The sequence below is a fragment of the Polypterus senegalus genome, chromosome 18, assembly GCF_016835505.1.
Source record: "Polypterus senegalus isolate Bchr_013 chromosome 18, ASM1683550v1, whole genome shotgun sequence".
Classification (NCBI taxonomy): Eukaryota; Metazoa; Chordata; class Cladistia; order Polypteriformes; family Polypteridae; genus Polypterus; species Polypterus senegalus.
The window spans coordinates 14,761,502-14,826,467 of record NC_053171.1 but is presented as its reverse complement, the minus strand read 5'-3'; the positions used below and the strand labels follow the sequence as shown (position 1 = coordinate 14,826,467).

Below are 64,966 nucleotides of genomic sequence, written 5' to 3'. Positions count from 1 at the left end.
TTCATGGCGGGTGAGGCACGGACTCCTTCAGAGTCAGATTTATAAATATATGAACCCAAAAGAGTCGCTCATTGACTGTTCAGTTGGCAGCCTGCACATTGACTACTGGTTATGTTTCTTATCTCATCAGCATTCTTTAAACACACATGGGTAAGGTGCATACTGGGCTAAGAAAGAACGTTACAGTTATAACGGCAAGAGAGAGCGCATTTGCTCCGCGCCCTCCATGTGTTCTAAATTTGCTGTTGCAATTCCACAACTCACATTCATATACAAATGAAATTATAGAGAGGTGTACAAAAAAACACGGATTTCAATTTTGACCTTAATTGAAATATTTGTTTGTTTTTAAAAGCTTTTAATTCTGATGCTTTAATTCATTTTAATGCACACTGTTCAACAAAATGATAACAAGAAAAACAAAATAATATTGTATTTAAGGTCAAAATTTAGTGTTTAAAAATTGGATTGATTTATTTTCTTTAGTCTGATCCCATTTTTTATAAAATTGAAAACCGTTTGTGGTCTTACCTTTATTTGTAAATGAAGTCCATGCGCCTATCCTTCTTCGTGATCTCTGTCACTTTCTTGTAAAAGTCCTCCTTATGTTCCTTTAGTTTTAAAAGTCTTAGTCTTCCATTTTGGCAGTCAGTCGGAACAAAAAATCAAAATAAACGGCCCACTGCAGTGCACTTGACTTTCTGATGTCACTAACCTATTGGCGTCTCTGTGTAGAAGAACAGCAGCAACGAGCACCTGTTGGGCTCACATGTGCCCCCTTCAGGGCGGCACGGTACGTTCTGCCTCACTCACCTTGTGCCTTTTCACTGATCAGCAAGACTAATTATGTCACACACATTCGTTAAAGATATTAGCTGGACTGTGGAAAGTCAGGGTGTGTAACAAACGTGTCTGCAAACCTTATATTGGCGACATATAGAGAGACAGTGACAGCCATGCGCCAATCGCAGACATCAACCCTCTGTGTGAGGTGAGGGAGAGCGTAGGGGAGGCTCGTCGCTGTCACGCCTCGCATGTCTCCCCCGTATTTAAACAGGAAATGCACAAATTCATTGATTTTTAACTATACAAATAATTGTCAAAGTTATTGAAGTCATACAGAAAACAAATGTATAGCACAGACCGGTGGACACCTTTATTTTATGTTATCATTATTAGTCTTTTTACTTTTCATGATGACCCTAACCTGCCTCCTCTGACCGCACGTCTCCCTGATATTGGACAAGTGGTTTATGTGCTGCACTTATGGAGCAGCCAGCTTTTTTTTTTTATGTAGTTAGAGTTTTTTTCCATCCATCCATCCATTATCCAACCCGCTATATCCTAACACAGGGTCACGGGGGTCCACTGGAGCCAATCCCAGCCAACACAGGGTGCAAGGCAAGAAACAAACCCACCACAGGGCACACACACACACCAAGGACAATTTAGGATCCCCAATGCACCTAACCTGCATGTTTTTGGACTGTGGGAGGAAACCCACGCAGAGAGGACCCGGGAAGTGAACCTGGATCTCCTAACTGCGAGGCAGCAGCGTGCCACCTAGAGTTTTTGTAGGACAGCAAAAGAAACAACAGGACTTTGTATGTCCGAGCTGCATTTACTGTATGGTAGAGGGTCCACTTAGAATTGTATTCTTAAAGCAGGGGTGTCCAACTCGGATCCTGGAGGGCCACACTGTCTGCAGTGTCTTAATTTGTGACCCATTTCTGCTGTTAATTGACTTCTTTCCCGTCATTTAATTACATTGTTTTTTTGATACATAGTCATGCACAAACCAGTGTGTCTCTTTGTGCCGTCCCAAGCCCAGATAAATGGGGAGGGTGACGTCAGGAAGGGCATCCGGTGTAAAATTTTGCCAAATCAATATGCGGACATCAATACAAATTTCAAGATGATCCGCTGTGGCATCCCCTAATGGGAGCAGCCGAAAGAAGAAGAAGAAGAAGTCATCTGAATTGCGTTTTTTTCTTTAAAATTGCAGCCAAACAAAAACGAGATGTACAGACGACCAGCCAAGTCCAGACATCAAACTCCAACTCAGTCTCTTAGTGAGAAGTCGAGTCTTGCTGTTAATTAAACTCGATATTTAATTCCATGGCCTGTTGCTGCTCTCATTCTGCCATATCAGACATTTCCAAAACTGTTGGTTTTCTTTTTTCAAAGAATGTCGTCAAAATGTTTTGGTGACCTGAGCACATCGATATTACTGAGGTATTATAAGACCCCCCCACCATGACTTCAGGTTTTTGTTCCAGCCAATTCCATAATCAGTAAGTCATTTTACTTTTTATTGATCTCAGTGTTTGTTTTGCTGTCTTTTTCATTTCTTCTCTTATTTTGCCTTCAGAAAGGTGCAGCCAGGTAAGATTCATATGCATAAGAAGTTAAGAAATATTTGTATTTCTTGCCATATGTTTAACTTCTTGACTCTGCTTTGCTGTTTTCTTTTAATTTGCATTGCTCTGTGAAGTTGTATCTGAATGCTGACAATTAATGACCAGCAGGGCAGGCACCCAGGCAGATGAAAGTGCTATTTCAGTGTGTGACCACAAGGGGGAACCCAAACCCAAGACAGAATAAAATAAAGGATCTTTATTCTCACAAGGCACTTCTTCTTTCCAGTAATCAGCCACAATAACAATACACAATGACAATAATAACCAGTTCTTCCTGCTCTCTACCTCCACTGAGTGTTGCCTGCTGCCTCCCGACTCTGACCCTTTGATGTGAGGCAGCAGACTCCTTATAAGTCGGACCCAGGAATTCTTCTGGTCTCACACTGTGCCCTTTGGGAAGCACTTCTGGTTCTTAGAAAAAGTAGGAGGAAGGTCCTCCCCCGAAAGTGCCTTCTATTGATCCCCAGGGATCCCGACAAGGCTGCAATTCCAGACTCCCAAGTCCCAAGCACCCCTGTGGGTGTCCCGATTGGATTACCATATGAGGATCACTGCCACCCAGTGTATGGGGGATGAAACCAATCCTGATCCTCAGCGCTTCTTAGTCCCAGCCGGGTACAAATTTATTTCCTTGCCCCACCGGCCAATCCGTTGCGTCATCGTGCTGACTTCCCATAATGAAACATCCTCTGATCTGGCCGGGGTGCCCATTCTTCTATCACTTGTGTGCTAATTAATAAATAATAGTTTAAAAACACCAAACATTAAAAACTAACAGAACTATTAAAACCAAAATGCATGAATTCTTACCCATCTGACACACACATTCTTGTTTCATCCAGTAAGTGTTCACAATAACCAGTTTGTAATTTCTGTATTGGGATAGCAGCTTCCTTAACTTTGGTGGGAGTCCAATTAAAAGACAGACCTCCAGGCACTGAACTTGAGAACCACTGACTTAGACCTTCACCTTTCTTTATATTCAGATATTGTACGATGGACACAGATTAGCTGATCATGTGATGGCTCCCTTTATATTTCACTTGTGTAAGACTGTTAATTTAACGAAAAAAGCAACAATGAAGGTCTCTGGGTCTTAAATAGCAAGTGAATTAAAATGAAACGTTAACTTCTTCTGCAGTTTACCGCAAGCGTCTCTCTCTTGAGCAGGTAAAAACGGTTAACCCAGAATGTCTCTCGGGTTCAGCTGTTATGACCCAATGTATGGCGTTAAGCCCAAATGATGCTCAGGACAACATTCTGCTGCCATCTAGTGGATAAAATAACATTATCCATCCATCCAACCTGCTATACCCTAACTACAGGGTCATGGGGGTCTGCTGGAGCCAATCCCAGCCAACACAGGGTGCAAGGCAGGGTGCCAGCTCACCACAGGGCACACGCACACACCAGGGACAATTTAGAATCACCAATGCATCTAACCTGCATGTCTTTGGGAGGAAACCCACGCAGACACGGGGAAAACATGCAAACTCCATGCAGAGAGGACCTGGGAAGCGAACCCCAGGTCTCCTAACTGCGAGGCAGCAGCGCTACCCACTGCGCTACCGTGCCGCTCCACTAAAGAAATGATAATGTAATATTCTAAAACCCACTTAATCCATTTTTGGGTCATTGAGGGCCAAAGCGTACCACTGAGCCAAGTTTTGAACTCAGATCTTCAGGGATGCCAGCAGAAAACCCAAACACACAGGACTGGTCCAGTTTCAGACTGTAACCTAGAGCATGATTCAAATTCAGGACACTACATCCATGAGATAGCAGCACTAACCACAGTGCCACCCAGTTCAACAGACCCCCCTTTGCTGAATTCTTCTAGATGGGACATTCCATTCCATCCATCCATTCATTATCCAACCTGCTATATCCTAACTACAGGGTCACGGGGGTCTGCTGGAGCCAATCCCAGCCAACACAGGGCGTAAAGCCGGAAACAAACCCCGGGCAGGGCGCCAGCCCACTGCAGACATTCCATTCCTGTAGCGCTTATTAAAGGTGCAACTCACTTGCCATGTTAATACACTGCAACACCAGGACTGGCCAATTGCCATCAGTTCCACCATAGCCACTGGCATCATTGGATCTGGGGGGCTGTGTGTCTTGAGTGTCACCAGCGTTACCTACCTTTCATTGTCCTTCCAGGATGGGTATGGCCACCGGCCGGACTCATCAATGACAAACGCGGCGCAGTGGGCAGACTCTGTGTGTCTGTGTACTTGTAAGAATAAAAAGTGGGCTGACAAATCCCAGAGTTGTGTGTTGGGCTTGTGTGTCAGAGACATCCAAAATAAAGTAAAGGCAGTCAGGATGTCACTTTGAATCCCACCTCCCAGTAACTCCATCTCAGTGTGAAGAAATCATTTGAAATATTTATGCAAAACTGACCAGTTACACAGCCCCGTCCGAGGCCCTATGACCCCCAGTGAAGAACAGCACTGGATGCCAATTTGGGATGGCCATCCCAGCCAGGTTTCGCCTCCTTTGTCTACCAACCTGGGATGAGTGTGGCTCAGTGGCCAAGGAACTGGAATGTAAAGTGTGAGCTCACAGATTCAGTCCCCACTTCTGAATCACTGTGGGAGACATCAGCCCACATAATAAAAAAATGGAAAGGCACTATATAATAAGAAAGTGTGTGTTTCAACTGTGTTTCTTTCTTGACTTTACTTACTTTTAAGTTTCAGCTAATAAATAAATGCTTCTATGCTGAGCCCTTTGCATAGTTCTGCCTTCTCTGTGAAAGGCACTATATAAATTCAAATTCATCCTTTGTCCTTGTCTCCCTTAACATAGAAGTCCTCCAAATGTAAAGACTTGCAATTGAAGGAATGTATGGACCTAAAGCGCTTTAATGTGTGAAGTCAGCATCTTGGAAGATGATATATCTATATATATACAATTCTTTTCACGTTTGAAACGGAAATTACGTGTGACCACAGAACATATTATATATAATGCACTCGTGCACTCACATTTAAAACGGAAATTACATATGACCACAACAGTCAGGTTACACAGAGAAAGTGAGACAGAAGCAGATCGAGAGAGAAGGCTCGCTGATCAACGTATACGACAATCACAATTGAGGGCCTCACAAACACCCGAACAACATACAGAATTGAATTTGACGGATGCAGTATTTACAGGCTACCATGTCACGCAGGCATCAGGGTCTGTATATGGAGGGATTCAATTATAACATTGAAAAAGATTATTGCCTACATCCAAAAGTTACAATAGGAGAAATGGACATCATGTGTGAGTACTGCCAAGCACAGAGAGTTAAATTTGAATCACGTGGGATGTGTTGTTCAGACGGCATTAATGCAGTTGCCTCATGAGAGCCACAAATTTTTCCCTTCCACTCAGTGAGCGAAGCCACTGGGTAATCTGCTAGTATATACATACATATATATATATATATACAGTGGAACCTCGGTTTACAAGTGTTTTGTAAGACGAGCTAAAATTTGTATTAAATTTTGACTTGATAAACGAGTGAGGTCTTGCAATACGAGTAGTAAGGATACGCTTTGTCTGCTGAGCATCATGTGATCACAACTGAGCTGATGGTTCTTCTCTCTCGCGTGTGTGTGTGTCTGTCTGTCTGTCTGTCTGTCTGTCTGTGTCTCTCTTTCGCGCGTGCGTGTGTGTCTGTCTGTCTGTCTGTCTGTCTGTGTCTCTCTTTCGCGCGTGCGTGCGTGCGTGTCTGTCTGTTTGTCTGTCTGTCTGTGTCTCTCTCTCTCTCTTTCGCGTGTGCGTGTGTCTGTCTGTCTGTCTCTCTCTCTCTCTCTCTCGCGCATGCGTGTGTGTGTGTGTGTGTGTGTGTGTCTCCCTTGTGGGAATCATTTCCTATTCTCCATCTGAGTCGGCGTGCCTCACTCATATAGTCACATCCGTACGAGCGTATACTGTTTACTATAGCATTGCGACTGTGTGTGTGTGTGTGTGTGTGTGTGTGTGTGTGCTGTGATGTGCGAGTCCCCGTCTTGCGCCCCAAAACACGAAGCGGAGTCTCAGTACTTTAACAACACCATCTTTATTCAGCTTGAAACAGCAACAGCGCTGTTATTTATTGTAGCCGGATCTGCCGCTCCTCTATACACAGACACAGCAGTCAGGCAGGGTCGTTGCCAAGTAATCCTGTGCCCTGCGCATTTATAATGTTCCTTGTATGACCCATCGACGGCAGGCGCTTATAGCATCGGAATCGCTTTTATGGCAAACTGCTACAGCGTTGGGAGGCTGCGATTGCTTTGGGACGCTCTTCTGCGTGTCGTCCAGTTGGGTGGAATCCCACAAGAGTTTAGAAACTCGCTCACACCAGCCATGATTCTTTTTAAAGGTAAAGTGCAGGTTAATTTGTTTTATGTATTTTTACTTTATATTTTGTATTAATCATTTTTATATGAATAATTTTGGGTTGTGGAACGAATCATCCGAGTTTCCATTATTTCTTATGGGGAAATTCGCTTTGATATACAAGTGCTTTGAACTGCGAGCACGTTTCCGGAACGAATTATGCTCGCAAACCGAAGTTCCACTGTATATGTAAAATTAATAATGAGCCATTAGATTTTCCTTTTGATTGATTTGATGTGTAACTTTTGCAAGAATTTTACATGTCCTCCTGAATCCCCCACCCCACACACAGGTCTCTTATAAGGAAGTGTGACCAGTTGAAATAAAGACAGGACGCTCACAAATATACAAAAGTACAGCTAGTGTATTTTAGATAATATTGATGTACACTTCGGGGGTCTTTTGTTGGTTTTCTTCCAGTTGGACGCTCAGATCACCTCACTATTTGCCTTTGCCACACTCTTTGCCAGCATGCTCTCCGCCTTTACCATGACACTTGCCTTCCCCGGGCTTGTGCTCTCCATGCTTGTGCTCTCCATGCTTGTGCTCCCCATGCTTGTGGTCATCATGCTTGTGGTCATCATGCTTGTGGTCACCATGGCCATGTCCTTGACCTTTTCCCTGTGAGGAGGTAAGAAGAAAAAAGGACTTTGTCACTTTCTCAATCTTTGTACTGAAAGGAAGAAAAACTAAATGAGGAAGAGGAGAGAAATCTAGCAGACCAGGCTATGTGATGTGATGAGGAACTATTTGAAACTTTACTCAATATATTCAGACAATAACAGAGAAATATTTGATATTGAAGGAATACTGCACCCCAAAAACGATGTTTTTTATTTGTTACATACCCCATGTAGTCTGCAATGATGGCAGAGAAAACATTTTAAACTCATTTTCTCATGCAGGAAGGAAATGTTTGGTAGAAGAGACATCCATGGCAACCAAGGATGGACAAAAACAAACTTTATCAAAATGTCCATGAAAGAATCTCACATTACTTTGTCGTCCAGTCTTATGCTTGCAACGTACTAAACGCGTGCATTTTTGCTGTATAAACAACTTCCCAATGCTCAGTAAAAGCTTTAAGTGCTAAAATTGCACTTCAAGGGACATCAATAAAAGGCGCACGCTGAGAGACGAGTGCAACTAAAGATTAAAACTTCACTGAAGAAAATACGCGCATATCAGAGATGCTTCTACAAGCAGAAGGTGGATTGACCCATGACGCTTCATTGACCAAGTCAAGTTGGGGAGCCTGCACTGGTGCGGCGTGTTGCCAAACCCACTACACGATGAAACAACTCGGGATCCCAGTTGGCAACCCCCCAGGCAGACACGCAGTCCAGTCCCACCCTGTGGAAATGACCCTCTACCTGCCACAGCCAGGTGTTACGTGGGCGACCCCTTGGCCACTCGGTCCAGCCACTCAGGTCCCCAGCAATGAAGAATCTTACGAGCTGGATCACCCTCGGGGAAACGCGTCACATGGCCGTAGTGCCGTAACTGCGCCACACCCCCTGTAGGCGGACACACCTTTTATTGGTCTGGTCGCTCTGATGGCTGTCAATCTCGAGGAGTAGCTGTTGCTGTAGCGGACTGCCTTCTTCCGATGGTGTCCGATGTCACTCCTTTTCACAGACCACTGCGAAATAATCCTGAGGTACTCCAGTTGTGGATACGAATATAAAGTAACGATGGGAGGCAGCTCTACAGTTCAAATGTTCGGGCGTTCTGAGTGTGGCGTGTTGCATTTTCATTCATGAAATCATTTTCTGGAAATGGTTTAAATTTAGAAAAAGTACATACGTACTGGAAGACTTAACGTGTGGATTATGTGAGTAACGTTTATTTTTTCAAGGATGTTTTTGATGCTGTTTGCTTTTGTCCATTTTTGGTCAACACAGATGTCTGTTCTACCAGAAACTTTGCTATGAAAACGTGAGATTTTAATCTTTTCTTGGTTATCACTACAAACTACATGGTGTAAGTAACATAAAAACAAATGTACATTTTTGGGTGGAGGTTTTCCTTTAATTTAATTGAGAATATTACCCCCTGAACATTTGTGTTAGAAATCTTCTGCTGTTCTGGTAAACATCTCTGATGTCCACCACTCTTTTCTACCTTGCCCTGAACAGGACCACTCATTACCCATTGCATTACGTTTTTCAGCAGTTTCTGCTACATGAGCTCCTCTACGGGATCAGACCAGACAGATTAGTCTTCACTTCCCAAGTGCATTACTGAGCCTTTAGAGTGAATAACCCTGTCGCCGGTTCACTGATTGTCCTTTCTTGGACCAGTTTTGGTAGGTACTAACCACCGTGCACCAAGAAACACTATACAAGACATGCTGTTTTGGAGACGCTCTCACCCAGTCGTTTAGTCATCACATTTTGGCCCTTGTCAAAGTCGCTCAGATCCTTACACTTGTTGATTTTTCCTGCTTCCGACAAATCCCCATCAAGAACTGTTTAGTTGGTTCCTAACACATCCCACCCTTTGACACTTGCCACTGTATCAAGATAATCGATGTTATACACATCACCTGTCAGTGCTATTGATGTTGGGACTCATCAGTGATAATTTAATTTCAATTATCATATACAGTCGACCCTCGATATACGACCGGCCTGGTATGCGAACAACTTGGTTTACGACCAAAATTTTTGTTTTGAATTACGACCAACATCTTGCGTTACGACCCGAATGCGGTCACATGTATCCGCTTGTGCGATTGTAAACAAACAGCCGAGAGCGTTCATAAGCGTCAGTCGGAGCCCAGGTACATGTGTTTGTGGACGTAATTTCGGTCAGTGCAGTGATTTATATACAGTAATTTATTTCAATAATTGCTAAGGAAGGAAGAGAAGGTAACGAAGGTAAAGAAAGCAATCACAATCGAAACGAAGAAGGAAATTGTGCAGAAATATGAGAGTGGCGTTCGTGTGACCGATCTCGCTAAGATGTACAGCATGTCGAAATCCACCACCTCGACAATTTTACAAAGAAAAGATTTGCATAAGGAGGCTCCTTCTAAACAATAACCACCTTTTGTTTCATTCTCCTTCTCCTCCCTTCCTGCAAGCAAAAGATGTTAACTTAAATAGTGAGTACAGTATGAAATTGCTGTTTCTGGTAGGCTAGGCACTTTTTATAACTTATTGGTTAGTACATTAGAAAAATAATTTGGTATTTTTGGTAAATTATGCACATTATACAACCCTTTTTTACTATGAAAAGGTTAAGTAAGTGTTGCTGTGGGAGGTTCGGAACGCATTATGGGTATTTCCATTATTTCTTATGGGAAAAAATAGTCTTAACTTACAACCAACTTGAGTTACAACGAGCCCTCGCGAACAAATTGAGTTCGTAAGTCAAGGGTCCACTGTATAAGCCTCTTGTGAATTGTGATTTTACCACTGAAAAGACAGTCCTTAATACTGAAAAGATCCATCCATCCATTATCCAACCCGCTATATCCTAACTACAGGGTCACACAGGGCACAAGGCAGGAAACAGACCCCACACAGGGCACAAGGCAGGAAACAGACCCCAGGCAGGATGCCAGCTCACCGCAGGGTACACACACACCCACACACCAAGCACACACGCTAGCATCGCCAATGCACCTAACCTGCATGTATTTGGACTGTGGGAGGAAACCGAGACTTTGCAAAACCAGCACCTCACTTAGGCTGCCCCCTATTGTGGATTTAAATATTAAGCTTTTTTAAAAGGAGCCTAAGCTTCTGCCAAAGCAGACCACCCGTCCTTGGCGTGTGCCAGCACTCCCGATGTGGTCTCCCTCATGCATTGTGGCACTTTGCGTTTAACGTTACTCAGTTATTATTTTTTTCCGGTGTACCCTAAAAAGTTAATTGCTTCTGTGCATTCCCAGCAGGATGAGAACGTTGGCTCAACAGAAGCTCCCATGTGGCATCAAGAGACGCGTTGGCCGAACATTCACCGTTCTCTGTTCACGTGTCATCCCAGCACACACGGCGGTCCCGGTCGAGCTCCTCCACCTCACTCTATCCAACAATCGGGATTTCTAGTGCTGCGTTCCACCTGATGTGGGAAGTCAGAATCCTAATCGGAATTTTCAACTGGAACGTTCCCTCAAGTCGAATTTTCAACTCGGATACTCGGGACTGTCCTGTCAAATCGTGCGACTTCAGATGCCAACCTAAATTGGTGACGTACACCGTGAACTTTAGTGAAAGCCGTCGTATTCTGCTGTCTGTTTGTGTGTCTCATTAAATCAGTCGCACATCTTCTATCTGTGGACACGTTGGATTGAGCAAAATGGCGCATTGTTATCAGCTTATTTATTTTCCTGTTGGGCTGCAGTGGCTGCAGGTTTTCATTTTTGTGCTCTCCTTCAGCCTCACATACCACTCAATCAAGATTTGTATATAAGAAGATCTATGTGTGCCCACATTAAAAGACAACAACAAAATAACTTCTTACCCCACATCCACATCCACATCCGGTCTTGGAGATAAAAAAGAGAAAGAAAAATATTAGCTCAAACAATTGGAAACTATTTCGAGATTTCTTTTGGCTTATACTGTATTTCAGTTCCAGTTTTTAATTTCATGTTCTTCTTTAAATTTGACTGCGGTGGGCTGGCACCCTGCCCAGGGTTTGTTTCCTGCCTTGTGCCCTGTGTTGGCTGGGATTGGCTCCAGCAGACCTCCGTCACCGTGTGTTAGGATATGGCAGGTTGGATAATGGATGGATGGACTTTAAATTTGAACAACTGAAAATTATACAGAGCAACCATTAACAGCATTACAGACAGTAATGGAGTGCATCAAGTTGCTTCAATAAAAGTTTTATTAAACTGATGCTTATATGCAAACTGACCCACAAACCAAAGGTCCAGAGAACAGCTGTGCCCAAACCTCAACAGGCTGAACCACTTGGAGTGCCACAGGTGGCAGAGGTTGGGGCCTTACTGGTAACACTGGATTTCATATAGCACCTTTCCATAGTGCTCACCATTTCAAAGAGATTCACAGCTATACCGCAATTGTATCCGTATTACAGTAATACATATGGGCTATTGGCAGGTGACTTTGTGGTATAGCGGGTCCACGGCTTCTGAAAAAAGTCAGGTTTTTTAAATCCGTATAGCCGTGTCGTTCTCCGTGGGCGCGATTGCACAACCGCGGGAGGTAATGGGGTGACTGGAGCAAGTCGCACCTGCACGTGAGGGTGCGGTCGTTCTTGTTTGCCTCATTGGCTTCCTGCGGTGACGACTGTGCCCACGGAGGCAGAGACAGGTGTATATGGATTATATATAAGCGAAGGTACACCAGAGAGGGGAAAAATCAGAAATCGTGGAGAAAAAAAAAAAGGAGATAAATCGGGGAAAGAAATGGAAGGAGATAGAACGATGTGAGAAGGAGGTTAAAGTACGGCAATGGCAGTCTAGGCTGGTTGATCTGGCCACCTAGAGAGAGAGAGAACGAGAACGAGCGGGGGCCCCGCGAAGGAGCGTTAGATGGAGGCGCTCTAGCGGGGCTAGTTCGCCCCACTGACACCTAACGAGTGGGGTGAGCAGAAGAGGTGTCATCCCGCTGGATCTGAGGAGCGACTACGGGTGCGCGAAAGATCACGGGAGGAGAGCCAGCCTCGTCGGTCTGGTAGTGACGTCCTGATGGAGTCCGAGACGGACGGAGGTTGACAGAAGAGCTCGTGACTGTTGGATCTTCGCGGCTGCAAGTAATGGTGAGCCGGGAGAGAGTGATGGAGGTGAGCCAGAGAACAAGAAGGGTGTGAGAGACTGCGTTTTTAACCGCTACATTTATTACCTCAGATTTTAAAGGATTTATTTATTGTTGATGGTTTTAACACCACTGGACACTTGATTTTATGGATTTATTTATTGAACTTTGACTCTGCACTTTTTGTTTTTGAATAAAAGCACTTTATGGAATATCCCTGGCCTTGAGAGATTTGTCCGTATGTGTCAGCTCATCTCGGTGACATTATCGACGGTGTTGGGTTCAAGGGCTCCTGAACAGCAATAGGGGATGGGGTCGAACCCGCATCGTCACAGACTTCAGTTATTCTGCGTCACAAGAGGCAGCGATTAAAGTTATGGCTTTAGGATTTAATAAAGCACATTATCATTGTTTATAGCAGTGGTTCTCAAACTGTGGAGTGGGCCCACCTAGAGGGGCGCAAAGTAACAAAAGGGGGTGCTAAGATGTGGGGAAAAAAAGAAAACAAGAATCAAAAATATAAAAAATAGATCTATTGAAACCAAAACAAATTAACTTAAATTACATTCTGATACTAGAAAAATATAAGAGTTAGATAAAAGTCATAAGTAGGTATAATAAAATATGCATCTATGATGTATCATTAATTAATAAAGAACAAATTGGTATTAGTGGGCTCCTTTCAAAAAAACGTTAGGGGGCGCGATTAAAACTGTTATGAAAACTCGGGTCGCAAATACTTAAAGGTTGAGAAACGCTGGTTTAAGGTATAAACGAGTAAAGTGCTATTGGCTGTCAGATAAAGGGGCGCGCACGACTGTGCTGGAAGATCGGCACTCTGTCAGTAAATGTGATTTTCATGGTGCAGCAGCGAGATCAGCAAGTGCGATTGGCGAATCTGACATGCCCCACGACAAAAAGTCACATGGTGTGACATTGGCTTTACTTTACTGTTTCAAATTCAGCTTGGAAGATGTCACTTTCACGTGTACATTTTCTACTCAGCATTTTCCTCTTGTATACATCGTAGGGACACTCCCATCGGTAAACAGATCCTCAAGTGGCCATTTAAATGAGCGCAAAGTTGCCCGCATGTCTGCATCTTGTGCCCGAAGGTGCTACCTGTACAAGCAGTCTGAGCAAACTTTAGTAACATGTCACACATGTCACAGTGACAAAATATTTAATAAACAAAAATGTTTCTTTCATGAAGTTAATGAAAGAAAATTGAAGTGATTTAACGTTCCATTAACCCATCCATTTTCTAAACCAACTTGTCAAGAGCAGGGGAGCTCATTGGGTGCAAGGCAGGAGTGATCCCTGGACAGGGCGAGAGCCCATTGAGGGTAAACACACGCGCGCAAACACACCCACACACACAAGCGTGCACATGCGCACACACAGACATACGCATACCCGAGCGCACACACACGCACACTCACACACGCACGCACACACGCGCGCACACTCACGCACTAAGGCCAATTTAGTTAGCATTGCCAGTCCACATCTGCATGTCCTTCAAAACACTTAACACCTGATGCCATGCATACATTTTCTAACGTTTAAAAATAAGAATGTTTTTACTGTATTTCGTACAAGTACAATAAGCAGATAGAAAATAAAAAGTTTTTTGTGTTTTCAAAATCATTAACGAAGCTTGTATACTTTTTCAGAATTTTAAACATGTTATTGTAAGTAAGTTTCAAGTTTATACTACAATTTGTGATGATTTCAGATGCGATGTAAATATGTAGCAGTATGGTTGTGACTCTAAAAAAAAAAAATTGCAACTATCTTTTATTGTTCGTCTGCACCCGGGGCAAGCCTTATGAAGCACTTCGAAGTGTTAACGGCAGTTATCTGAAAAGCACAAAGCGGCAAGAGCAACATGAGCACTTGGAGGACTCCGATATCTGTGGCCGTAATGTGAACAATCAATGCAGGGGGTCTTTTCTACAACAGAGCTGACCCCAGAGTCCCAAACGGACATTCTTTGTCCCGACGTGTTTATCCCACAGCTGTATGTGCAACAGGAAGGCGAAGTGACAGAAAACAACAAATAAACCCAATCTTACCTTTCCGGCATCTTTGGCTGCAAACAAAGAAGAAAAATGGTGGCGATTAGCTGTGCGTTTTATCAGACGGCAGAACATCAATCACACTGACAAACCCATCCATTAGCAAACCCGCTGAGCCCAGTTCAGAGTTGTGGGGTCTGTGTGACGTGGGCTGGTACTCCATATTGGTCACAAAGCGCGAGATCTGAACTCTTTACCGTTGTACCTCTCAGTTATGCCATTGAGAGTTTTGAGATTTTTTCCACTCATACTGGAAGTGTTTTTAGTCATGATATGTAGTACCAACACTCTCATTACAATTAAACCTGGGAGTTGCCACGAGCGGAGACCAAAGACGTTCAAGCAACACGTATCTGTGCATCAATGGTAAGCTGACGACACAGAAACACCTTGAGTACTGACACTCTTATCTTCACTTCAGCTACTGGTTTGGGGTCTTCCCCAGCAGCCACCACAGGACTCACACACACCCACATGCACACTCATACAAAGGGACAATTTAAAGTCCCCATTTCATGTAACGAGTCCGCACACAGGCAATGACGGAGAAGGAAATGTGAGGCCACCTCCACTGAAAGAAGCACGCATATAAAAATAAATCAATATTGGTAATCACAGGTTATCATCGTCATCGGTGACAACGCCTCTCTTCTATGTTGTCATCTATCAGACATGCTGATTTTGGAAAAACATTTCTTTAGAGAGGGATGGCAGCATATAAGGCTGCGCTGATTCAATTCCTACCTGGTTTGTCACTCATGGTTCTCCTTCTTTTGCTTGGATCTCCTTCTGCTTAGAAAAGAACTGAAAAACAAGAAGAGCAAAAGACAGAAGTAAGGGATTTGCCAGCCAAATGAACAATACGTGTCTGGGAGTGCAAAACTGAAACGCCGCAGGCGATTGAGTTGGCGTAAATGGCTGGCAAATGTCAGCTGATGGAAAACAAGAAACAAGAGGCTTCACTAAAGATTTTACATCTTCCACAAATAAATGGACGCATTGTCTCTTTACAAACTGCTTGAGGAGCATCTCGGTTATTGCACATTTCATTTATTAGTTCCATTTTCTATTACAACCAGTTGTGAAATGGTGACCCACGGTGAACATGCAGGGTCCAACAAGACTCTGAGGCTGTGATTTGGAGGGCTGACCGCAGCACCTTATTTTAGCTGTCGATTCTTAATCTGTTATCACATTTTGTTAATATGGAGAAAATAATGCTTAAGAAACTGCGTTAGCTCCACTGCCTATCATCTTCAGGGATTGGGGTTCAAATACCGATTATGTGGAGCTAGAATGTGTTAACTGGTAATTCTAAACTGACATGCACTGGAGTGTGGCCCGTCTGAGACATGGCTGGAGGTGCTTGTGTTTCTCTAATGAGCATTTGACCCCTCACATTATTTTTAGTAAAAGGCAAATTCATACAGAGGAATATTTTGGAGAAACTTAAACAAATAAATATGCATTGTGAAATGTGACAATAAATAAAACAGTGATATATTAAAATAAATGAAATGTGCCATGGGGTGGCGCAGTGGGTAGCACTGCTGCCTCGTAGTTTCGCTTCTCGGGTCCTCCCTGCGTGGAGTCTGCATGTTCTCCCCGTGTCTACGTGGGTTTCCTCCCACAGTCCAAAGACATGCAGGTTGGGTGCATTGGCGATCCTGAATTGTCCCTGGTGTGTGTGCCCTGCTGGGGGCTTGTTTCCTGCCTTGTGCCCTGTGTTGCCTGGAATTGGCTCCCGTGACCCTGTAGTTAGGATATAGCAGGGTGGACACTGACTGAAATGTGTCATGAAATGTTTTTGTGGCTTATATCATTATGTACTCATCCATCCATGCATTATCCAACCTGCTATATCCTAACTACAGGGTCACGGGGGTCTGCTGGAGCCAATCCCAGCCAACACAGGGTGCAAGGCAGGATACAAACCCCAGGCGGGACGCCAGCCCACTGCAGGGCACACACACCCACACACCAAGCACACACTAGGGACAATTTAGAACCGCCAATGCACCTAACCCGCATGTCTTTGGACTGTGGGAGGAAACCGGAGTACCCGGAAGAAAATTATGTACTCATTCATCCTGAAATACGCAATGAAATGAAAACCCATTAAAGTTGAAAGGGTGCGCCTGAATGAATACGGCATTTCAACTGGTGAATTGTCCTAGCAGCGAATGTACACAGCCCTAACTTTACACACGCCAGTGAGCCACTGGATTCCCATAGGCAAGCAGATCGCACTCCCAGTATCATAATGATGGATTTACATCCATGGAAGACACGCGTGCAAGAAAAACTTGGCAAGAATTAGTGCATAAGTAGCCAAATTCATGGAGGAAGCACCAAATGCATCACTATCTCAGGAGCCAGCATCTGGCATATGATGTCTGCCTATAAACGAGGCCCTGGATGGCCAAAGATTGATGCACACGCTATCGACGATTTCCCAGTCAAACCACAGTACTCACCAGAGCCCACCCTCTCGGCTTTGGCAGGTGAAAGTCAATCATCAGTCAGTCAGTTAGTTTTCCAACCCACTACAGCCTAACTAGAAATACTGCAGCAAGAGTTATGATAAAAACGGAAAAAAGGAACTGCAAGTCCAGAAACATACCAGGCAGTAAAGTTCAATTAATTTCAGAACGGAAATCTTTCTCAATACAAGTATACTTTCATTCAAGGTAGACATACTTTTTAATAATTCTGCAGCACAGCAAAGAGAGAGATTGTGTGGTGCCTTGTAAAAGAATAAAAGAAAGGTGTGAGTTCAGCAACAAATTATAATAACGGTCTGAGGGAGAAGCTTTTATCTACATATAAAGTAATCCATCCATCCATTATCCAACTCGTTATATCCTAACTACAGGGTCATGGGGGTCTGCTGGAGCCAATCCCAGGGCACAAGGCAGGAAACAAATCCTGGGCAGGGCGCCAGCCCACCACAGGGCACACACACATACACACAAGGGACAATTTAGGATGCCAATGCACCCAACCTGCATGTCTTTGGACTGTGGGAGGAAACCCATGCAGACAATCCGGGGAGTTCTTACTGCGAGGCAGCAGTGCTACCCACTGCGCCACCGTGCCGCCCCTACATGTGAAAGTAAAAGTTTTCATTTCAAGCATTAGTTCATGGTGTGCGCTTTGTCACTGAAATGAATAATTGGAACAATAATTAAATAAAAAGCAACAAAGACGTATTTCATGACACATTTAATTAGTAATGTTGATATATCACTGTGGTTTTTATTTACTGTCACATTTCACAATATATATATATATATATATACCAGTAATGGCGTACATGCAGTGAATCCACTTGACTTGACCGTTCCTAGTTTTCATCCTCCTTCTCTGTACGTTTATCGTTCGTTTGCTCAGAGTTTGATGCGCTTTCTGTTTCCTGAGCAGCTCTTCTTCTTTTCTCCACCCTAGCGGCCCGTATCTTCTCTTCTTGCGTCGGCATCTTTTCACGTTAAAACTGATTACGTCAGCATTTGAGTTGTTACTTACTATGTTTTCCTTAATTTTTCAGTTAAGCTGGCACTTAAGTCTTCAATCTGCCTCAAGAATAATTGAAGATATAAGGGGTAGGGGAAGTGACGGCGAAGGTGGTAGGAATGAAAGCGGCGCCCGTACGCATGTGCCACACTACTGGCCGCTGCCGAGAGTTGATTCTACAATAAAATACAAAGAGGAATAACCTTGGAGGTCAATCATCTCCCCGAAAGTGGACAGTAGACATCACGTAGTATATGTGTACCAAATTTCAGGTCAATAAGTCAAATGGTTTGCGAGCTACAGGCGATATAAAACCCTGGACAGACAAACGAACAGCCACGCTAGCGTATTATATATAAAGATATTTGAAAGTGTGTCCTATGTATTCCTTCATAACATTAAAGCCCTCCTCACAGGCTGGCTGATCCTGTTTTGGGTATTTAAGTAACAGTCTCCATGATCACAGTCCGGCTATCATGTGGCTTACCGAGATTAGACTCTAAGCGAGAACCCACCGCAGCTGAGCACACGCATGGTACCACCAGACTTAACCAGTTATTTCCACAAATCTTGTTTAATCTCAGGGTCTGACGAAGAATTAACGAGCGGCCGCCTCTAGGTGGGAACATCGGGGAGGTGTCGTGTTTTTGCAAATGGAATGGGCATCAAGTTTTACTGCTTCCTCCGCCAGGTGTGACTGGTGCCGCTGTAGGGTGTTTCAAGGTGATGGAAGCTGTTCGGACTTGCAGGCTCGCATTTATGAATTTCCTGGGCGGCACGCCTAGCCACGCTCACGCCCTGTGGAGTCTGTCGTCTTTATCTACCTCTTGGATGTCAACACAAATTACAAAGCAAAGCTCATAAAACCATTCGGCCTACGCCTCGTTTAAAATGGTGTCACCCCAGTTCTGCTGCCAAACAATTTTATATCGTGCTTTTTACAGAGATAAAGCTTACTTTTTGAACGTGCCCTCTACGCAACAAATTCCCTTTTATTAGACTTGAGAAAGGTGCTTTATAATTACAACATTATTATTATAATACACATTGTTTTGGATTTCTTTAACCCTTCATTTCATTTTGGAGATTTTGCCGTGGCATTACATAAGCTGGGAGGCACGGTGGCGCAGTGGGTAGTGCTGCTGCCTTGCAGGTTAGGAGACCCGGGTTCACTTCCTGGGTCCTCCCTGCGTGGAGTTTGCATGTTGTCTGCGTGGGTTTCCTCCCACAGTCCAAAGACATGCAGGTTAGGTGCTAAATTGTCCCTAGTGTGTGTGTGTGTGTCCTGCGGTGGGCTAGTACCCTGCCCAGGGTTTGTTTCCTGCCTTGCGCCCGGTGTTGGCTGGCAGTAGTTCCAGCAGACCCCTGTGCCCCTGTAAATACCAAGTTGGATATTGGATGAATAAATTCACTCATTGGCGATCCTAAATTGTCCCAAGAGTGTGTATGTGTGCCTGCCTGGGTTTTGTTTCCTGCCTTGCACCCTGTGTTGGCTGGTATTGGCTCCAGCAGACCCCCGTGACCCTGTAGTTAGGATATAGCAGGTTGGATAATGGATGGATGGAATAAATACTGCTATTACTATTAATAATAATACTGCTTCTACTAGTACTAATAATAATGACAATAGTAATAATAAATACTGCTGGGTGGCATGGTGGCGCAGTGGGTAGTGCTGCTGTCTCGCTGTAAGGAGACCTGGGTTTGCTTCCTGGGTCCTCCCTTTCCCCGTGTCTGCGTGGGTTTCCTCCCACAGTCCAAAGACACGCAGGTTAGGTGGATTGGCGATCTGAAATTGCCCTGCGGTGGGCTGGCGCCCTGCCTGGGGTTTGTTTCCTGTGTTGGCTCCAGCAGGACCCTGTGGTTAGGATATATAGCGGGTTGGATAATGGATGGATTTCATGAGCTTTCTTATAATCTTTACTGTACTTTATATAGATAGCATTGTGTTTTATTTCTGGCCAGTATCGTCTGCAGCCTCACAGCCATCTTCATCTTGATTTCTTTCCTTACGCCGTTGATACTAAACGCTCTCACAGAGCCTCCTCCTTATCCAGCCTTCATTTCAGAATGCCTTATGACGCCGTATCTTTGTACGCCCCTACATTTAGCGCTGTAAAAGGCTTTCATTGCTTTGCATCTTTGATTACATGCAAGGGGCTCGACTTAAGGCACTGTGAACAATTCATTTAAGCTTTTGTGCATTTTGTGTGGCATTTGCATGTTCTCTCTGTGCCCAAAGAATTATTTCTTTGTTATTTTTGGCCATACATTTCCCCAATACAATTGAATGTCCTATAATCTGCAAGTGTCCTGTCCAGATTGGGTTCCTACCTTTTTTCCATGGCACTTCAAATGGATATGCAAATGGATGGACTGAAACATTTTATGCAGTGTGTGTCACATCCTGTTCTACGAATTGTGGCTTCAATTTAAAATCTTCCGTTCATTTTCTTAAATGAGTGAGCAGCGAGAGCTCATCGTGGCTGGGACGGCTGCACGCTCACGCATACTCATTCATTCTGGGCAACGTGTGCATCTTCTGGATATGGAAGGAAACTGGCGGAGCCTCAGAAAGACACAAAGACAACAAGCGGGCTCAACGCAGATTGTGAGACCTGCTTAAAGCACCGTGTAGAAGCCCCACACGGAAATGTTCATTGGCCTCATGCGTTTTTCTGTTGTAGGTAACGAATGACGTGTCAAAGTCTGCATTGGGCACAAGGCAGGAAAAAAAATCTGCACAATATGCCAGGGCAGTGTCACTCGGAGACCCGCAGATCACTCCTAAAAGAGTCACTTAGAGTTGGAAATCAAACTTCAGCCTGCACATGTTTGGCATACCAGAGTACTCTGAGAAACAAAACACATACAGACTGGAGGAGAACATTCAGACTCCACACCGGGTCAGCAGCAGCCCCTGCGCCTCTTGTCCTAAAGACGGCTGGCTATACGCAGGGCCGCTGCTGGCCAAATGGGTGCCCTAAGCAGAAACCCCCAAATATTACGGAAGTAAAAATAAAATAATTAAAAAACACCTACTATAGGGGCCAAATTAGAACTTTATTCAAATAAAAGTAAATACATGAGGGCGTGCGCGTCATCACGTGTGCTTAGCCTACTCTGCGTTCACCGTAAAATGCAATATATATACGTTTATATTTTTGTTTATTTGTATATGTGTATTATTAATATTAATTTATTATTATAATATATAAAAACGATTTTTTTGGAGCAGCTGGGATGGTGCGCCCCTGCGAGTTGGTGCCCTACGCAGACTGCGTACTCTGCGTATAGGGAGCGGCGGTACTGGCTGTACGTCTCTTTTCTGAAGTTGGAGGGTTGTAAAGAGTCCGAGCCAGTAAACTCTGGACAGTTTGAAATGCTAACTCACACCAAGAAGAATCTGAATTACCAAATAACTCATCGTGCACGTTTTTAGGGATATGAAGAGCTCACGGAGAAGGTGACAACTTGAATACGTCATGCAGACAGTGACTGGGCAAAGAATCAAACCCAGAGGTGTGAGGCAGCACCACTAACTACTGCACCCTTGCCCCAACAGCAACCATCCATCCATTTTGTGACCCCAATTTTGATGTGCAGTTTTGTGCTTAGCTGGAGCTTATTCAAGTGGCAATGAGGGTCAGGTAGGAACCAACCCTGGGTGGGAGGGCACTCCTTTGCAGGATGCGCACACTTTATCCATCCATCCGTCCATTTTCCAACCCGCTATATCCTAACTACAGGGTCACGGGGGTCTACTGGAGCCAATCCCAGCCAACACAGGGCGCAAGGCAGGAAACAAACCCCGGGCAGGGTGCCAGCCCACTGCAGGGCACACAAACACCAAGCACACACTAGGGACAATTTAGGATCACCAATGCACCTGACCTGCATGTCTTAGGACTGTGGGAGGAAACCCACGCAGACACGGGGAGAACAAGCAAACACCACGCAGGGAGGAGCCCACACTTTATACGAAGACAATTTAGGGCCACCAGTTAACTTTGTGCAGATTTCTGGAAATATAGTGAAAGTCCCCATAAGCATGGGGTAGAGTAGGTAAACTCCATATAGACGCCATCTGGGCCAGGGTTCAAAACAAAGCAGTTACAGCTGTGATTCAGCAACACTAACAACTGTGCCACCACATGTAACCAGTAACTTGCAATTTTCACTGATTTTTTACACATCAAAAATTAAATAACTCCCATAATATGCAATTAACTAGACAATATAGACTATGTAGTGCCTTTCACTTTAATTGCTACGATAAACTCCAAAGCAGATTCTGTCATTATAGATATATACTCAGCAAAAAAAGAAACGTCCCTTTTTCAGGACTGTGTATTTCAACAATAATGTTTTAAAAATCCAAATAACTTTACAGATCTTCATTGTAAAGGGTTTAAACAATGTTTTCCATGCATGTTCAATTAACCATAATCAATTAATTAACATGCACCTGTGGAATGGTCGTTAAGACCTTAACAGCTTACAGAAAGTAGACATTTAAGGTCACAGTTCTAAAAACGCAGGACACTAAAGAGACTTGTCTACCGACTGTGAAAGATGCCCAGGGTCCCTGCTCATCTGCGTGAACGTGCATTAGGCATGCTGCAGGGAGGCATGAGGACTGCTGATGTGGCTAGGACAATAAATTGCCATGTCCGCACTGTGAGACGCCTAAGACAGCTACAGGGAGACAGGAAGGACAGCTGATCATCCTCGCAGTGGAAGACCACGTGTAACAACACCTGCACAGGATCGGTACATCCGAATATCACACCTGCGTGACGGGTACAGGATGGCCACAACAACTGCCCGAGTCACACCAGGAACACACAATCCCTCCATCAGTGCTCAGACTGTCCGCAATAGGCTGAGAGAGGCTGGACTGAGGGCTTGTAGGCCTGTTGTAAGGCAGGTCCTTACCAGACATCACCAGCAACAACGCCGCCTATGGGCACAAACCCACCTTCGCTGGACCAGACAGGAGTGGCAAAAAGTGCTCTTCACTGATGAGTCACGGTTTTGTCTCACCAGGGGTGATGGACGGATTCGTGTTTATCGTCGAAGGAATGAGCGTTACACGAGGCCTGTACCCTGGAGCGGGATCGATTTGGATCGATGGCTAGGGCCATTCCCCCCAGAAATGTCCAGAAACTTGCAGGCGCCTTGGTGGAAGAGTGGGGTAACATCTCACAGCAAGAACTGACAAATCTGGTCCAGTCCATGAGGAGGAGATGCACTGCAGTACTTCAAGCAGCTGGTGGCCACACCACATACTGACTGGTACTTTTGATTTTGAGCCTCCCTTCATTCAGGGACACATTGTGAAACATTTTTAGTTTATGTCTTATGGTGTCGACTCTTTTAGTGTTCATACAAATATTTACACATTAAGTTTACTGAAAGTAAAAACAGTTGAAAGTCAGAGGACGTTTCTTTTTTTGCTGAGTATATATACATAATAATAATTCTTAATAATAATGATTTTTTATTTATTTGTCACATACATAGTTATACAGGACAACACGCAGTGAAATGCACCTTTTCGCATACCCCTTGGGGTCAGAGCGCAGGGTCAGCCATTGTGCAGGTCCCCTGGAGCAGGTGCAGGTTAAGGGCTTTGCTCAAAGGCCCAGCAGAGTAGTATCTCTTTTGGCAGTGACGGGGATTCGAACAGGCAACCTTCGGGATGCCAGCGCAGATCCTTAGCCTCAACCAAAGAGCTCCAATTTCACAAGGCACTTTGGGCCATACCTATTTACAAAGGCTGCATTTTATGTCGAACAAAGAACATTAAGTGTTGCTTCTGAAATAGCGACTTACTAATGATAAATGCAGCACTTTCAGCTTAAAAATTTGCTGTCAGGCTGCTTTTAATATTGTCTATAATCGTATCTTCCAAAACTAAGTGCCCTGATTAGGTGGGGCAGCAAATCTCAGACCGGTCACTAATCAAACATCCCCACAGTGCAGCGGCAGCAGCATGTTGTCAAAATCTTACTCATAATTTCAGTTTTCAAGGGCTGCAGGCATGTAATGTAATGTGTGTTTGCCTCTTCAGGGCTCCCATTAATCACAAAAGCAGTACGGCTGCCACCCTGACCCTCCCAGGACGCTGGACTTACCTTTGTAATGTCACTCAAAGCCTCTTTGCCGTTCCCCGTCGGTTGTCTCCGGTATTTATAGAGCCTGAGCCAGGAGATGGAATGCGGTTCAAACAGGCCTCCTGTTGAGTCACGAGTCACGTGTCACAGGCATGGGAGGGAACGGCTATTAAACCAAAAACAGTGTTCTTAGAATTAAGGACGTCTAAAAAAAAAAAAAAAGAAAAGAAAACAGCAAGATGAAAAAGACAAACACACGCACAACTGCCAGCAATGAGCACTGTGGAGAGGCATGGCAAGGCAGGGCGAGGCAAGGCTGCTTTCTTTACAGATTCGCCCCAAGGGGTCATCAGATGCTGGTCAGAAGACATGCCAGCCGGGCAGATGAAACAGGACTCGGGCTGATGGCCCAGGCAAGTAGCTGGCGGGCCTATCTGTCAAAATGAGCTGCCCAAGGTGACTGGGTTCACGATCGAAATGGGGGAATTACAACAATGAGGGTGTGAAAAGAAAAAAATAAATGGGTTGTAATGTGTCTAAATGAGCAGTCCCACCTGGGGAAAACTTCATGCAGACAGTGACTGGGCAGAGAATTAAACACGGCCCCCTGGAGGTGTGGACTTGCCCCAGTAACGGCCATTTAAGGTAGAGAGTTGCAATCGAATAAGGAGAAACTGTATGGGTATGCCTGTCCTCACCAAAACCAAAGGGGGAAATGAGACTTCTTGCCAGCCTGATAAGTGAAGCACAATTACACCTTTTATGGACTAACTGAGCAGATTACAATATGCAAACTTTTGAGGAAGCTCAGGCACCTTCTTCAGGCGAGACGTAATACAGTAACTGGAATCACCTGTAGACTGAAGGCAAATTCAATGTATTCTGTCGTATCGACTCCAACGTGAAGCACCAACCACTAACACTAAACTTTGTACAAACCACTGCTATCCAACTGTACAGTGGTGTGAAAAACTATTTGCCCCCTTCCTGATTTCTTATTCTTTTGCATGTTTGTCACACAAAATGTTTCTGATCATCAAAAACATTTAACCATTAGTCAAATATAACACAAGTAAACACAAAATGCAGTTTTTAAATGATGGTTTTTATTATTTAGGGAGAACAAAAATCCAAACCTACATGGCCCTGTGTGAAAAAGTAATTGCCCCCTTGTTAAAAAATAACCTAACTGTGGTGTATCACACCTGAGTTCAATTTCCGTAGCCACCCCAGGCCTGATTACTGCCACACCTGTGTTTCAATCAAGAAATCACTTCAATAGGAGCTGCCTGACACAGAGAAGTAGACCAAAAGCACCTCAAAAGCTAGACATCATGCCAAGATCCAAAGAAATTCAGGAACAAATGAGAACAGAAGTAATTGAGATCTATCAGTCTGGTAAAGGTTATAAAGCCATTTCTAAAGCTTTGGGACTCCAGCGAACCACAGTGAGAGCCATTATCCACAAATGGCAAAAACATGGAACAGTGGTGAACCTTCCCAGGAGTGGCGGCCGACCAAAATTACCCCAAGAGCGCAGAGGCGACTCATCCGAGAGGTCACAAAAGACCCCAGGACAACGTCTAAAGAACTGCAGGCCTCACTTGCCTCAATTAAGGTCAGTGTTCACGACTCCACCATAAGAAAGAGACTGGGCAAAACGGCCTGCATGGCAGATTTCCAAGGCGCAAACCACTGTTAAGCAAAAGAACATTAGGGCTCGTCTCAATTTTGCTAAGAAACATCTCAATGATTGCCAAGACTTTTGGGAAAATACCTTGTGGACTGATGAGACAAAAGTTGAACTTTTTGGAAGACAAATGTCCCGTTACATCTGGCGTAAAAGGAACACAGCATTTCAGAAAAGAACATCATACCAACAGTAAAATATGGTGGTGGTAGTGTGATGGTCTGGGGTTGTTTTGCTGCTTCAGGACCTGGAAGGCTTGCTGTGATAGATGGAACCATGAATTCTACTGTCTACCAAAAATCCTGAAGGAGAATGTCCGGCCATCTGGTCGTCAACTCAAGCTGAAGCGATCTTGGGTGCTGCAACAGGACAATGACCCAAAACACACCAGCAAATCCACCTCTGAATGGCTGAAGAAAACAAAATGAAGACTTTGGAGTGGCCTAGTCAAAGTCCTGACCTAAATCCAATTGAGATGCTATGGCATGACCTTAAAAAGGCGCTTCATGCTAGAAAACCCTCAAATAAAGCTGAATTACAACAATTCTGCAAAGATGAGCGGGCCAAAATTCCTCCAGAGCGCTGTAAAAGACTCATTGCAAGTTATCGCAAACGCTTGATTGCAGTTATTGCTGCTAAGGGTGGCCCAACCAGTTATTAGGTTCAGGGGGCAATTACTTTTTCACACAGGGCCATGTAGGTTTGGATTTTTTCTCCCTAAATAATAAAAACCATCATTTAAAAACTGCATTTTGTGTTTACTTGTGTTATATTTGACTAATGGTTAAATGTGTTTGATGATCAGAAACATTTTGTGTGACAAACATGCAAAAGAATAAGAAATCAGGAAGGGGGCAAATAGTTTTTCACACCACTGTATATACCACCACCCCATAAACATCCCCCATCACAAGATTCACACGGTTCTCAACCTGTGGGCGCACCCCCCCCGAAGTAACAAAAAGGGGGGCGCAAATTGTGAAAAAAAGACAACAAAATATGTAAAATACATCTATTGAACAAATGACACAAAGGGGCCTCTCCTCGCTGGCTACTTCGGTTCTCGTGAATCCAAAATTTAAATACTCTGCAGAATATTTTCTTGATTTAACCTTCGGAACGACGCTCTTCTCCGCGCTTGTTGATGCTTCACTTCTGTCCAATGCTCGTTTGCGCCCAATTAAAAAATGTATCCATGGTGGTGAGCTTAAAAACGTTTGGTTTTTACAACGTATTTTCGAGTTGCTACGAACACTATCGAGTACTTAAGTCAAACAACCAGACTGAAATATGGCCTCGGCGAGACGAAGTTCACATTTATACTAGCAGGTGCATCTCTAGTAAATTCGGCAAAGATTGAAACTTTCCGTGAAAGCGCGAGAAATAAGAAGAGGTGGGCAGTGTTGCCATATGTGGCGTAATTTCGTTATTTGTAGGGAAATTTTAAACTTGCAGCAGTGAATCGGCAGCAAAAAATATAGTGTGGACTATGGTCGGCCAGTCACTCCAGCCAATACCTCCAGGCCGCCAGGTGGAGCCGTCCCTGCAGCATGGAGGTGCCCCGAATGCCAGCAGGGAATTATGGACGTTGGAGTTTTCCTTTACGGCCCTGCTGGATTCCTTTGGGGCCAACAGAGGACGTTACAGGGAGTCCCAGAGACTCTTACGCGCCCTATAACCCGGAAGTATGTCTTAGTCACAGCGACAGGGGAAATGACGTACTTCCGGGATGAAGAAGAAGAGTTTTAATCTGACCTGGAAGTGATAGGAAGTCACATGGACGGAGGGTGCGGAAAAACTTCCGGGTCAGGGAATATAAAAGACCGTGGGAGATCCCAGACGAGTGAGCTGAGCTGGGTGGCAGGTTGGCAACGTGTCTGGGAGTGGAGGATTTATTGAGAATTGTGTATTGTGTTTATTTATGAGTATAGTGGAGTGTGAGGGTGCTTTGTGCACGTATTTGTTCAAATAAAAATTATATTTGGACCTTTATCTGGTGTCTGGTCCAAGGGTTCAAGGGGACGACAGCGCCCCTATCTGTCACAATAGGAATCCATTTTATTAGGGTTTCAAAAAAACATTAGGGGGGCACGATTAAAACTGTCATGAAAACTCGGGTCGCAAATACTTAAAGATTGAGAAACGCTGGACTAATGCATTGACCAGTTCTTTTAGATCACTTCTGAAAGCAAACCCATAATAAGACCCTTGGGGGGTGTAATTAGCAAACTTCACCATTCTTATAAATTCCACATGCAAAAAATAAGTGGTGATTAGACACAAGACTAGTGGGCACCAACACTCAGGGTGAGGGGCTTGGAGGCCGAGCCCTTCAGTTTCATTGCCAAAGACTGACTGATAACTCATTTTTGTCAGTTTGTCAAAAAGCTTGAGAGGAGCAATTATTTTAATGGCAGACCTCCAGCCAATGAAAGGGAGGAGGCTTCCTGAACAGCCAATTGTATTTAGTCCAATAGATGACGGCCTACTGAATTGCAAAGGTGTGGGGGACCTGCAGACACATCAGTAATTATTGAAGGACGCCTTCCTGCAGGCCTACATGTCGAACATTGAAGTGACCATTCGTTTAGGGTGCATACATTAATTATTGTGGGTTCAAGTGCTCTTGGGGTGCAGCCCAGCATATTCTTGTTTGCGTCTATTTTTTTAAAAGGTGTTTTCATCCTCCTGACATTTTAGCATGACAGGATTAGACCATTTCTGACATGAATCTGTCTGCAGTGATGCAGCCCGATAATTAAAAAGAAGAACGTCCCTCACCACACCACTGATAAACAAGATCAGGTTGATCCTGCAAATCTGCTTTCTTTCAATAATAATAATAATGCATATTTGTCTGAGGAGTGCTGCAACAGATGCCAGTTTAGATTTACTTGTGAATGCCATAAAGACATTGGAGTGCACATGAATGGGGTCATCAGCAAATGATTTTGGGATACTTCCCCAGAGGTATCTCGTGACAGGGCTGTCTGAAGCAGTGTGGACTTTTGAACTGAGTGATGAAGTTGTAAAGTGTGCCTGATTATTCATGAACACGGTGTTACTTTTTGAAAACATGAATAACGGCCATTTCTTATATAATTTTCCATTAGAACATTCAAACATTAGAACACTCTGGACGAGAACAGGCCATTCAGCTCAACAAAGCTCGCCAGTCCTATCCACTTATTTCTTCCAAAAAAACATCAAGTCGAGTTTTGAAAGTACCTAAAGTCTTACTGCCTACCACACGATGTGCTCACTTATTAAGTGTCGATCGTTCTTTGTGTAAAGAGAAACCTCCTAATGTTTGTGTGAAATTTCCCCTTCACAAGTTTCCAACTGTGTCCCTGTGTTCTTGTTGAACTCATTTTAAAGTCACCGTCTTGATCTACTGGACTTTCCCTTCATCATTTTAAACACTTCAATCAGGTCACCTCTTCATCTTCTTTTCCTTAAACAGTAAAGGCTCAGCTCTTTTAATCTTTCCTCATAACTCATCCCCTGTAGCCCTGAATCAGCCTAGTCGCTCTTCTCTGGACCTTCTCTTGTGCTGTTATGTCCTTTTTGTAGCCTGGAGACCAAAACTGCACCCAGGACTCCAGATGAGGCCTCACCAGTGTGTTACAAAGACTTGAGCAAAACCTCCTTGGACTTGTACCCCACACATCAAGGCGCTATATAACCTGACATTCTGTTAGCCTTCTTAATGGATCCTGAACACTGTCGGAAATGTCGATAGCTTAGAGTCCACTACGACTCCTAACTCCTTCTCATAAGGTGGACTCTCGATTTTCTGACCCCCCATTGTGTATTCAAACCTCACATTTTTACTTCCTATGTGTCATACTTTACATTTACTGACATTAAACTTCATCTGCCACAATTCTGCCCAATGTGCATGCTGTCCAAGTCCTTCTGTGATGATATAATGGATTCCAAATGATCTGCTAATCTGGTATCATCTGCAATGACAGACATCAATTCATCTATCACTTGGTATTTTCAAGGAGCAGATGGTTGCAGCAGTCCTGGATGGTGAGCCAGTCTACCATGGGGTAACACTCACACTGAGACAATTCAGAGTCATCTAGAAACCTCATCTTCGTGTCTTTTGGGAAGCAGGTGGAAACACAGTATACCCTGAGAAAACCCACCCAGACACAGGGAGAACGTGCAAACTTCACAAAGCTCTCGGCCACCTGGAGCTTGAGGTAACAGTGCTGACATATATGCCAGCAAACCCATCAAAAGGGGAATAAATGAATAAACTGACCAGTTTTTGATTTTATACATAATAATATCTTGACGTGTCATGTTCATCCTCACAGATTATGTCTGACTCTTCAGCTTTCGTCCACACTGTTTGTAGTTCAAAGTGAGGATGAGCCGTCCAGCTTCACCTTCATCAAAACACATGCTGGGTCTGAGTCAGCCTGTGGTGGGTTTTCTTTCCTTGAATTCATAACTTCATTTGTTTACCTTTTTTTATGGCCACAGGAAGACGGTGTGTGTGTCAAATAGACACAAGGAAGGCACCGACTATGAGGAGCTGAAAATCGGGCACACTTACCGCTCAGATCAGCAAATGGAGTAAACACAGAGCCGCCGCTCGGCAATTCTGTGAACAGCTGGAACAAACCGGTGGACCTGGATGGAAGCGCCATTAGGTGGACACGTCAGATTTTCTTACTGTTCTTCAATTGCATAAAAACTATTGAAAACTTTGAAAAATGAACTACGGTAGAAAGATTTTATTTCCAAGCTACTTTCATTTAATACAGTTTTCCAAAAATAAAGTCATACTCCCATGAATGGCAAGATGTAAATTGACAGCAGACCCAAAATGGTTGGAAACATTGACAAATAAGTAAGGTAAGGAAGTTCTAGTCACTGATTAGCACATGCTAGTAAATATTTCACTTTACTCTGCACATGTGACAATGCTCATGAAATAGTAGGATATTAATAATAATAATTGATTTTATTTATAAGGCACTTTACATTTGTAGTAAACCTTATGTCAGTCAGTCATTGTCCAACCTGCTATATCCTAACGCAGGGTCACGGGGGTCTGCTGGAGCCAATCCCAGCCAGCACAGGGCACAAGGCAGGAGCAAATCCCGGGCAGGGTGCCAGCCTACTGCAGGGCACACACACACACCAGGGACAATTTAGGATGGCCAATACACCTAACCTGCATGTCTTTGGACTGTGGGAGGAAACCCACGCAGACGGGCATGGGAGAACATGCAAACTCCACGCAGGGAGGACCTGGGAAGCGATCCCGGGAGTCCTTACTGTAAGGCAGCAGTGCTACCACTGCACCACCGTGCCACCGTGCCACCCCAAACCTCAAAGTGCTACATCAAAAAATGTAAACAAAGACACAACAAGATGTCTTTATCCTCACCAAAGGGGGGAATAAGACTTCATGCCAGCCTGATAAGTGAAGTACAATTACACCTTTTATGGACTAACTGAGCAGATTACAATATGCAAACTTTCGAGGAAGCTCAGGCACCTTCTTCAGGCGAGACGTAATACAGTAACTGGAATTACCTGTAGACTGAAGGCAAATTCAATGTATTCTGTCTCATTGACTCCAACATGAAGCACCAACCACTGACACTAAACTTTGTATAAAGCACTACTCCCCGACTATATACTGTATACCCCGAAATGCATCACGTCCTCATGCCACACCTAAAAGGTGAAAGTGGTCTTGCCTTGCATGAAATTTGCCACCTTTCAGGAATTAACATCCAATTCCTTTGACTAATGCATAGATAGATAGATAGATAGATAGATAGATAGATAGATAGATAGATAGATAGATAGATAGATAGATAGATAGATAGATAGATAGATAGATAGATAGATAGATAGATATGAAAGACACTATATAATGATAGATAGATAGATAGATAGATAGATAGATAGATAGATAGATAGATAGATAGATAGATAGATAGATAGATAGATACTTTATTAATCCCAAAGGCAGATGAAAATGCCTTTTAAAAAAATAGAAGCAAACAAGAATATACTGGGCTGCACCCCAAGAGCACTTGAACCCACAATAATTAATGTATGCACCCCAAATGAATGGTCACTTCAATGTTCGACATGTAGGCCTGCAGGAAGGCGTCCTTCAATAATTACTGATGTGTCTGCAGGTCCCCCACACTTTTGTAATTCAGTAGGCCGTCATCTATTGGACTAAATACAATCGGCTGTTCAGGAAACTCCACTCCAGGGAGGACCCAGGAAGCGAACCCGGGAGTCCTTACTGCGAGGCAGCAGTGCTACCACTGCGCCACCGTGCCACCCCAAACCTCAAAGTGCTACATAAAAAAATTTAAACAAAGACACAACAAGATAAAAACAAAGATAAAAGAATAAATAGAGGCAATTTTGTTAATATGCTTTTCTAAATAGAAAAGTCTTTAGCTGTTATTTAAAACAGTCCACAATCTGCTGTGTTCTCAAGTTCTCTGGCAGGGCATTCCAGAGCCGTGGAGCAGCAACTGCAAAGGCTCGGTCACCCATTGTATGAAGTTTGGTCACGGGGGGCGACGGCGGTAGGTATTTGCAAGACGATGGTTTCTTGTAGTGGATTGTAATATAAGACGTTCCTTAAGGTATTGTGGAGCATTTCCATGGATACACTGGTGAGTAAGCAAACAAAGTTTGTATTCAATACGGAGGTGAATAGGGAGCCAATGAAGTGACCGAAGGATTGGTGAAATACTGCATGTTCATATTTCCGCACCCTCATTAGGATCCTTGCAGCACTATTTTGGACTTGTTGGAGCTTTTGAAGGCTCTTGCTGGGGATCCCAATGAGGAGTGCATTACAACAGTCCAGCCTGGAGAAGACAAAGGCATGAACCAGCTTTTCAGCATCACAAAGGGAAAGGCAGGTACAGAGTTTGGCTATGTTGCGAAGACGAAGGAATGCAATTTTACAGAGATGATGGACATGTGTATCAAATGACAGATGGGAGTCTAATTTAACACCCAAGTTAGTAACAGAAGAGAAGTAATGGTATGACCAGAAAAGGAAATACAATTTACGGAGGAATGAAGTTGATGGGGGGTACCAATTAAAAGAGCTTCAGTTTTGGTGCTGTTCAGCTTAAGAAAGTTCTTGGACATCGAAGCCTCAATCTCATCCAAGCAGAAGGAAAGAGTTGATGGAGGTGTAAGAGAAGTCGAATCCAGTCTCACATGGAGCTGCGTAGCATGTTCTGAACCATGCAGAATCCAAATAGTCCAAATGAAATCTGTAGACCCTTTAATCTTGTATTGCCTTTGAGCACACTGGAATGGACAGAAACACACCCACATAGCAGGCAATAGAGCTGAAATCTTCAACAACTTATTTTTTAATAGGTAGACTTTTAAGATCACTCTTGATTAAAACAAATACATTCTATAACACAGGAATATCCACAGTTTTCTCAAGGCTGGGGGGGGCTGTCAAAAGGCAGGGCCTGTTAAAGCTCATTGCGGCACTCCTAGTGTGTTTTTGGGCTCTAAAAAAATGAATTGTATTGTACAACGTCACACACGTGCGATTAGGAGGCAGTCAAAAAACTCAAAGGTGAGTGAAATATCGCGAGAGGAAGGATTGTCACGTGGTGCTTACCTGAACCTCTTCTCTTCACAGGAGAACCGAAGAAAAATAATCGCAGCTATTTCAGAGCTTCAAAATGGCCACCGTGACATCACTTCCAGCAACTCCATATGACATCACTTCCGGCTCTCACCTTGGACATCACTTCCGCTTCCTCCGCCATGATGCCATTTCCTGCCAGCCATTTCCTGCCAACCATTTCCTGTTCCCATCATCCACCATTCTACAAAAACGCCATTTTGCCAATACCACATTGGCACCTGTTACAATGCATGTACTTTTGATCAACCTTTTGCATTTCTTGCTTTCATTTGTCCGCAGGTCAATATACGGCGACAGTCCCCAAACCTTTATCTTGTGAAGATTCCTTTTTGTTTGTGGTTTTTCTTCCACAACAGTATATGGGATAAGCTGTCTGTAATAAATGGAGAGAATGAAGTGCCCATCTTCTGTGATACTTGTGTATGGAATGCTGTTATTTTTTGTGATTATTATTAATATTAGAGTCAAGTTTGATCTTTTTCTTTTACTGATGTTTTATGTTGATTATTGCAATGGACATGATGCAAGCAAGAATTTTGTAAGGACCTTAACCTTGAATGTATGGACATAAATGCAGATATTTAGCTCTCTTAAGAAAAATGGCACTCTAATTGAGGGCACTTTTGTAACATCCATCATCTCACACAATCGAACAATCTAAAGCTTGGATTCTTCTCATTTTCAATATCATGGAATGACACAAAGCACCTCTGGTGACTGTTTCATGCGAACATCGAGGAATATTACTCTAAAACAGGAAATTCTTCATTACAGTAAGTGTAATGTCTCGTCTTGTGAAAAACAGATTTCTTGTTTAACCAGTTAGACCAGTTAAGATTGTCTGCAGCGAAATTGTGGTGTTTTGAGTTTCATTTCAATGGGTGTGAGTGCTTAGGAGAATGTTTCTCCAGTTCTTAAGTCTCTGTGGCTAACAGCTTGGAACAAGCTGCCACCTTCTGCTTGAACATTTTAAAGCTGTGAACGCTCTTATTCCTCTTTATATTACTCGTCTCATTAATTGATATACACACAAGTACATTCTATGATAACAGGACACTATCTTATACTCAAGCTGTGTACTTTAAAAATCTCTTCATCTCCAACACGGTCATGGGGTGCTACAGCCATAAGAGGTGCCGTTTACGACTTAATTCATTCTTCCCAGTGCCTACACTATACACTGTATAATGCAACGCTTGCAGTCTGTATTGAAATCCATCCATCCATCCATTATCCAACCCGCTATATCCTAACCACAGGGTCACGGGGGTCTGCTGGAGCCAATCCCAGCCAACATAGGGCACAAGGCAGGAAACAAACCCCGGGCAGGGTGCCAGCCCACTGCAGCTGTACTGAAATGCATACACTATATAATGAAAATTTGTCCCATATTTTATATATTAATACTAGGGCTGGGAATCGATTGAAAAAATTAACTAATTAATCACATAAATGCATGTAATTAATTGTGATTAATCACTGTGATAAGTGTATATGTTTAATATGCCACTGTGCTCTGTACAAATATTTTATAAATCTACTTTTCTTTCTACTCACATGCACAGCCAATACAAAGCCAGATTTAGCACACAGGGGCTCATCATTTAGAACTGCTAGGCGAGCATTAGAAGACAAGACAGCGACAACTGCGAAATGGACATTGTGTACTATTTCTGTGTGTCAAAGTCAGCATGAAATTGTATCCTTTGTTTGCCTTGTTTGGAATGGCATGATTTACTGTAGTGGGGGCCTGCATGTGAAGAAACAGTATAAAGCCTTGGCACATTGCCCGGCACACCTTTGAAGCCGATAGACAGATGGGAGATAATGTCATCCGATCCGGAAAATCCTTCCAAAGCAGCGCCGAAAATGGCGTACTCTATACATCGGGACCCCACTCCTGAACTGGGTTCTTGTCATGGATTTCTTCGTCTGTTATGCAGCGTAAACCATCATTAAAGCAGTGGCGTAGCTCGAGTTCGTGCCGCTCAGGGCGGGGCGGGGCTTCAATTTGCCGCCCTTCAACATATCTGAATATGTTCAACTATTTAAATAGAAAATTAAAATGATGTATAGAGAAAAATTAAGATACATTTTGCATAGATTTATTTATATACTGTATAAAGAAACAGCAATAATTTTTTATATACATTTAAAAGCATCAACTAGACAAGAATATAGTATGGACGCACTGATAAGCCGTGTTCTAATTATTAGTTTAATATAATTACGCTACGAAAACCAGAACCAAAGTAATAGGTGGGGATGTTTTCTGCGCAGAGGAAGAATGCATTTGGATTAATAGCGAAACAAAATTATAAATTTTAAATTAGTTGTTTATCTTCCTAGAAATTATTATCAGTGTAACGTTTATGTTAATTTTTGTCGTTGCCTCATACATTTCAACTGCTGTGTCTGATGCAGAAGGACAGTCTGAACATTATTTTTCAAGCATTTGTGGTTAAAAATCAGAGAATTTGACTTTTTTCATACATGAGTGATATTTTTCCGAACCCTGCTGCTTACACACGAATTGTACGGAGCCTTGTGGCCAATAATGCCGCCCCGAAAAATGTGCCGCCCGGGGCGGACCGCCCCCTCTGCCCCCAGCCACGCCACTGCATTAAAGAAAGCTAAGTTATTTCTCCTATGTGATTTCTTACCGCCGTATCACTAAGGGAGGGGTATCGGCTTTTAATATCATTATCAATTTAGTTTAGGGTTATGTAACGTGTGTGTGATATCCCGTGTAGTGGGAAGTGGCTCCAGCCTGCACTCTGGACATCTGATAGTTCATGAACCGAACGGGATCAAATGGAGAGATGAGACACAGACAAAAATTGAAGGGTGAATGGTGCAAATTTATTTACAAGAGTGCTGTACACAAAAAAATGTAGTAGTGTCAGGTGGGCTTTGAGACACAGTCCTTCAACCCTGACTCTTCAAAAAGAAATAAAAACAAACAAAAAGGAAAAATATGGTGTATTTACAAAAAACTACAAAAACTACACACACACACGCTCCAATAATGAAGGTTGTCTTCTTTTATCCCTGGTTCAAGACGTTCCTCCAGCAGGAAAGAAATATGCACAAAAACAAGTGTGTGTATATACAAAAATAAAACAATTGCACCAAACTCAAAATCAAAAACTATCCCAGCACCAAATTTGTATATATACCTCCACCAAAAATAATCACTAGGAGATATATAACTCTATATACAAAAAAGAATATATACAAAAGCCGCCAAAATTACAACTGCTCCTACAAATAGCTCAGCAGTGCTTATTCCTACCTCGCTCTTAGGTCCACTGATGACCCCTGTTGGCCGGTAACTCTTTAAATATAACCGGCAAGATTGTCCAGCCAATCTGCCAACATGTCTACCTCATGCACCTATCCCGGTAGACGGTAGCGCATTCACGCCACACGCCGCGACGCCCGAGCAACTATGTATTTAAAACCAAACTCCTGCGGGTCGCGCGCGTGTATAAGCCCTCCGGTACAGCCAACGGCTATACTGAGCTCAAGCACGACCGTTGCTGACTCACCAGTAAGTAAACCATTTTTGACATTATGGGATCCCCATTTCTGACTCAATCAATCAAATGCCGGCTTTCTCTTTTTAGGCGCGCCGCACTTTAAACCGCCTGCACTAGGCAGGCTGCGAGGACACCGGAGCGTAAAAATGAACACATGCAGCGGAGCCCGTACTGGCCATTATACCGGCCCCACGTGTGTCCAACACCCCACGCCTCACAGCGCTCACCCACTAGATGGCCCCGCATTTCTGCGACAGCACCCTGAACACACCAACGGTAAGTGCACTTTCTTATAGCGAATATAAATGCTGCTACATACTTAAATTTGGTAAGACGCGACCCGCGCATTACCACAGTGTGGAAAAATACAAAACAGCTTGATCAATCTGGTGTGCGTGACAAGAGCCATGCAGACCCTGCTTGCCCAAAGTATGCGTGCTAAGTGCTACTTCTTGTTTTAAGGTTACTACCCAAAAAAAACCACAAGTGTGGACTCATCAAGCCCCAAACTAAGGAAACTAACAGATGTATTCCACCTGTAGATTTCTTGTAGTGCTGATTCAGGCTAATATTTTGAAATACTTGTGTAACTAAAGTCATAAGACAAAAGCCCTATAAAAATTTGGGACACCAACCCCTCGGGGCAGACGAAGGGCAGGTGTCCTAGGACTGTGCTTCTCTGTCATTTTACCTTTGCCTGGTGCGTATCAATTAAAGATTTTTACTAACTTTAATTATATCTCTCTGTCTTCAGTCACAAGAAACAACACTATAGAAAAAGTGTCCCCACATGCCACAGTTACAAAAGAACTTATTCCAACAAGGGAGGTAGCTCCCCCTGCTGGATACAATCGCATCGAACCTAGGGTTGCCAGACATCCCTTATACATGTCCCATATTTGATCATTTTGTCCCCTGTCCTGTACTGACCTTTCAGGGACACCCAAATGTCCTGTATTTAGTTAATTTTCAAATTTCGTAATAAAAATATATCTTTACTACCTTTTACGGTCCTTAGTTGCAACTTTATAAGTAATTATACTTTCTTTTATCAGATTCTCTTGATGAAAATAACCCAAATGTAACGAGGAAACTCATATTTGCTGCCTGTTTGGAGCTTGTTCAGATGCTCTGGTTGGCCGAGGACAGCGACGTTCGTACCGTTTTGCTCTCCAGCCGCACTGCTGTGCAGTTCTGGATCAGCATTGCAACATACAGTGACTGTCGACAGAGTGAGTTGTTACTACTTGCCATGGCCCACTTTTTTTCTAACTTAAAACCTAATCCATCCATCCATCCCATAATGGCAAAACGTAAGTGTAAATTTCGTGGTGAATATTCCAGTGAATGGACATTTATCAAACAAGGCAGAAGCTGTTTTGAAGCAAACTGTGGTGTTTGGAATTGCACTTTCAGTAAATCATTTTCAAATGATTTTACTTTTGTCTTCCTCGTAATCCATTAAAATCCTTGCTTTATGTTTTTAACTTATGTCTCTACTTTAACATACAGTAGAGTCTCGCTTATCTGACATTCCGTATTATCCAACATCCCACCGCAAAAAAAAACGCATCAATCGACAACAAGAACTGCAAGTTGTGAGCGTGAGCGTAGTCTATTTTTTGTCGCTCCCGACTCTACCGCAGCTAACTACACTGGAACCTCAGTTTGCGAGCATAATTCATTCCGGAAACGTGCTCGCAGTTCAAAGCACTTCTTGCAAAAGTTACACATCAAATCAATCAAAAGGAAAATCTAATGGCTCATTATTAATTTTACATATACAGTGGAACTTCGGTTTGCGAGCATAATTCGTTCCAGAAACGTGCTCGCAGTTCAAAGCACTCGTATATCAAAGCGAATTTCCCTATAAGAAATAATGGAAACTCAGATGATTCGTTCCACAACCCAAAACTATTCATATAAAAATGATTAATACAAAATATAAAGTAAAAATACATAAAACAAATTAGCCTGCACTTTATCTTTAAAAAGAATCATGGCTGGTGTGAGTGAGTTTCTAAACTCTTGTGGGATTCCACCCAACGGGACGACACGCGGAAGAGCGTCCCAAAGCAATCGCAGTCTCCCAGCGCTGTAGCAGTTTGTCGTAAAAGCGAATCCAAAAAGATCGTGGACATGCTGTAAGCGCCTGCTGTCGATGGGTGATACAAGGAACAAGGAACATTATAAATGCTCAGGACACAGTACTACTTGGCCACGACTTTGCCTGTCTGCCGTGTCTGTGTATAGGAGAATGGCAGATCCCGCAATAATAAGTAACCGCACTGTTGCTGTTTCAAGCTGAATAAAGCTGGTGTTGCTAAAGTACTCAGCTTTGTGTATTCGGGTGTAAGACAGGGACTCGCACGTCACAGCACTCACATGACAGCACAAACACACACACACCCGCAGTCACAATGCTGTCGTAAGCAGTATACGCTCGTACGGATGTTGACTATATGAGTGACGGACTTGAGGCTCTAGAAACTGCAATTAAATACACTGACAACTCACAACGAGAAGAAGCTACAGGAATCGACATAATGATGTTGCAAAGATGGCGAGACTTGGCAGCGATGAAACGGCACTCGTCAAGAAAGCAGACTACGATCAAAAATTTCTTTAAATCATCACAGGACTGAACTTTTTAAGTACAGTACATACTGTATTTAACTTCAGACAATTCTGTAACTGTAAGTTATTTTTTTCAGTTAATTTTTTCTGTGGTTTTGTTGTAAAACATGATTATTAGGTTCGTAATGTGTAAAATTATAACATAGTTTGACATTTACAGTAATAGGCTTTTTCTTAACACCTCCCTTTAATCTGACATTTTCGCTTATCCGACGTTCTGCCAGCCCGTTTACGTCGGATAAACGAGATTCTACTGTAATCTGTTGGCCTGGGTGTGTAGGGGGCATGTATAAATGTATATATTGTGGAATAAATACCACAAAGAAAAGAAATCTTCACAATATAAAGGTTTGGGGACCGTCCCCGTATATTGTCCTGCGGACAAATGAAATCAAAACGATGCAAAAAGCGATCAAAAGTACATGAACTGTAACAGATGACAATGTGAAGTAGACAAAATTGCGTTTTTATAGAAGGGTGTATGATGGGAACAAGAAATGGTTTTGCAGGAAGTGACGGCATCATGGAGGACGAACCGGAAGTGATGTCCAAGGTAAGAGCTGGAAGTGATGCCATATGGAGTCACCGGAAGTGACAACATGGCGGCCATTTTGGAACCTGGAAATAGCCGCAATTATTTTTCTTCGGTTCTCCTGTTGAGTGAAGAGGTTCAGGTAAGTACCACGTGACAATCCTTCCTCTCGCGATATTTCACTCGCCTTTGGGCTTTTTGACTGCCTCCTAATCACACAATCGTGTTGGAAACGGTTTAGCGCATGTATAGATTTAACTCTTTAGTGGTTGGTAGAAACGTGTTGTGCCTTGGAATTTTTTGGGTTACAAAAAATGTGCCACCACAGAAAAACGATTGGAAAGCACAGCCCTACCTACACCTTTGCCCCTGGCACGCTAAAAAGATCTCCATAGTTGCTGTCTCACAACATAACTGCAAGAAAATGAGCACCAGTACTACGTACTGACATGTGGCTTATCGTTGTGAACCGCATAATATGAAATTTTAAACTTTAAATAAAAATTTTATTTCATATAAATATGGTACTGGATGTGTATGTAATTCTTTAGGTACACACTTATTTGTATTATTATTTCATATGGTTAAAAAAAAATACATCAAAATGCTGCCCTGTGCAAAGCACTGCCCGTGGCATCTGCCTTGTTGCGGGCCCTGGATGCGACAATATTTTTTAACACATTAAACAAGCCACACATCACAAAAATGAACACGTTATCTTTCACCACTTTTAATAGTAAACATTTATTGACCTGACTGTAACACACTTGTGATGTACACACATTTACTTAATTTGTCATGTCTTCTTCTTCTTTTGGCTGCTCCCATTAGGGGTCACCACAGCTGATCATCTTCTTCCATATCTTTCTGTCCTCTCCATCTTGTTCTTTAACACCCTTCACCTTCATGTCCTCTCTCACCGCATCCATAAACCTTCTCTTAGTCCTTCCTCTTGCCTGGAAGTTCTATCCTTAACATTCTTCTCCCAATATACTCAGCATCTCTCCTCTGCACATGTCCAAACCAGCTCAATCTCGCCTCTCTGACTTTGTCTCTCAACCGTCCAACCTGAGCCGACCCTCTAATGTCCTCATTTCTAATCCTGTCCATTCTCATCACACCCAATGCAAATCTTAGCATCTTTAACTCTGCCACCTCCAGCTCTGTCTCCTACTTTCTGGTCAGTGCCACCGTCTCCAGCCCATATAACATAGCTGGTCTCTCTACTGTCCTGTAGACCTTCCCTTTCACTCTTGCTCATACCTGTCTGTCACAAATCACTCCTGACACTCTTCTCCACCCACTCCACCCTGCCTGCACTCTCTTCTTCTCCTCTCTTCCACAATCGCCATTACTCTGTCCTGTTGATCCCAAGTATTTAAACTCATCCACCTTCGCCAACTCTACTCCCTGCATCCTCACCATTCCACTGACCTCCCTCTCATTCACACACATGTATTCTGTCTTGGTGGTCCTACTGACCTTCATTCCTCTCCCCCCTAGAGCAGATCTCCACCTTTCCAGGGTCTCCTCAACCTGCTCCCTACTCTCACTACAAATCACAATGTCATCAGCAAACATCACAGTCCAGGAGGACTCCTGTCTAATCTTGTCTGTCAGCCTGTCCATCACCATTGGAAATAAGTATAAATAAATAAATAAATAAATAAATAAATATGTATTGGCAATTAGTAACTAAAAAAAAAAACAAGTAGGTTCTGAGTTTATGTAGATAGATAGATAGATAGATAGATAGATAGATAGATAGATAGATAGATAGATAGATGTGAAAGGCACTATATTAAAGATAGATAGATAGATAGATAGATAGATAGATAGATAGATAGATAGATAGATAGATAGATAGATAGATAGATATGAAAGGCACTATATAATAGATAGATAGATGGATGTGAAGGGCACTATATAATAGATAGATAGATGGATGTGAAAGGCACTATATAAAAGAGATAGATAGATAGATAGATACTTTATTAATCCCAAGGGGAAATTCACATGTATAGAGGGCTGCAAGCTTCCTCCAAAGCAGCATTTTATATGCACAAGTACCTTACTCCTAATGCCACTGTGTTGTAACGTTGTAGCAAAAAACTCATCACACATATTATGCGCACGCATCATGGCTGCCACACGTTTCCAGCGTTCATTTGACGCGTTCCCTGAGCAGGTCCTCAGAAATTAAGAAGACACATGAGTTGTAGTCCCAGCAAAAAAAATCGGGGGGCACAGTGTGATAAAAGTCAGAATGTGACGTCAGAGTCTCTGTTTACTATCAACCCTGGACACGTATTTTTAGGAAGTCACTGAGCACTGGAGAGATTCCGAAGGACTGGAAAATGGCAAATATCATCCCATTCTATAAAAAAGGGTGACAGGGCAGATCAGAGCAACTATTGGACAGTAAACTTAACGTGCATCACAGGAAAATTAATGGAAGGAATTATTGAGGATAAGATTGAGCAACACATGACAAGGACAGGAGTTATTCTGAACAGTCAGCATGGGCTCAGAAGAGGGAGGTCGTGTTTTACTAACATGCTGGAATTCTATGAGGAGGCAACAAAAGGATACGATCAAAGTGGAGCAGATGAGATTATTAATCTGGACTTTCAGAAAGCATTTGATGAGGTGCCATATGAGAGGTTGGGCATCAAACTAAAAGAAGTGTGAGTTCAGGGTGTGGTGTGTAGATGGGTACAGAATTGGCTCAGACACAGGAAGGTGATGGTGATGGTGTGAGGAACCTCATCAGAACTGGCCGATGTTAAGAGTGGTGACCAGCAGGGGGCAGTGCTAGGGCCACTGTTATTTTTAATATATATAAATGATTTAGATGGGAATATAAGTAACAAGCTGGTTAAGTTTGCAGATGATACCAAGATAGGTGGATTAGAAGCTAATTTGAAATCCGTTATATCATCACAGAAGGACTTGGATAGCAGACAGGCTTGGGCAGATTTGTGGCGGATGAAGTTTAATGTCAGTAAATGTAAAGAATTACACATAGGAAGTAAAAATGAGAGGTTTGAATACACAATGGGGGGTCTGAAAATCGAGAGTCCACCTTATGAGAAGGATTTAGGAGTCGTAGTGGACTCTAAGCTATCAACTGCCAGACAGTGTTCAGAAGCCATTAAGAACGCTAACAGAATGTCAGGTTATATAGCGCCTTGACGTGTGGAGTACAAGTCACAGGAGGTTCTGCTCTGTCTTTATAACACACTGGTGAGGCCTCATCTGGAGTCCTGGGTGCAGTTTGGGTCTCCAGGCTACAAAATGGACATAGCAACACTAGAAAAGGTCCAGAGAAGAGCGACTAGGCTGATTCCAGTGCTACAGAGTATGAGTTAGGAGGAAAGATTAAAAGAGCTGAGCCTTTACATTTTAAGATAAAGAAGATTAAGAGGAGACCTGACTGAAGTGTTTAAAATTATGAAGGGAATTAGTCCAGTGGATCGAGACGGTGACTTTAAAATGAGTTCATCAAGAACACGGGGACACAGTTGTTAACTTGTTAAGGGTAAATTTCACACAAACATTAGGATGTTTTTCTTTACACAAAGAACAATCGACACTTGGAATAAGAGACCAAGTAGTGTGGTAGACAGTAAGACGTTAGGGACCTTCAAAACTCGACTTGATGTTTTCTTGGAGGAAACAAGTGGATAGGACTGGCGAGCTTTGTTGGGCTGAATGGCCTGTTCTCGTCCAGAGTGTTCTAATGTTCTAACTTGTGACAGCAAGCCGTTTTGCAGATCCTACAAAGTCGATGTGCCTGCTTCGATGTTTGACGAATGGTTCGATGTGGTAAAGCAAAATGCTGACATACAAATGTATTCATGGTGGTGCGTTTCTTTCCAAGCGTCACATATTCCCCATCGTAATGACACATACAATGATACATTTTAAAGGTCTCACATATGATCTTCTTTTTTTTATCATTAAAGTAGACCGTCGTAAACATCATCTTAAAACCAAACCAGCTGTTAGTCACAACGTGCTTCTGGGACTTCCTCTGTGCTGACAGCAGCAGCAGGCAGCAATTGACACAGAAAACATACAGTACAGTGCACTCACACGGCCTTAGAGACATAAAGAGCCATGCTGCACAGTCACTTTTCACTTTCTTCTATTCAGGACCTTCAGCACCAGTACTGCCTGATTATGGCTACTCAATATAATAATATAATATAAATAAAAAAACAATATCCATCCATTCTTTAATTTTTGTAACCTGCATATTCAGTTCAAGGTTAGGGGGAGTATCGTCAAAATTCTATACTCTTTCATTTAGTTAAGCAGAGTTAGTCATATGGGTGGTAGCTCTGATTTACAATGCTGACTTGATTGGGTGTAACTTGATTGCAGACATTTTAAGAGACTTCTGTTGTTTCATGATAAGCTGCTTAAAAAAACTAGGCAGCAGAGATTTAGGAAAAGCAGATCACATTAACCAATGTGAGAAGGTGCAAAGGTGAAACCAGTGCCCAAAAGGGGCCTGCCGCTCCTGTTGCAGCACCCCTGGCAGCGCCTGCGGAGCCCCACAGAGCTGCACAGAAGTCCAACCCCAATGAGGCCCTGGGGGAGTCCGAGGAACTGCTGCCATCTAGCGTTCAGGGGGAGATACTGGGCTTGTCCCCCTGGCAGATGTGGTGAAGGGGCATCCTGGCCAGGCTTCGGCCCGGCCATCTGTCGCACTACTAAATACTGACCTGGTGGGGGAAAATACTTAAGCAATCAATTATATTAAATAATTAAAATTAAAAAAAATTAAATTAAATAATTTTCTCCTGATCTGTGTCAAAAAGCCAAAATGACCTGAAAATGTGAAACCTTCTATGTGGGTGAATATTTTTCAGAGGCACTGTAAACACAGTCGGTCAGTCAGTCAGTCAGTGAGTGTCCAGCCCGCTACATCCCAACACAGGGTCATGGTGGTCTGCTGGAGCCAATCCCAGCCAGTACAGGGTGCAAGGCAGGAACAAACACCGGGTAGGGCACCAGCCCACCACAGGGCACACACACACACACACACCAGGGACAATTGAGGATCGCCAATAAGTAACTTCAGTCTAATTTGCAGATAATACAAATCAGATTACCTGAATTCTCCACGCTTCTGTTTCTGTGCTCCCATTTCCTGAAACCTTATGAAAAATACGATGAAAAAAACTCAGGTGTAGTTAAAACTGAAAATTTCAGGTTGTTTGCATTTGGGTGTTAATTAAATATACGTTTGAATAAAACTGTATAACAAAGAAGAACAATGAAAGCTGAAGAATACTGGAAAGTAAATGTGGAAGGGGATTTATGCTAACACAACATGCTCATCATTTAGACAATGTGCAGAAGAAATGATAACATTTATTGTATTTATACAAAACACATAGCTCCAAGTTACAAAAAATAAATACATATATACATACATATAAATAAATAAATAAATATAAATACAAAGCTAAACAATACAGATATCCAAAAAAGTGATAGAAATGGAGGAGCCCTAAAGCATGGCCTTAATTACTGTTAACTAAAGTCATGTTTTCAGACTCTGATGGTTATATAACACAAAATGCGATGCTAGGGTCAAATAACCACTGAGGAGAGCAAGGAAAGAGTCATCGAGATACCTGAGAATAAATGAATAAATCTCTAGGGGTTCCAAGGCTAAAAGATCACCAAGATTCCCAGGCATTGTGCCAAATATGAATATATATATATATATATATATATATATCCATCCATCCATTATCCAACCCGCTATATCCCAACCACAAAAGTCAAATACAGTCGATTCCTGTTAATCGGACCACATCGGGGCATGAACATTTTGGTCCTAATGACCGGCTGGTCCGATTACACAAACATCTCCTATACATGTGCAACCAAGACGGGACGTGCTATAAGTAACATATTAAAATGTCATTATGACTTTTATTGTGCTGCACACGCGTATGGCGAATGTACAAACAAGAACTACGTACATGTCCATGTACGGCTGCTTACAACTTTATTTATTGAAAAAGAAATCTACACATTCTTCGAAACGATCTACGCGACGCTCAGCATGCGAAGCACAATAAAAAAGGTTACATTACCAAATTCCAGTCAATGTTTGAAGAACTTGTCTAGTGTGATCTGACACATTCTGTTGACGCATTGCACTTGAACAACATCACCACAAACATCTGACGCATCAATGGGACTGCCTTCATTTCCCTCCTGCATGAAATAGTGGCGCAAAGTTTCAATGCATTTCCTGGCATTGAACGATTCCTGCTATCCTCCATCAGGGATGACTTTACCTCAGGCAGGCAAAACAACTTGGCAGGTGGGCAGTGGCACCAAAAAAAGAAACAGAATAGGTGAGTGTTAGTAACAAATTCTAACTATCATGCGAGTTATGTTTTAGTGCTAATGACCAACAACAGACATGCAGTCTGCACAGTTACTCAGCAGCTCTAGCCAGGGTGTGCTAAACTGAAGTCGTGAGTCTCAAAAGCTGAGACCGAAGGGGCATCTCTTATAGTAGCAGGCAGACCAGTCCACAGTTTAGGGGCCCAGTAACTAAAAGCTCGACCTCCCCACTGTTATTTTATTATTTCTTGGAAATAGCCAAAAGAGAATCCAGCTCCAGTTTTCAATTAAAACAGTAATAAACTGATGGGTTATCTGGCGTCTTGTGTTATATTCTCTAGCTAACACCTTTGTAAACTAGGTTTTAGTGACACGAATCAATTGCTCACGTGAACAGTCCTAGTCCTCTTATTTATTTGTCATTGCATTCAGTACCAGGTTTTATTTTATATTGTGTCCTTCTATAGTGGACACCATGTCTTTATAGTTTCAGAGATGCAGTAAAGTTGTTTATACATATATATTGTTTTAGAGTTAACAGGCAAAGAGGTAAAGCAACTTTCTCAAATTGCACAGTGAGTCAGCTGTGGACACTGAACCAGCAACACGTAGGAATTCATTCCAGAAATGAGCATTTGTTACCCAGCCAGCCACACTGCCTGTGAGGTATGCCCTTCGGGGCTGGGTGTAGACGTGGTAAGACATTTCAAATACACTTTGCTTATGGATTCAGATAACTTTGGTTAGAATAAATAGGGTTCAATGCAAACTCACTTCAACTATGGACATTTCAAGTCCATTACCAAAGAATAATGGATGCCTTTTCTGTTGATCTGACTTAAGCCCAATCCTGGAATCGCCCACATCATAACATAATATACAGTAAGGGGTGCGGAGTGTAGTGTATGAGGATGCCGCACTGTTACGGGTTCACGCAAGTCTGACAACTCACTGATTTACTTTCATCCCCGACTAGAGCCAAGTCATTCATATCTGTGGTGGGGTCCACTTTTTTTGTCCCAGTGCGAACCGCAGGGTGCACGTTAGCCAATAATTTCCCTTGCAATGCATTATTTTGAATTATTGCATTTCCCATTATTTCTCATTTTCAATGCATAAGTTTGAAGTCAATGGAACTGAAAGAAATAAGCGCAAGTAGGCCAACTATGCAATAAAAGGAATTCTTGAACATTTATTAGTTCAGGCATGTTGTACCAGAGCAGCATAAAGATTTAATTGTCTGAATCTTAAAGGTCATGTGAACAGCACAAGATGGCAAACTGCTTATTATCCCATGGTAATTCTGATGGGCGTGCTGCACCGCCCTTCCTGGAGGACAAATCTCCAAACTATACTCTTAGCTCTCTTAAGCTGGCACACAACACTCCTTATGACCGGACACTTACATTTAAAGATATCCACTATACATTTTGGTGTACAAATTTAGAGTGTATTTTCTGAATAAAAAGTAACTTGGTTAATAAAAAGAACGCTGACTTCTTTTAAAAAGTAAACTTTTATCTCTACTAGGATGGCATTGCCAGTTTTTGCAGCAGTGGGAATAAGCACAGTTCACTCAGGGTCATGGCAATTGAAAATATTCTGAATGTAAGCAGAAATTAGTCTCAAATGTGCTTCTTGCATCACTTTGTGACAGAAGGCCAAAGAAAGTAACCTTAGGCACAGTAGCCTTCTTGGGTGTGCTGCTTTTTTCCAAGGTATTGTAAATGAAGTTATCTTTAACCTTTTGTCAGGCTTATTTGGATAAAAAGAAAAACTCCGTTTGAAATCTTTTGCAAATAAAGCTTTACAAATGTGTGTCAGTTTGCGAGAGCACTACTCCTACATCAACATGCACTAATGTTTTGAAAAAGTTAGTCGCTCGTAGAGACACGGAACAAATATCAAAGTTCTACTTAAGAAACAAAAATGGAAAAAATATGGCTCCACAAACATGCGTGATGGCACACGGAGTAATCAAGTCGGCACACTGGTTAGCTGGTTGGCTGTCTGCATGGAGTTTGTACATTCTCTCTTACTTTGACTGTTCCAATTCACCCTAAAGCTGCGTACGTTAGATTAACTGCTGACTTCACGTTGCTATTGTATAACTGAGTGTGGCCTCGTGTGCCATCTTCGGTCAGTTCATGCCTTGAACATGATGATGCCAGAATAACGTTAGAAGTGGGCTCAGGAAATAGGTGGATGTATGCCTTAGAACACTCTAGACGAGAACAGGCCATTCATCCCAACAAAGCTCGCCAGTCCTGTCCACTTATTTCTTCCAAAAAAACATCAAGTCGAGTTTTCAAAGTCCCTAACGTCTTACAGTCCACCACACTACTTGGTCGCTTATTCCAAGTGTCGATCGTTCTTTGTGTAAAGAAAACTTCCTAATGTTTGTGTGACATTTCCCCTTCACAAGTTCCCAACTGTGTCCCCGTGTTCTTTATGAACTCATTTTCAAGTCACCGTCTCGATCCACTGGACTAATTCCCTTCATCATTTTAAACACTTCAATCAGGTCACCTTTTAATCTTCTTTTGTTTAAACTGTACAGCAGGGGTGCCCAATGCGTCGATCGTGATTGACCGGTAGATCGCAAAGGTAGTGCAGGTAGATCGCGTTGCATTCAAAAATTTGATTTTTAAATGTTAGTCTATCACATATCCTCCCTATGGCATTTGCCACTTGATTGACATGCAGGGCGGCCAGTCTGAGATCTCTTCTCTTCTAACACACTGGTCATCCTGCACACACGATCAAACGCGCGAGATACTGCAAAACTCCGGCTATCTAAGTGATCTCGTTAGCCTTCCAATTTATATCAACTAAAGGGATTTAAAAAAAAATTTGTTGGTTATGGGCTGGATGTGGAATTGGAAGAGGATTTTTTTCTCTCACAATGTCACAATCGAAGTGCGTTTGTCTGATCTATCAATCTATCATTGCTATTCCAAAGCAGGACAATGTGGAAAGGCACTTTCAAACTGTTCAGAAAAACTACGAAACTGACTTCCTTCCAAAAAGCGATCTGAGAAAGAGAGGGAACTAAAATCGCAGTTAATCAGACAGCCGTCATTTTTCACTCAGCTGAATTCAAAAGCAAAGGCAGACACACCGAAGCATCGTTCCGGGTGAGTCACTCGATCTTTAAGCATAAGAAGTCCTTCCAAGATGGAGGGATGATAAGAGAGACTTTCGTTGAGGCAGATGGCCAGGGAGAAATTCCTGCTGAGATTTCAAGAACCCTGGCCGGAGAAAAAGGAGTTTCTCCGTGTCATTAAACATGCAGAATACAAGCAACTTAATAACGATCAAGGGCTGCTAGACTAGGCATTTTTTTTTCCGATCTGACCAACATGTTGAATGAGCTTAATTTACAGCTGCAAGGAAAAGAGAAAACCAATATGGTCAATATGATTAGCTCAATTAATGCTTTCAAACGAAAAATACAACATCTGACTTCAAAGCTGCAGTGCCTTGATTTGGGGAACATCCAAAACCTCGCTTCAGAGCCGGAGACGCAATGGAAGGCGTGTGCGCAACTTGACAGCATCCGCTACACAGAGAAGATTGAAAATTACCTGTCAGACTTTATCTAATGGAAAAAAAGTAACAAGTCGAGTGTTGCCTAATGTAGCGGAGTAAGAGTAGTGTTTCTTCTTCACAAATGTACTCAAGTAAAAGTAAAAAGTGTGGTGCAGTAAAACTACTCTTAGAAGTACAATTTTTTTAAAATGTCACTCAAGTAAATGTAACTCGTTACTACTCACCTCTGATACTCAGTATATATATATATATATATATTGTAAAAGACGAATCAATAGACAGCATAAAGGTTTGGGGTTTCCAGCCCCGTATACTGTAAAATTCTCCACAGTACAAAACAAAAATCAGGGTCAAAATACATAAACATAAGCAGTTCATATGCACGACGCCGAAGATGGCGTCGGCAGCCATTTTATATAAGAGGAGCCGGAAGTGGAGGAATGCTGGGAAGGAACCATGAGGGAAGATGGGACTGATGACGTCAGGAACAATGGCGGAGGAAGGGCGGAAGTAACGTGCTGAGGGAAAACGAGGCTTATGGTGGCGGAGCGTCTTTTTTCTGCAAGAAAGCAAAGGAGAAAGGTTAGTACCCCGCCACTCCCTGCCGGCGAACGTCTTCCGAAGCGTATTAAGGTCTGTCCGCGGTCTTCTATTCGCGCGTGCGTGACACGATACATATATATATATATATATATATAAAACAGTTCCATGACTGACTGACAGATAACGCACAGACCAAACCGCTGGACCTAAAGGGCTGAAATTTTGACAATGCATTCCCATAATGACATTGTTAACCACTAAGAAAGGATTTTTGAAATTTCATCCCTAAGGGGGTGAATTGGGACACTCCAATACGTTTCTTGCCACTGAGAAGAGGGGCAAACGACACAGCGCACATGCGTGGAATGAGGAAGGGGATGCTCAAATACAGAATAAGCCTATAGAATGGTTTTGTGACTGGGCCATTTTTGACTCCAAAAAACGATCAAGCTGCTTTCATTAATGACATGTTGCTGAAGTCCTTTGACGGAGAAGAAACGGTCTACAACTCGATAGACACTGTCTGTAATGCAGATGAAGCCACTAACTATCCGGTAGACTTTTTAAATTCCCTTAAACCACCGGGTCTTCCATACCATAGGCTTACTCTGCGGAAGGGCACACCCGTAATGCTCCTTCGGAATTTAAAACCACTGAAACTGTGTAATGGCACTAGACTGCAAGTCAAAGCCCTGCATAAAAATTTAATCGAAGCCATTATTTTCACCGAGTGTGCTCAAGGAGAAAAAGTGTTCGTGCCGTGCATTCCTCTAATATCCAATGACCTCCCCTTTGACTTTAAGAGACTGCAATTTCCCCTCAAAGTATGCTTCGCCATGACGATAAATAAGTCTCAGGGCCAAACTTTGAAATACGCTGGCTTAGATTTAAGGGAAGATTGTTTCTTCAACGGTCAGTTTTACGTAGCTTGCTCACGTGTAAGTTCGCCCACGAGCCTGATAATATTAGTACCGCCCAATAAAGAAACAAAAAAATATTGTTTATAAGGAAATCCTCTAAAAAGCAATAAAATATTTACACTCCCACGGCATCAGAAGTTCCACGTGAAGAAAGTCACGAGCAATAACTATAACTTCATATATATATTTCTGAAAAAAAAAGTATATTAAAACAGAGTCCCGCGCGGACGAAGTCGCGGGTAAAAGCTAGTATATATACAGTATATATACAGTATATATATATATATAGCATTTTTAATGTAGGTAGATCGTTTTAACCTGGTCATTTTAAAAGCAGCTTGCAAGTCAGAAAAGAGTGGGCACCCCTGCTGTAAAGGCTCGGCTCTTTTAATCTTTCCTCATAACTCATCCCCTGCAGGCCCGGCCTTAGGCATAGGCGAAGTAGGCGACCGCCTAGGGCCCCGGCGTCCGGGGGGCCCCGGATCGACGGCGGCCAGGCCCCTGGCCCGCCTCTCCCCTCGCATGTTTAAATCACGTGGGCCAGCGTGGGGTGTGCTCGCGTGGGCGGCTGTCTATAAAAGCGGAGCGGTTTGAGTCAAGATCTCTATGGGTCGAACGCTCACATCAGTGAATCAGCCCTCATCATCATTCGTCGAAGAAGAAAGAAGAAGTCAAGATCTCATAAATCCTTCCACCTCGTCAGTAGCAGCAGGTGGCACGGGAGCGGGAAGGCAGAACCGCAATCTGAGTTGCGAGAACGAACGAAACCCCTGTCTGTCAGTATGTCCTCGAAGCGTAAATACGAATCTGGAGCAGCTAAGCGAAAGAAAAAAGCCGATACTGATGCTTTCATTGCGTCTCAGAGCTCCGCCCCCCTCAGGGGGCCCCTGGACCCCCCATTCGCCTAGGGCCCCATAATACCTAAGACCGGGCCTGTCCCCTGTAGACCTGGAATCAGCCCAGTCGCTCTTCTCTGGACCTTTTCTAGTGTTGCTTTGTCCTTTTTGTAGCCTGGAGACCCAAACTGCACTCAGGACTCCAGATGAGGCCTCACCAGTGTGTTATAAAGACTTGAGCAGAACCACCTGTGACTTGTACTCCACACATCAAGGCGCTATATAACCTGACATTCTGTTAGCCTTCTTAATGGCTTCTGAACTGTCTGCCAGTTGATAGCTTAGAGTCCACTATGAATCCTAAATCCTTCTCATAAGGTGGACTCTCGATTTTCCGACCGCCCATTGTGTTTTCAAACCTCACATTTTTACTTCCTATGTGTAATTCTTTACATTTACTGACATTAAACTTCATCTGCCACAAATCTGCTCACCCTGTCTGTTGCCCAAGTCTCTCTGTGATGGTATAACGGATTCCAAATTATCTCCTAATCCACCTATCTTGGTATCATCTGCTTGTACATACTGTACATGGGACAAATATTAAGGTTAGGCAGGTCTTTGGAGAAAGGTATGGTTTGGATGAGGACCCCTCCACATAAACAAGGCTTTCCAACCCTAGCTGCACAGAGTGGCCTTCACTTAATAGTTTTTACTTATAACAAAACTAAGCATGATGGGTTCTTTTTTAGCCTTCTTAATTTTTAGATTAACTACAAACTTGTTTCAAGGTCAAAGTTCTCTCTGTCATCCACTTTCAGAATAATTTAAAACAATAAAAGAGGAACGAGGAATAATTTTGAAATAGTACTAGATCTTGTTACAATTAATTTAAAAGCATAATCAAAAAAGTCTAAAAGAAAGAACAAAGTCTTGGAATGCTCATCCTGGTGTGTTGTCGGCTCCTGTTTTAGTTTATTCTAACAGGCTTCAGTATGAATGTGATTCTCATATCTTTGGTCATTCAGGTAGTAAATACACACTGTAACGTTATTTTTGGTGTTCTGGTAAATAAATGGCTGAAGATGTCCTCGCTTATGAAATAAAACAAACTGAAAACATCTAACAGCTTTGTTGCAAGATTATTAGAGCCATTACCTCCTTTAATGTATAGGCAATGATTAGCAGATCCTGCTTTAATATTTTCTGCTATATGCTCTTCTTCAATGGTGCTGCTGTTATTTTTGTAACAATTTATGTTTTAAAGCTGCATTGCTGTTTTTTCAGATCCATAGATTTCCTTTTCACATCAGCTCAGACCAAGACTCACAGCTGACCTCACACTTCTAGAAGGATTTTGTTCACAAGCTGGACTTTTTTCTCATCTTAAAATTCTCACTCAAATATCAACGGGGAACCTGACGAGATTAGACAGGAGTCCCCCTGGACTGTGATGTTTGCTGGTGACATTGTGATCTGTAGCGAGAGTAGGGAGCAGGTTGAGGAGACCCTGGAGAGGTGGAGATCTGCTCTAGGGAGGAGAGGAATGAAGGTCAGTAGGACCACCAAGACAGAATACATGAGAGGGAGGTCAATCGAATGGTGAGGATGAGGGAGTAGAGTTGGCGAAGGTGGATAAGTTTAAATACTTGGAATCAACAGTACAGAGTAATGGGGATTGTGGAAGAGAGGAGAAGAAGAGAGTGCAGGCAGGGTGGAGTGGGTGGAGAAGAGTGTCAGGAGTGATTTGTGACAGACCGATATCAGCAAGAGTGAAAGGGAAGGTCTACAGGACGGTAGTGAGACCAGCTATGTTATATGGGCTGGTGATGATGACACAGGAGACAGAGCTGGAGGTGGCAGAGTTAAAGATGTGAAGATTTGAATTGGGTGTGACGAGGATGGACAGGATTAGAAATGAGGACATTAGAGGGTCAGGTTGGATGGTTGGGAGACAAAGTCAGAGAAGTGAGATGGCGTTGGTTTGGACATGTGCAGAGGAGAGATGCTGGGTATATTGGGAGAAGGATGTTAAGGATAGAGCTGACAGGGAAGAGGAAAAGAGGAAGGGCTAAGAGAAGGTGTATGGATGTGGTGAGAGAGGACATGCAGGTGATGGATGTGACAGAACAAGATGACGAGGACAGAAAGATATGGAAGAAGATGATCCGCTGTGGTGACCCCTAATGGGAGCAGCCGAAAAAAGAAGAAGAAGAAATTATTAGAAATGGATTTCCCATGTCATGGTGCTTCCTTTCAAGGTGATCGTTCTGAATTCCTGCTTCTCACTTAAATCTCCTGTGATATTTTACATCATTTCTTCACAAATATTACTTCATTTTTATGGTTCTGTCAAAATTAAATATGAATTTCTCTTCAGTTGAGATTACTTGTCTACATACTCTGGCCATTTCTTTAAAGATGGTTTTGGCTGAAGTCTGGAGCAATCTGCAAACATTTTGCCGATAAGAACTGAAAAGTTTTTTCCTACTTAAAGAATTAATCAACTGGTTTTGTTTGTCCATTCAATCATTTTTTAAATTTGCCTATCCATTCACAACCCTACTTAATCAAATTATCCATCCATTATCCAACCCGCTATATCCTGACCACAGGGTCACGGGGGTCTGTGGAGCCAACACAGGGCACAAGGCAGGAAACAAAGCCCGGGCAGGGTGCCAGCCCACCGCAGTAATCAAATTATAAATCTGAATTAAAATAAATCTGTAAAGTCTTCATAAACTTTTAATATGAAAAAAAAAAATCACCTAGCCATGATCAATGATAAAACTGCCTGCAGTCATGTGCAACTAAAGCTGTGATATCTTTGCTATGCATCACAAATTCAAAAGATTCTCTTAAGCAGACATCTGAAAACAAAATACGGTTACAAAATGTAGAAAGAGAATGAATAATATTTCTGGCATTTATTTCACCGGAGCTGCTTGTCACAACAGCACTCATTTTAAAGAATGGGTCCTTGCCAGATGTGAACTTTATAAAGAATCTAGTTTTAGCAGATGTTCAGATCAAGATACCATTCTTATGTTTAAATCACAGTCTCTGCCTGATATTGGGAGATAAACACAGTTTCAAACAATACAAATACTGGCTTAACTCATCCGCTTCAGGCAAAGAAAAATCAAAACACGTTTCTAGGTCAAGCGTGAAAATGTCTGTACATGTTCTGAGACTCACAGTTCAGTAAGTAAAAAGGATGCCACTGTGGGTCAGGCTCATTTATTGGTTTTAACATTCTTCAGGTAACGTCAGGAGAAGCCCAGTAAGCTGTCACAAAGGGTGGCTGGTTACTAGGAAGGGTACATTTGGGCATGGTGGGAAGGCCAGTCTGATGGCAAAATAAAGGCCTAAGTGGAAGACATTCAAATCGGAACATTTCACCTACTATGGAAGAAAAATGAAGGGAGGGAACCATTCCCCACAACATGTTGGTAATCCAGTGATTGTAATACCCTGCTGACTCACGACTGCACTGCCACGCACAACACCAACCACATCATCAAGTTTGAGGATGATACGACGGTGCTGGGACTGATAAGCAGTGTGGACGCTAGAGGCGCTGTTGCCCCGTTGAACCCACCAGACAGACGTCCCAGACACACTTGTAAAAACACCAAGAAGATTCTTTACTAATAATTCTTCAATAAAGTGCACAAAGCACCGCACATTCCAAAATTCTCAATAATAAATCAATACAATAATCCATAATAAACAATAACCAATCCTCCACTCCCAGCAGCTCCGTCACACTTCCTCCCAACTCGGCTCAATCTGCTGGGTTTCCCAAAGTCCTTTTAAAGTCCAAGACCCGGGAGTATTCCTTCTCGGGGTCAAACGCCTTCTTCAAGTATCCCGGAAGTACTGCGGGTTTCCATCCTTGTGACTCCAAAGTACTTCCGGGTTAGCGTCACGGTAATAGTCCCCTGGTTCTTGGTGAGCGCCCAACAGGGCTGAAGAGATGGACTCCATGTCCCATACTGCCCCGCGGGAATCCGAGGAACCATTTCCATCCAGGGGAGCTGCCATCTAGCGTCCCGTGGGATGTAGTGCTCCGAAAAGGCTTGTTTCTTTAGTTGAGGGACGTCCCGGCCGGGCTGAAACGCTGGCCGTCCATCACAGCAGGGATGATGAAACAGCATACAGAGATGAGGTGGAACGGCTGTGAAGACAACATGTTGACAAGACAAAAGAGATAATTGTGGACTTCAGAAAATGACATCCTGCCCACATCCCACATCAACAGTTTAGATGTGGAGACTGTTAGGAGTAACAAGTTCCTCGGTGTGCACATAACTGAGGAACTTACGTTGACACATAACACCTCATCACTAATCAAGAAAGCCCAGCAGAGACTACACTTCCTGAGGCGGCTGAAGCGAGCAAGTCTTCCCCCTTCCATCCTCACCATGTTCTACAGAGGCACCACTGAGAGTGTCCTGACCAGCTGCATTACTGTCTGGTATGGCAACTGCAACATATCCGACCGCAAGTGCGCAAAGGATAGTGAAGACAGCAGAGAACATTATTGGGGTGCCTCTCCCTTCACTACAGGACATATTTTACAAACGCAGTGTCCGCAAGGCCTGTATGTAGCATTGTGCAGGACCCCTTACACCCCTCACATGGACTTTTCACACTTCTGACATCCAAGAGAAGATACTGCAGCATCAAAGCCAGATCTGCCAGGCTGCAGGAGAGTTTCTTAGCCCCAAGCTGTCAGACTCCTTAACGCCATGCTGCCCCCTGGGATCTTCCACACGGCCTCAGCCACCTCTAAAAACAGAACTTTTACACATGCAGGCCACTGCCCTGCAAAGACGAGTGTTCATGGAGAAAAGAACTGAAAATCTCATACTGACCTTTAAGGATTTGGACACTGCACTTTGACATTCTTTGAAACATTCTGACCTGTCATTGTTAAGACATCTTAAGCAACTATTATCATACACTGATCATTTCTGTATTATCTATATTATTTATTTATTATATTACATATCTATTGACTATACGTATCTAGATTGCAAATACCATACCTTGCATCAATGTTCATATTGCTTACTACACATCAATATTGCTGCTACTTGTTTGTCTTGTCTTTGCATAATGTCTTGTGTTGTTTGTGTTTCAATTTTAATTTTAAATTTTAATTTTAATTCTATTTTTAATTTAATTTTAGTTTTTATTTGCACTTCATGTTGTGATACTGTGGACCCTTTATTGAGATGACAATAAAGTTCACTTTGACTTTGACTTTTGACTTTGACATCATAGAGGCCAGTCTGATTACTCAAGGGCTGGCAGCCATAATGGGATGTGGGACAATACGACATGGCTTTAAAAAATGCGAAACAATGAGACTGAGGAAGAGGCTAATCGACATCGGTAATCAGTGGTCAAACGTGCCAGAATTGCAAAGGCAAATGAGACAGAACAAAACGCCATCCAGCGATGACAGAGAGATGCTGATCGCGTGAGAATAGCTAGAACGCTCTCAGTCAAGTGTATTCATTGCACATTATCGTGCAGTGTGCCTTTACTGGTCAAAAAATATTTGCCCAAAATGGCTTAAGTGTGGGACATTCACAAAGCATCCGATTTTGCGAAGCAGGTACATGATGAAATTGCTCAAAAAAGAGATCTTGCCCGGAGTATGTTTTAGATAATTGGAGGCCCTCGTCCTGGGTATGATGTTAATCTGCGTCCAGCCCTGCATGTAGGCCCTCCAACCTGCAGGGAAAAACTTGGGGGCTGGTGGCAGAATTGGCACTCCAGCCACCATAAAAACCCTCACACTGTTCCACTCCATCTGAACGAGTGTGGTGCTGAGGTGTCACCCGTTGCATGGCTGCATTGGGGTCCTAATCTGGGATCCTGTATTGGTTTGTCGTGTGGTGGGTGTGGCAATGCACCGTATCAGCGCCGGCTCCTAACCTCATCCTCATCATCATCAATGATAATCCCAGAAATAGAAACCTTAGTGAGTATGTCTGATTACTTCAGAGGTAGAAAGAGCCAGCAATATGAGAGGGGGAGAGAGAGAGGGGGAGAGGAAGAGGCTTAATTAAGCCATTGAAGAACTGTGAAAGATGAAGATCCGTAACATTCTTCCTTTAACTGAACAGAGTGTATGGTTCACCAAACGTTTAGTAATCATCTACACATGTCTAATATGAAGTGGTTAATGCATTCTATTCTGTTGCAGATGGCATGCTGGGACACTCCGACTAGGCCAAGGTTCCTACTGTACATCCAATTGGCAAAATAGAAAGAACAGCCAGACCAGGGCACACAGCCATTCATATTGGAACCTGTTTGCTCCATACTTGATACTAGCTGTGCCAAGCACAATACAAGAACCAAACCTGGAAGAAATACTCACCCATCACAGGGCCCAGTCACTCACTCGTACCTGGATAGTTTGGAGGTGAAAATGAGCTTAACATGCACACCTTATAGATACGAGTGCAAGTCCAACAACCAGGAGAAAACCCACCAAGACACACGCAGAATATGCAAAGTCTATATACGGAAAATAAGTCCCACTCCAAAAATAAGCCCTAGCATGATTTTCAGGCTGCTCTGTAATAAAAGCGAGTCAGTCAGTCAGTCAATCATTGTCCAACCCGCTGTATCCCAACACAGGGTCACGGGGTGTAATATTAGCCCTATCCCAAAAAGAAGCCCTAGTCAAGATCGTGAGCTGAAAAGTAAGGCGCCTAAGGGCAGGTTTATACTTCACGCGACGCAACGCATGTGCCCTAAACATCCATTAAATTCCGAGGACACCTTGCCACAATATTTCAGAAAAGGATGTTTAATAATTACAGTACATCCATCAATTTGGGGATGCGCCCATTCCAGCAAACATTGGCACAAGACAGAAACAAAATCCCTGGACGGGGCATCAGCTCATCGCAAGGTGAAGACAAGCACACACATACAATGGCGTCATTTTAGTGTCACCCAATCCCTAAACCTTCATGACTTTGGAAGGACACACAGTGTGGAAACTCGGCAGGAAAAACATGCAAACTCCAGGCAGGGAACACCAGCAACGTGACTCCCTGGGAGACAGCAGTGCTACACTCTGCCACCGTGCCACCCCATATGTGTAACTATTAACAGTATTCATTACTGAAACAAAGTTAACGATTTATCTGTAAATGTAACATACATCTGCGGTGGGTTGGCGCCCTGCCCAGGACTGGTTCCTGCCTTGCGCCCTGTGTTGTCTGGGATTGGCTCCAGCAGACCCCCGTGACCCTGTGTTCGGATTCAACGGGTTGGAAAATGGATGGATGGATGAATATAACATACATATTTGAATGCATTGCATCATGAAGGTGATATCAAGTATAAATCTAAGGATTCTAAACATGCAGAGAGCTGGAAGATCATAAATGTGATGTGTTCTGTGTGATGATCTATTGCTGCTTGCCGCTGCTGTCAGGTCGGGAGGAAGCCCCAGAAGCAGGTAGCGATTAACAACTGGGATGATGTTTACGACGATCTGCTTTAATGGTAAAGTAAACTACGAGGTTAAAGTGGACATTTCGAGTTTAAAGCCGGAATTTCTACTTTAATCACAAAATAGACTGTTTCATTATGTCCTTATTTTTCTTTCTCCGTGTCTCAAATACGCTGCTGTACATTCTAATGGTACTGTAAGGTACAAAAAAAAAAAAAAAAAGATGGCACAGAAGATGGTAAGTGAGACATTTAAAACGTATTGTGCCATTACTTTGGGGAATATGCAACGCTTGAATATAAAGGTAACATGAATACATTTGGTGTGGCACGGTGGCGCAGTGAGTAGCGCTGCTGCCTCGCAGTTAGGGGACCTTCTTTTTCCGGTTTCTTTGTGGTGGTGGCCTGCGCCACCTCCACCTACTCAAAGCTTCATGATGCACCAACAATGATGGACGGATTAAAAGGCAGAAGTCTACGTGACCATCATCATCATCAAGCCTTTCCGTGAGAACCCTAAATCCAAAGAGGACTGTTTCATTTATGTTAGGTAGAATGCCCAGAGGAGACTGGGCTCCCTGCATGGAGTTTGCATGTTGTCTGCGTGGGTTTCCTCCCACAGTCCAAAGACATGCAGGTTAGGTGCACTGGCGATTCTAAATTGTCCCTTGTGTGTGTGCCCTGCGATGGGCTGGCGCCTTGCCTGAGTTTGTTTGTTTCCCGCCTTGCACTGTGTGTTGGCTGGGATTGGCTCCAGCAGACCCCCGTGACCCTGTAGTTGGGATAAAGTGAATGGATGAATACATTTGTATGTCGACATTTTGCTTCACCACATCGAAACATTCATCAAACATCCTAAAATCCTAAAAGGATCCTCAAAGCGGCTGGGGTAGCAAGAAATTCAGGCTGGAATTCAGGGTTTGAATGTGGAGAGTTATGATGATATTCCAGAAGAAGATGATATGACTGTATTTGGATAAATGTATATTGCTGTACATGAATAAAGAGAAGATATCCCCTGAAAATAAGCCCTAGTGCATCTTTTGGAGTAAAAATTTATATAAGACCTGGCCTTATTCTCGGGGAAACACGGTAGACAGCAATGACTTGGCAACTGAACCCCAAAATTAAGAGTTATGCTAATCAATGCAGTTCTGTGCTGCTACTCTGCACATATAGCATCAGACCAAATTAAAAATGGTCAGTTTGAACCTCAGCTGTCCCATAAAATGGACACGGCTAAACCTCATTTAAATGGGGCTATTTTACTCCTAATTCTATAATGTCTGCAAGCCCCATCCCAATGTTTACAAGGTAACTTATTTTTTTCACACTGTGCTTAGACTATGAAAGTATACAAGTAGTCCAGGTTTCCATTTCCATACAGTGAGTGATTGAGAGACACTCCTTAACTGAGCTGGCTATTGTCACGCTGTCACACTGTCATTAGTATAAAATTAGGGTATACGATGACAAGTTACACCCTTTCAATATAATGGTTGGTACTTTCCATTCAGCACAGAGACAGTCTGGCCGACAGTCTTTAAAGATTAGGGCGTGTATGCTGCACATTATGGGAAAGGCAGTGTATAGGTTATGGTATTAAAAGCAATGCATGGAATTGCCTCGGTTTTGCAAAACATGTACTGATCTGTAATGGCGTGCTCATGCAGATTTACCCTCAGTAATTATTGACTGATATATCAGAGGTACGGTTTCAGACATTAACGATATAAAATACCATGCAGACACACAGACCAGAGTGTTGTTTACCGAGTGACATTTGAAATGATTTGCCTCAAGCTGTATCTTATTGTAACGTCTCAGTGCTCCAAGAATCCGGTGACTTGTAAAACCATTGCATGTGACTGCTGTTATGGCTGTTCAAGCTGTTTGTCAGAATGAAGGGGAAATTCCATGATGTTTTCTTTGTAAAAAGTGCTTGAAAGCAGCCTCACTCAGTGCCTCAAGTCAGAACTGTACGAAGGCGTTATTAATCTCTATCACATATTGTCAGTCAGTCAGTCATTCTCCAACCCACTATATCCTAACACGGGGTCACGGGGGTCTGCTGGAGCCAATCCCAGCTAGCACAGGGTGCAAGGCAGGAACAAAGCCCGGACAGGACACACACACACACACACACACACCAAGCACACACTAGGGACAATTTAGGATCGCCAATGCACCTAACCTGCATAACCTTTGGACTGTGGGAGTAAAACCCACACAGACACGCAGGGAGGACCCGGGTCTTCTTACTGCAAGGCAGCGGTGCTACCACTGTGCCACCATGCTGCCCATCACATATTATGTTGTTCATGATAAGCACAATGAGCAACCCCTAGACATCTCTATCGCCTGAAATAAAGCTATGATTTATCAAAAATATTCTTTTTTTAATTAATCAGAACACAAAGAAGGGAATATTAAAGGAGTATCTACTTAACAAATAGAGAATAAAATCACAAAACCTCACTGGACTTAATCATACAGGGTTCTTTCTCCTTACCAGTAACATAGGGAAGTCACTATATTGTTTTAATACTTTCTTAGAATGTTGGCGTCCTTCAACACCTGCAATAAGATGCTGCAGATGTTCTACCAGACGGTTGTGGCGAGCGCCCTCTTCTACGCGGTGGTGTGCTGGGGAGGCAGCATAAAGAAGAGGGACGCCTCACGCCTGGACAAACTGGTGAGGAAGGCAGGCTCTATTGTAGGCACGGAGCTGGACAGTTTGACATCCATGGCAGAGCGACGGGCGCTGAGCAGACTCCTGTCAATCATGGAGAATCCACTGAACAGGATCATCTCCAGACAGAGGAGCAGCATCAGCGACAGACTGCTGTTACCGTCCTGCTCCACTGACAGACTGAGGAGACCCCACACTATGAGACTCTTCAGTTCCACCTGGGGGAGTAAATGTTAACATTATTTAAAGTTATTGTCTGTCATACCTGCATTGTTATCACTCTTTAATTTAATATTGTTTTTTGTATCAGTATGCTGCTGCTGGATTATGTGAATTTCCCCTTGGGATTAATAAAGTATCTATCTATCTATCTATCTATCTATCTATCTATCTATCTATTATATAGTGCCTTTTCTATCTATCTATCTATCTATCTATCTATCTATCTATCTATCTATCTATCTATCTATCTATCTATCTATTATCTATCTATCTATCTATTACATCTTTCATATCTATCTATCTATCTATCTATCTATCTATCTATCTATCTATTATATAGTGCCTTTCATATCTATCTATCTATCTATCTATCTATCTATCTATCTATCATATCTATCTATCTATCTATCTATCTATCTATCTATCTATCTGTTATACAGTGCCTTTCATATCTATCTATCTATCTATCTATCTATCTATCTATCTATCTATCTATCTATCTATCTAATAATAAAGTTATGCAGCATTCTGGACTTTGTTGTTCAACTTGTACAACAGAAGACCTAAAAGAGTAGGGATTAGTAGTTATTCACCTTTTGAACACTATGTGTGTCATCTGATGAATTAAGCTAATACTAACATGACAGTGAGAACTCGTAAAAAGATCTTATGCCATTGCTATGACCCAGCAGCACATAAACCTGCAGCCACTGGGATTTACGACTTACGACTACATTTGCCCCAAATGAGTGTGATGCTAAAGTTTCTCTTTATCAATATTTCTGATTAGTGATGCTGAGAAGGAAAACACAGTCCAACTATGACATAGACCATCTGAGTCTTTAAGTTTTCAACAAGCTGAGCACTTTAAAATTTCTAAACCTTAAAGTCTAAGAACCTGAGATAATAAGACATAATTATAAAGATGATCATTGTGTCCATGTTATGCGGCAGCCTTTTTAATGAAGCTCTTTCTCTCTTCATTTTTTTAAATTAATGTTATTAATTAATAATATTAAGACTTGGCCTCTGACTTGTTACTTGTTACTATGTGTTACTATAATTTTTTAATGGACTTTTTACATTGAGTTGAAGATACACGGCTGTCATCGCTGTCTCAAGCTTTGGCCCGTCTCATCTGCCTTTCGGATGAGCTGAGAACTTGAATGATGTCACAGAGAGAGCAATCTGAGCGTAGTGGATTTGAGGGGATCCTAATGTCTACAGCGTCTGAGTACGTAAGAACGTCTGAGGAATGTAAACTGGGATATATTAGATACTGGGGTATTGAGATGGTGGTACGGCGATCACTGCCGCTATTTCACACCTTATCAGAGGAGCAGCTCGCCCATTGATAAAAAGGGTGAAGTAAAAGTAAGGTAGAAAAGATTCCAAATTTGGCCAATCTCCATATAAACTCCAATGTCCATAATTCCCTGCTGGCATTCGGGGCACCTCCATGCTGCAGGGAGGGCTCCATCTGGTGGCCTGGGGGTATTGGCCGGGATGACTGGTCCACAGCGTGTTGTTTGAGCGTTCAAGGGACAACAGCAACCCCTATCTACCACAATGTTTTATTTAAATCTCGTTTACAGAAATGATTCACTCTGATTATCAAGACTCTAATGATGAGTCGTTCCAAACAAACATCTAACTCCATTTTTTCTTTATGGACACAACAAGCTGGGCCTGCCGTGTTCAAATGCTATTGCCTTTAAATGTACAGTATATCTAAACAGGTCTGACCATCTTGCCAACCCCTACAAGTCTGTTAATGACAACAGCAGCTCTGCAGTAATCAGGTTAGAAGTTCTTATGTGTGTTTGCGGAGTTGTTATTTTCTCACTCTCTCTCGAGCTTCTGTAAAGTTTTAATTTCCCCTTGTCTATTAAGTTTTGATGTAAGGCTATTTCAGCAAATTGTGTCTGCTATGAAATATCTATGACTAGCAGTGAAATCCAGTGATACTTCACTCCTGGAATACATCCAGCTTGGTTAA

At 42.9% G+C, this 64,966-nt stretch overlaps 1 protein-coding gene across 2 annotated transcripts; it reads right to left on the bottom strand.

The window, feature by feature from the left end:
- Window positions 1–7,147: 7,147 nt before the first annotated feature.
- si:dkey-248g15.3 (glutamic acid-rich protein) lies at window positions 7,148–46,470 on the bottom strand. 2 transcript variants are annotated; one of them, XR_005631233.1, is made up of 6 exons: window positions 46,456–46,470; window positions 45,460–45,504; window positions 24,273–24,456; window positions 15,364–15,423; window positions 14,617–14,633; window positions 7,148–7,424 (listed from the first exon to the last, which is right to left on the bottom strand). XR_005631233.1 is itself a non-coding variant. In XM_039741253.1 (5 exons), the coding sequence occupies exons 2-5, from the start codon at window positions 15,377–15,379 to the stop codon at window positions 7,245–7,247; spliced, it is 237 nt and encodes a 78-aa protein (XP_039597187.1). In that variant the 5' UTR covers window positions 15,380–15,423; window positions 24,273–24,374; the 3' UTR covers window positions 7,150–7,244. The 2 variants fall into 2 exon arrangements, 1 of the variants encoding a protein (XP_039597187.1); XM_039741253.1 differs by lacking the exons at window positions 45,460–45,504; window positions 46,456–46,470 and adding an exon at window positions 11,277–11,300 and having other exon boundaries at window positions 7,150–7,424; window positions 24,273–24,374.
- Window positions 46,471–64,966: the final 18,496 nt, after the last annotated feature.

What these genes read in the sequence shown, in the direction of transcription:
- si:dkey-248g15.3 (XM_039741253.1), bottom strand. An exon ending in GATGTGGATGTGGATGTGGG is followed by an intron (nt 7,425 to 11,276) that starts GTAAGAAGTTAT and finishes ACCTCCTCACAG; the next exon opens with GGAAAAGGTCAAGGACATGG.